Here is a 69,978-nt window from a genome sequence, read left to right as displayed (position 1 = left end):
ATAGTCCAGGGTATCAAGATGTCAGGGTTTAAAAGTGGCGCCAACCTGAGACCTGTGGGATTCGTTGTGAAAGATCTTGAGGGTTCGAATGGATCTTGGAGGGTACGATGATCACGAAGTTTAAATCAAGGATGGGAAGCTTGCGTTTTTGTCAGGTACTGTCTATTCGTATATATTTTGTCATTCATAGAAAATGACCCTTTGGCATTTGTAGAAAAGTATGCAAGTATTTTGAACAAATAGGAATTTTTAAAACATAAGTACATTAACCCATTCACTGCCAGGAGAATTTAAAGCGTTTTGCCTTGATGTATAATTTAGGTTATTATATTGATAATAAAAAGTGATAACAAATTTGTTGTTTTAAAAAGAAAATTTACGATCGTGACTCAAAAAGCTATATCATCCCTTGAGCAATTGCAATCAATTTGAACTACGAGACATCTCGTAGTTGGCAGTCAATGGGTGAAACTAGAAAAATATAAAAAATATGAACCTAAATGGTTCAACCAAAAATATTTAATTATTTAAAGAGACTGCAGAAGGGTGAATGCACAACCTCGATGAAAGGCCCAATTTATAGGATTGAGGTTTTCCGACAAATGTTTCGTGCAATATTCACGTGCTTCTAAAAGCATATGGACATTGGAACTTTAGAAAATTCCGCGAACAGTATCCAAAACTGGCGGTCAGAGGGACGCATTGAATTTCGGAAGTGATATCAAACGACAAGATTATGGAAAGTATCATAAATGTATTCAGCCACTTGGCGAGACGTGTTGACGAGGCATCATGGTAGCACGTGTCGGCGCTGAAAGGGTGTGCATCCCGAACGAAGAGGGTGAGCCATTTAATAATCAGTAAACTAGTTACAGCACGCATACATTCATGCAGAAGCGGCCTAGGTTGGTCGCATGTGCGCCCTGAATTATTTACACGGAGGATGACCGCTCGCCAAAATGGACTTAGAATTCGCAATTACGGTGCACGGAGCCATAAGCCCGAAACGCATTATCACATTATTATTAAAATCAAGTAAAGCCGTCGCGCTCGCCTCCGTCCGCAAAATGTAAGACCTTCGTTCACTTAAGCGCTGCCTGTCAGAATGAGAATGAGAGCACGCCAGTGTGAGGAGGAAAATGAAAATGAAAATTCACGCGCGTGCCCAACTTGTACGCCGAGGCTTACAACCGGCCACATTTTAATCCAGAAAATACAACTGCGCGTTGTTTCTCCGAGCTATGAAACCCGGCAACGTATTAACCAAGAGAAATAAAATACAGAAGGGTCGTAAGGAAGGAAAGGAATAATAAATATTTTTTAATTCAACAGCTACACGTACGTCTTGCTTTGCAATACAAATTATTTGTATCTTTAATATTACGTGGTCAGCCAGTCGTGCCATTACTAATTTTATTTTATTAGTCAAAGTTTTAATGCTATAATGTTAATATTCGTTCGTGTTAAGTGAGTAGTTCGAATGAAGAATGAAAGATAATAAAAGGTATGAGTTTTCGAAATGTTGATTATGGAGGAGGCTTTAATCAGGGCCCTAAGATGATGCTTCATTTTCCTATATTTCTATAGGATAATATAGGTCGCGGCTGTTTCATGCAATTTCGGTGGTGGTTATAGCTTTCGCTGCCAGAATGCTTTCAAATAATCGAAATTCAATCAAAAGGCATAGCAACGCATACGCGGAAATCAAACGACGGTGTATTGGTAGCGCGCACCATGTAGAAATGAAAAACTCGTAAATTAAAGCCGGAACGAATTTTTAAATTGCTTACAATCGTGGCCCAATACACGACGTGGTTTGTACGACATTTTGAAATCTCTGAAAAAGGCAATACGTTTTTTTTTTTGTTCTGGTGACAAAATACGAAATAATATTCATAAATCAACGAGAAACGAAATAATATAAAGGTCGTGAAATGAAAAACAATGTAGCGAATATAACTACAATATTGATGTGTAATAGCAAAAATTAAAGATCTCGTTATATTATATTCACGCTTCCCAAAACAGTTTCTTCTTATTTAAAAATTTCTCTTAAAACTCGTATTCCATAGCATCTATTATACACTATTAAACTTTCATTTTATATAACAACGAAGAACCTATTCACCAACGAGTTCCCAGTGTCTTTGTAAGATACTGTTCGAGTAAAGTTTCTGCATTTTTCGAGTGACCCAGTTTCGTTATCGCTCGAACGAAAAGCTTTGATGTCAACGTCACAGGAATGTTTGTTAATTTTTTGAGTATGTTCGGCAGAGGAACGAGGGCGACGGCTCCACGCGACTACGGAACGAAAACGTTCTCGGATGCTCAACGACGCGACAAGCGCAGACTTTTTAGTGAAAACGCCGGGGCGAATAGGTCGCGCACATATTCGGGACAGGTTGGGGCAGTAGAGGCGGCGCATGCAAATTTTATAGGTTAAATAGGACAGGCGACCGACCACGGAAATAATTATCCCAATCCTCCCCCTGCATTCAGTGCCTTACTCATTGCTGTCTAACACACCCTCGTGTGGCAACAATACCTCGACTGGCACATCCACACATTCAACGTGGACTGCGCTGGCTTGAAACAGTAATTCATCGGTAATTCGATCGGTAATTCAATTGTACCAAATTTGTATCGAATTATTAGTAAATGCGTTGACTGAGAGCTTCATTGTTACGAATAAAGGAAATGACGATTAATGAGAAGGCAAACGTATTTGTAGCTTCGTATCGGAATTTTACAAGTACTCGTCGTCCTTCTAAATTGGAGTTTATTCGACCTGCGGGACGGACAATTGTTCCAATGAGACGAAGCAGCCATTTCAAAGTTATCGATTTATTTCAAATACTTAATACGCTCTATAATAAAATTCACCCTAACGGTGAACGAATTTATTATCGCATAGTTTCAAATAAATTCTAGTAAAGCTCATCCGAATCTCTAAGTTTATTTTACAAGAGACTTCAAACGAAACCTATTCTAATTCTTTTGTTTAGTCTTAAATTCCATTCGAACAGCAATACAAATCGTGAAGTATACCACGAAGGTTGTCTTATCGCGACAGCTTAAGATAACGAAATATCGCGAGTGCTTGGCGTGCATCGGCGCGAAAAAGAAAAACTGAGCACCGCGCGAATTATTGCAAAAATTATTAAGACATTTGAACCCCCGTGCAATATTTAAGGATCGTGTCTCGACGCGAGCTGCTCGGAGCTCGTGAGCTACGACGTCGACTGAACTGCCGCTAATTCCCAATTTCAAGCACGGGAAACTATAAATCGACGTGAACGGAGTTAAACAGCAATATGTAAACGGATCGGCGTGCACGCGCGTTTCCCACACAGTGCATAAATTCTCCTTACACTCTATCTAGCTTTCCACTATGACCGGGGTCTGGTGTGTGGACACGGGTTTCTGTTGCTCTCGTTCGCGAATGTTCCTCTCGCGTCCACGTGTTCGGAGCTTGACGTGTAAGTCTACAAATTGTCGGGTCCCTTTGGCAAAACGAACGTCCAAAGGTGAATCGCATAGGCGATCGCACTTGTGGCCGATTCACCCGTCCATATCAATCACGCGTCACCTACCAGATAACTACATTCTGGTGCTTCGTTTCCAGAAGCCATTTTGCTTCTGAGATATCGAGTGATTCTGTAAAAATATACTAAAGTATAGATATTTTTCGCAGATCATTATCAAGCTCTCTGTAACGATGAAGAAGGAATCATTAAAGCGACTCGAATAACGCGAAACCGTTGTTTGTACTGCGATCTACCTTTCAATTTATATCCCGTCATTAGCGATCCTCCCATAATTTTATTCATATTATGAAACTAAAAACAGTCCGATATAAAATTCCTCGTTAATCGTAATTGATGGCGAAATGAGGACACGCGCCTAAGCCGGGAATTAGAGCGAAGGAACGAAAGTACGTTACGAATTTAATAAGAGTAGTAATTCCGAGGCGCAAAGAATCGCGCACAACGAACGCAGGCGAAAATATTACGCATCCGTGTAATCCTAACCCGTTAGAGCGCGCTTTCGTAACGAATATTTAATTAGTTCGACTTTCCTCCGCATAGGCTGCATCTCGATCCGCGTATGCGTATTCCGCCAGCAATACCTTAATTCCAGCGAACGTCTAGGAAGTAATTAAACGCCCGATGATTATCTATTTCCTACGTAGACCCCGAACTACGATCTCCTCCGTCCTTCCAGCTACCCTTTCTCCTCGCGCGCCCAACCCTCGATCCGTTCCTCGCCACTAGTCGCCTTTGGACAATGACGATGCACCGCCAGTTGAACCGGAAATTGCTACGGAATCGGAGTTACCCTCCACGCTTGGGAACATCACGCATCAGCACGGTGCACGTACACGTGGTGACATGTACGTACGCGAGCCTAATCGGGAATCATCCTCCAGATTGTGGGACTAAATACATCGGTCCTTGATGGCGATGGCATCTGGGGAGCGACTCCTCTGATCCTTTGATTTTCGTGGAGCTTTGCTGTTGTCTAAGTGACCAAAAATAGGGGATATCTTCTTTTTGGTGGTGGTAAGTTTGTTTGAGGGGAGTAGCTACCCTTCAAAGTTCAAATCTTCTCGTGCTATATATGTGTACAATACAAACGTAAAATAAAAATAAATATCAAATATTTCTCTACAAATTTCGGTGGAGCTTTGGTAGTGTTTAAGAGACCAAAAATAAATGCCTTTTTTATGGTGGTGTTAAGTTGTGATCGAAGGGAGAAGTTACCCTATTTTAAATGTTCCTCAAGGCCTCACCACGTCGTCTGATAATTAAATCGTATCGACGCTAAGCGAAATTTCAACAAACAGAAATTGATACGTATTAATGAGAACATAGTACCTGCAGTCAGTTAGTGTGTGTGTGTGTGAGTCCTTTCAAGCTTCCCTCCCTTAAGCACCCTTCTCTTTGCCGTATTGAACGCATAAACTGCCTTCGACGATTAACGCGCGAGTTTGATCTTCGTCCTAGACGAAGGGAAATATACGCGCGAGCTCTGCGTTCGACAGTTGCCATCGCGCAGAGACGTCGTTTCATCTTTAGAAGAGTGGAGAACAAAGCCCTTGGACCCCGTGGCCCGTCGACTGCAGTGCAGACTTTAAACAAATTTTCCTGCCCTACGACATGTGATTTTTCATCGGCCATTTTCCCCTGTCGAACACTATTTTCGATCGAAATTGTTGTACCTCGAAATTTACAGCTGCCAAACTTCAAATTTATACATCACTCACGCTCCCTGTGCAGACTTTCGGCTTTGCACTTGCGAGTTCGCGTCATTCGACCATAACTGTGCAATTTACACGTACCAATGCAGGGGGATGATTGACAGAAAGCGAGAATAATAGATGCTAATGAAAACTTAGGTTTATATCAGATTTGCTTCGACATACAGCGTATTTAAATTGTATTGTGATTTATTTCGTATCTACTCCGAATTTCATCTGTAAAATACTCTAATTTTGAAGCCCAGTTTTTATCGAGCAAATAGCGTACCAGAAACCAATTCCTTCATTCCTTAAATATTTAACCACACAAAAATGTAGTCCGTTTTCAATTTGTGTCACTTTCCATTTACTTCTCGCAACGATCACCGCGACGTAAAAATCCGGAGAATTGTTTTGGTCAGAGGTTCAAAATAAAAGAACGTGAGCGCAATTTTGGCGGGGAACGAGTAATCAAGGCTGGGGTAAATATTGAAACGTTCGAGCCGGTCCGATTTTAGATATTTGACTTTGTAAAATAAAAAGAAAAAAAAATTCCGCCGAACGTGGAAAGAATTTAATTTCACCGCCTCCGCGTCGAGTATCGGAGCACGTCTCTTTTTTCAACCCTCGGCGAACTTACAAACTTGTTCCTTAACTTGCGTGGACGAACGTGAGAAAGAATTTAAGCAGCGAGTGTTCCGACCAACGAGACCCGCTTTAATTTTACGATTCTCCCTGATACAATTTACCGTGTAATCAACTGAAACATCGCAGTGGGTTACGCGAACCATTCCTAGCATACTTGCGCGAACTTTTTTCGCTCGTTTTCTCGCGATAATGATACCGATACGTTTCATCATAGTTCCGATAAGGGTACGTTAACGCTGCATCGCTGCGTGCGCCTACACCAAGCCCCGTATTAATTCCCAGAAACATTTGCATTGATCAAAAATGAAAACTAATCGAAAACGGGAGAATCTATGATGATGGTATGCGGTCGTATTAGAGGAATTTCTTTTTTTTTTTATTTCACGTAAAAAAGTAACATGTAATTGCGGCGAAATGAACAACACCAGTATATTCGACGAAAATCAAGATCCACGTATCGTTTATTTCGATAAGCTGTCGCGAGTAAAACTTTTTTTTTTTCAACTTGTAACATTCGGAGGGACTGCAAAATATTTCTAATGGGATATCTGTATACGATACATGATTTTATTTGTATTCATTCTTGCTGGGTGTCCAATGCCATCGATTAGAAGAACTGCCTCTGGTGCTCCGGATTCTCCTCGACGCTCGACATCGACGAATTCTTCACTGAGTAAAGTAAAATTTCTTAAAGTGTTTGCTCTGCTAAGTAATTATGAAAAAAAATAGATATTTTTTTTTTTTAAACATTTCATATCGACTCATTCAATAAAGCCTCCTATTTAAAATTGTGTAAGTTAAGTTTAGCCAACAATCCTCACATTCGAAACATACGACATTGAATCATTCAAAAACTTAATTGCGAGTGATTTTAAATAGATATAACAAACTATTCTCCATTATCTTCTCTTTAGGTGGACTCCTCTCCAAAGCTCCACGCTCCAATTGACAATTAAACAAACACGAAATTCATTTCCACGTGCTCGCGAAACGGAGTTGGGGTTAAATCGGGGGCTTACCATTCTCGTTCGATTCTCAATTATCCGTTAGGTGCAAGCGCAAATTATATAAAGCGACGCATGGTAGTAGATTATCCATATGACCACACAGATCAGATACAATGCTGCGTACGTGATCAAGATCCGGAATATCCATATGAGGAAATTGCTCTGCGAGCTGCCATCGCGAAACATCAGCTTCCAGTTCAAGGACTGATTCATTGTTCGTGTAACCAGAGCGAAGGCGAACCGTATTTTCAGCTTCTTGCGACGAGCGCTCCGATCCGATTCAGGTTATAAAACGTATCGAACCGCTGGAAACAATTGCTGCCACGCGTCACTGATTATTACCAAATTACACGTAGACATCGGTGTTCGTTTACGTTCACCGCTGCTTCCGGAATCGATCAACCGAGAAACCCCGGGGCGTACCTTCTCGAGATATATTTTCCCTCGCGGAGAACCGTCGCTACTGTAAAAAAGAACTTGTCGTAAGTGGTAGTCGTTCGACGTCGACAGTTTCAACGATAACTGCTCCCGCAGAACGGAGCGTGACAAAGCCGCGAAAACAAGCGACTGTAAACAAACGAGAATCTCGTCTGGCGTACTGTTTCGAGCGTACTTCGAATTTGTTTGCTGCGACGTTCAACGACCTATCCCATCGACTTTTTGATTTTACGACGTTGCACGCACACGCTCTGGGTTCTCAACACCGAAAGTCGTGAAAATTATGTCTATAGCATGTGAAATTAATTTTTATAAGAAACAAGAGTTATAGATATAGAGTTCTTTTGGGTTGACAAGCGTTATCAACATTCTTTTAAAAACACGCGGAGACAAATAAAATTGGAAATGGAATTAATGACCTGGTTTACACCGTACAGTTGAAACGCGTATTAAGAACTATATAAGTACATATTTAAAATTGCAAAAACGATATCACTTTCCAGTCCACGTAATATTTTGTAGTCGTCGTAAGTTTGATTTTATTTAAGTCTATGTATTATTTAAAAAATTCATTTATTAGCTACGAACAATAATAGCCGTGTTCATGTAGCGTCGTGAATTTCTGGGAAACTTGCCCCCCGTCTTGAATGCGATCATTAAGGCGCCACTTTCGCAATAGGAATTCGAAACGAACGAGAGCTGGCTGGGATAATTAGATATGGTATCTTTGCGCTAATTAAATCACTTTTTCGCTTGATTAATTAGTAGTCAATTCAGATACTCGCAGGCAACGTTCCCTTCACTTGAGTATAGATCGCGAACGTGTGACGTTTATAAGGTACACGTCCCAATCGATACACTGTTATGAGAATTTTTAAATTTGGAAGAATTCTATGTAGCAGTAATCGCGACATCTATCAGTTTCAGCCGTGGCTCGTATTGTAAAATAACGTTGATAATAAACCACCCTTTAGTGTTCAGCCTTTATTCACGTCCTACAAATTTCAACCGTCGTATTACATTGCGTATTACATTTATTACATATTGTTACTTTTTAATGTTATTATGTGTACTGTAAACTCTACGACTTCGAGGTCCTGCATCTCTCACTCGTGTTCTGATGTCCGAGTCGTATTATCACAAAATAATCATCGTAGGCAGATATTGAGAGTTAGAAAGTATATTATAAACTATATTAATATCCTACATAGGGAATCTAACAAATTCAACACGGTTCGAAAATTTCAATCCTCCTAAGGGTCATAGAAGGCCACAGAATTCATAATTCTAGAGTGCCCTACCCCTTCAAGTGGCTTACATTTTATGAAACGTCCCTTGAATACGATTACCCGAACCGAAACGCGTCGAGTGGGTTCCCCCTTTTTGGATTCACCGCGTTCCTTCGAAATCGGAAGTAAATAAATTAACCAAAGGAGGTCGACCAGTGTCATTGTCAGCACCCTTCCACTCCGGTTGCCTTTGATCGTCGAATCCCGATCGTAAAGCCGGCAACGGATAGCCCATAAAAGTGCTCGGCCAATATCGTTCGGTGCATGCGAGGGACGTTGCATCTGTTCGGTAGCAGTGCAGGTGCAAAATATAACAATAGCGTTCATCGTAACAGTGCCGTTCATCGGCGAGAGGAGATGCTTATGAAAATTACGATATTATCTAAATCGCGACGAGGGATCGCGCAACGTTCTCCGCATAGGTAAATAATCTCGTTAATAATCGTGTCGAAACAACGATTTTTCCAACTCTTCTCTAATTTAATGGAAACATTGGAAACAATGATAAACTAACGAGCCTGGAATCTCTCTAAATAAAAATGAAAAATCGAGATCCCTCTAATTACCGATTCGAGTACAATTAAGTTGAAACAATGGACCCCGATTGGGGTCACAGCCAGTGGACGAAGTAGACTTATCCCTAACGATCAAATCGTATCTCTAACCAACGAAAATAGCGACTAATTAGTTGTAAGTTGGAACAGCCGTCGAGCTTCTTCTCTCGCGCGGTGTTCGTTACTTTAGGTCTAACATTTCGCCTCGTCTCCGCGCAATGCCGGAGTCGCTTCACTTTGTCTTTGAATCCTTTATGCAGCACTTACGGGAAACGTCTAAAAATGAGTGAACGGGGGAACGGTACGTTACCCCAAAGCCTCTAATGGTCTACGGATGGTTTTGGGCGCCAGGCCAACCGTGCTTATTTTGCGGCCACCGAAGCAGTCCGCGTGAATGCAGAAACTGTTGGACGTGTCGGTAGGCGTGTTCGGTCGGTTCGGTCGGTTTTATTAGCTAATGGCATTCCGGCCGCTATGAATGTTAGCTCGACATTAGAAGCATCGCTAATGAGCCACCGGTCGTACGCGAGATAAGTGAACTCCTTGAAATTCAGCTGACTGGCAAGGGGGTCGCGGCGTACACTGCAATCTGCATTTTTGAACGTCTTGAGGGCTGCTAAGCGGATGCATCCGCGAAGGCATCTTCAGTGACATCGTTTAAGATTAAGGTCGCGGCGAGATAGCGTCGCGTATTAACATTTTCGAGTGGCACAATTTTTGCCTTTCCTTAGCACCGAGCGTGCATTTAATATTCGCGAACAACGGTCTCTTTAAGTCGATGGGAACCTTATCTGGGGCTCCTCTGACGCATGTTTCCTCGATCGCATATCTATATAGCAAGATGGAGAATAGAAGTTCGAAATGTACGAAAAATTTGCTTCCATGGAATCAAGACAGTATTCACTCGGAGTTGAAGGAGCTTTAAACTTTCATTGTTCTTATATTTCAACTTTTTAAATCGATGTATGTCAACAGATAAAGAATGTATTGACAAGTAAGTCAAAAGCAATTTTAGTAATTAACTCTAACCCAGGCCTAACCCAAGCCGGTTCCTATATTTTTCATCTACTTGTTCTTATCGCGAATAGTCATTATGTGACGACCTGCACAAACCTGAACGTTTGGTTGAATCAACGTAAGTGCCTTTTTCAGTTCCCGCGCGTTATTCCAGGAGGATGGACATTGTCTCAAATAAAACAGATTAGATTTTAAATTCATACATCCCGCGAGATTTAGCGATTTCGTCGGGAAATCCGTTGTCTCTGAAAACATTTTCTTGTGTGCGGGAGATTGTTTTGTTTGCAAGTATGTGCACCCGCGGAACATATTCTGCTTCGAGATCATCTCCCCGAACTGTTTGTTCTACAAAGTTCTTGCTCCATGCACTGTCAAAATACGAACGCGCGGCGAAGTCACGGAGGTTATCGTGGAATATTTATATTGGGTCAGTCGGGGTTGAACAGTCGAAGATTTTATTAAAGAAGCATGCGAGAAGAGATGAACGATTCCCATTTTTCTATTTATTATTGGGATAAAAAATAAGCAAGTTAAATTAAAAGGTAAACATCCCAATAATTAAATGTTTGAAAATTCAGTATCATTGGTCTTCGTGGCAGTACTTGACGAGGTACAAGATGGGATTGTTTATTTCTTAGAATCTATATGAATTTCCTTGAAAAAGAGCTCCAAATTTGAATAGAATAGAATTTCAACCCTCTATGGGCCAATTTTTTTTCTCCAAACACACTTGCAAGGCACTTACTTTGATAGTGCTGCTAATCGTCGTCAATATTGTCATTGATTATCAGAGACATTATATAATTAAGACGTTTACGTCATCTTGTGAAAAACTAAAATTATTTGGTAAAATGTCGATATATTAGCATGTGATCTGAAAGTTCCACGGGACCATAGAGGGTTAATTCAAAAGGAAATAAATACAAGCAAAACATTTACTAGTTTCTACTATACGATTAACTATACATATATCTCACAATGAGTACCCAAAACCCCATCGTCACGTTTCTCTATGGATCCGACCTTTTTACCCATCCAGTTTTATTATCTGGGAGAGAATTCGCTTCGATACAGGTGAACATCCGTCATATAGCGAGGGGTAGCGTACACCGAGGTAAAGTTCAGGCTCGATACGCGAGCGGGTATACACAGTCGTCGGTCGTTACCTCAGTTTTTGCGGCAACAGAAATGAGGCGTCAAATGACTAAGGCCGGGCCGTGTCTCGAGCAGACTTCGCCCATTTGTTGCAGAGTTTCTTTCTGACGTCCAATTGAGTTTGTGGTTTAACTCGTTGAGCCTCGCGAACGCATCTGTGTTCCTACTCGAACTCCCCGGCTCGCGTTCGCTTCCGCTTAAATCGACCAGCGCCGGGGCTAACTTCTCTACGCAGAAACGAAACGAAATGGAGCGGGGGATTCGCCGGTCTGTCGTATTTTTCTTCGAGGAACGATTATTCTCGCCAGTCGCATACGTTACGCCTGGGCTAAGATTTACTGGGAACGTTCCGCGCACATGACGTTGAACAGTTGCATTAAAAAAGATTAAAAACGGTCGCGGCTCGTTTTGCATTCGAGGTGGCAAGAACTGGGCACAAATTTATCGTAGTTACGATTCGACCGGTGGTTATTACTAATACTCATGTAAATTTGAATTTTATTTTCCTCCTTCGATATTTATCACCAGTTTTTTATACTTCGGGTCTCAGTATTTCTTGCGCCCAGAGACCTTACCGCGAAATCACTTCCTCGTCCTGAAGTCCTGCGTTTCCCTTCTCGGATTGTTGAATGGGAATTCAACCCCGTTTATAATAGAAAATGACTTTCTGATAGACCACCTCTGGAGATACAAAGCTATACCGAACTCTTGGAGAACTTATTGGCATGCTCCATGTTCCAGTAAACATTTTTGTGAAAGACGCATTTCTATTAACACATTTGCGTCCGCTGACGTGAATTCACGTCACTTCAAATTCTATTTCTGGTTATGAAAATCTAGGAAAATCTTTTTATTTTATATACTACATATTTATAACATTGATATTTCAAAACATATTTTGTAAACGTTATCTTTCCCTTAACGGTACTAATTTGCGATGTCTAGCATCAGAGTTTTATTATTTTCGTCAATGCTCGGCATTAGAAACGTAAAACATCTGTCGATCGCGAATGTGTTAACTGAAACTTTCTTGTTTCAGCAATAAAGAAATATGTTCCATATAAATTGCTAAACTATCAAAAAAATCTGAAAAGAATCTAAAGTTTTGCAGAAATAAGGTACATTGTACGTACGACATACGAGAAAACAAACTATACATACAACGAATCCTTTACCTACAAGCAAAAGGAAAATTCTGAAAGTATAATACGATTGACATTACGATTTATTTTGCTTTATTTCGTTCCATACGCCGTCTTGCATAATTAAAACCTTGTATTTTAGTTTCCCTCTCGGGTCGTTAAATAGCAATCGTTAGCGTTTGATCGTCGACGAGGAGAGCGAGTCAAACGCTAGATGCATATTAATAATAAAATACGAGACGTTTCTCTGTCTGGATGGGACTGCTAAAGAGCCTGATACTTTTGTTCCGGGGGTTTCTTTTCAGATCTCGTTATCTGTCCCTCAAACGACTGCTCCGATAAACACTCGACGAACAAATTGCTCGTCGTTAACAAACCCTAGGTTTTCCGGGAAATAAATTATACGGAAGAGAAAATTTGATGAGCTGGCGGGTAGAGGAAGCGGGCCGCGACAAATTTGTCAATTTTAAATAGGATTACGATGTCTACATTGCCTCTGCTGCGTTGCTAATGGCACGTACAAGAGCGGTAGTTGCCGAGTAATTATTTTCACGAACTTTCGCATTTCTTTCGCGACTTTCCACCCCCTCATAGTTCCGCTCCTCTGTCTTTCCTGCTGCTCATTTACTTCTTTCTTGGGGCCGGCTCGATTTCTCCCCTTTTCTCTCTCTCATTGCGATCTTTGTACTTGGAAACGATTCCTTTATTTTCATAGCTGAAGACTACCTGGTTGATAAAGAATCTAGAGAGTGAATAGAGAGTACAAATAATTTGCTGCTGGAGTTCGATTTAATACGGAAATGTTGCGTCGGTGTTGGTCCTCGAAGATTGTAGAGCATCGATTGAGAAATAATTCGGATGATTTTTGCAAAATTTACAGCAGTGTATTCCTTCAAATAATTATTATAACGCAGTTCCATTTGTCTTCAGAGCAGTGTAAGTAAAGTACGAAAATCCTACATACAATAAAAGAAAAGTATGATAGGTAATTAAACATATCAAGAATCCACCTGCTTCCCTGTAGTCCAATAAATTTATGACGCGAAAAATGAAACAAGATAATCATTTTGAAAACGATCGAGTTCGAATCTCTCGTTAATTAAAATATTAGCAAAGTGCAGGTTAACTTCTCGTGCGTCGCTTGTTCCTGCTTAAACGTTCGAGGTGATCGATCATTAGCTGACGATGAATATGCAACAGCGGCGAGTAGCAGTCGCATATGTTTGTTATTAAATTAGACTGCTTGTCCGAAGCAGAGCACACAAGATTAGTAAGTGTTTGCAGGGGTCATACGTGCAGTACGGGGCCGCGCCGTTGGCTTTCTTTGTCGGAACACTTCTCGACGCTCGGATCCATTAATAACTCTGATTTATGTGAGAATTTCTCGTTACACGACGCACGAGCACCACCCACCAAGAATCGACAGTTCGCCCAAGGAAGCTTTGCAATAACTTCCACCGCTTAAATTAACGAATGACTTGCAGTTTGTACTTCGGAGTGACGTCGACTACTTGGCTCGAAGCTTTCACTTCGACGAATCCTTCGGGGAGGAAAGATGTTCAGTCATTTCGCTTCGATGCGAGTTCTTCTCGTCGGTTCGATATTTACTACGGAAGTTGGTCGATGAAGTTTAAAGAAAAACGAGTCCGCGTCTTCCCACGCTTAATTCTAGAAATTTAACAGTTGGCTTCGAAATGGAATTTTTATTGAGCGACCTCGCAAAATTTTTATATTATACGTTCACACAAGACGGTGCAGATAGCATTTCTGGAATTTTTAGATTTAATTTATGGACGAAATTTTGTAGACCATTCCAAATAAGGTTTTAAAGATCAACGACTTGGAAATTAAAAGTACAGAGTTTCCTGAGTAACTATTCGTTGAAATCATTGTCATTGACAAATTTCTCTAACACTTCATTTCTAACAATAGCTGAATATTATTTTTTTTTTAGATGTTAATATTTCACGATCTCTTTTCTCGACCAACATGTTTCCATGTTCAACGAAACAGGCGCCAGTCGACTAGCGCCACTAATTGTCGCGCATACGAGCTCCACATTAGCGTCATTTCAGAAAATTATGCTCGATCGATGAATTCACCTGACAGAGGTACCGTGCGAGCATGAGAAACGCCAGTGGTCGCAGGGAGTGTGACAGACAGTTTTGCATGTAATTTATTATGTGCATAATTAGAATAACGGATAACTTAACAACTTTCCGGTCACAACTAACGAGGGTGTATCGGGGAACGCTATCAGCGGCTCGCGGCCCGAGATAAGTGCTAACGGTAAACACGACGGAGAGCGTCGGTCGGTGAGAATGGTATTTCACTCGCGAACTGACTGCTCGCTCTGGAGAAAGCTTAAAGGTCGCTGGTAATGAGGGACATCGTACCAAACCGGCTAGACTGTATTTTCTCTTTCCTTTGGTGCACGCGTTGCATGATACGCGACCCTAGCTAGCGAAGACGTCGTTACGATAAGAAGATGCAGTGCACCTATCCCATCTGGTTGGATGGGTCGGGGGTTTGCAGGAATGGCCCCTGATTACGCATTCAAAAGCTTTGCTAGATTGCATCGACCGCGAGGATACCGGTGAACAGTGGTAATGTTGCGATAGGGTATTTATTAGCGTTGTGTTATTGTATACTTTGTCTACTTTCTTACGTTTCTTGTTACAGATACCGTGGCTGAGAGATGAAGAGTCTTCCAAGTAGGGTTGTTGTACTTTTCTCTAGAACCAACACTTCCACTCGCCTGCCATTTTCCATTCTGTGGTTTTTCCTGAGTAGCACCGGACCGCTAAATTCAATTTTATTACTTTATATAAAAAACAAAACCCTAAATCCTTTTGTTTAAAAGTTCCTCATAAAGAAGAATACTTAGTATTTCCATCAGGGTCCTCCTCGACACGGATGCCTAAGTTCTCATCGAATCCTACAATCATTCAATACCCAACGTATCTCGAGGAGTTCTGGAAATATACACCTTCGATATCAGAATAAAAAAAAAAAAGAAATTGCTCGGACCAGATGCAGAGGCCAGAGGTGCCGTGCGCACCCCGAAGCAACGCGGAACTAAAGTGCGTATCCATCTGCTCTTCGGCATCTTGGATTAATACCTTTCGCGCACCCCTCGCAGCCCTGCAATTTAAATCTAATTTCACCCTCTTAAAAAACGAACTTCCCACCTACGATGAAGATATCACTCGGATAAGTGCGTTCCGTCGAAAATAACGTAATCGACGTACGCGGATCACCCCGGAGGGGTTTAACGCTCCTTATTACGCGTACGATGGCGTCGCGGATATTTTCGTAGCCCGTAGGAGCGCACGAAATGATACAGGAAGCCCATGGAAGCCAGCATTCGCGGGAAAGGGAGGCGGGGGACCATAAATTGAACATCACCCCTCGGCCGACGGGAATGACTGATCGATAATATAGCCCCCGCGAAATATCTACTACGAGCTGTAAATGGCGAACGGCGTAACACATTTTAATGGCGAATTCGAGTCTGTAAGCGAAGAGGGCGATAGTTTCCTCGCGACAGCGCGCTTGTTGGACCATATGCTGCGTCGGATTAGGAATACATATTATGCGCGAAGTGTTATTACGAACTGCTGGAAACGGCTTAATTGCTATTATTATCGGGATAATAATGCGAGCCGTAGGAATGCCGACACCTGGAATCTGACGTAACCCATGCTACCCTGTAATTGAGTGGTTCGAGTAACGGCGAACGATAATCTTCCAGAGACTGTTTCAATGCTGTTTTAATTATCCCGCGTATTTCAACGCCACCGTTCCGTAGACAACCGCGGAAGATTACTTATTCCCTGTCTCGGGGTGCCAGACAAGAAAAATGTTGCCCAGATGGGTTCCTATTCGAGTGAATATTAACTTGAAATAGAATTGATTAGTCGAAGTTTATGTATAACATTCTGTGGATCTAGATGGTGTAGAAATTTGGATTTGTGGGCTTGATGAGCTCTTTGAAGACCTAGTCGCGTGATGTAATGTTGCTGAAGCGACGGTAGAGTGCTCTGTCGATAAGAGTTAACTATGTAGGAACCTGTGATCAGAGAATTAATCGATAGAACGCCCTGCATTAGCAGCAGAGCGATCTCCTGTATCAACAGATTACCCTATCTTGCCAACCGAATACCTTCTCGCCTTCAGCAAATTTTCAAAACAGACTTCTTCCAGTTTCACTATGGAATCTAAGTACTAAAGGGACAAAGTAAACAAATAGATCGACAGTATGTGCAATTTACGCGGGATTCGCAAATGACGCAGCATCGACAGATAAAATCAATAAACGGGACTTTACGAACGGATACACGGAGACCGTCTTCGGCGTCCCCTTCAGGCTCGATATAATGTACAGAGTCCACCCCTTTCCCTACAGCTTCGCCCCCTTTCTCCCTTATGATGTAATGGGTGCATAAATTATACAGTCTGAAATATGGTAATGCAAGCCTCAGCCGGCATTGCTATATCGAGGGATATAATCTAATAAAAAAGTTGGCATCCCGGGTAAGGAAACTTCAAGAATCGCTTGTTCTCCGCGGACAACGATAAAATCACCGCGAGTTTCCCCTGCGTCGCGATAATTACGGTCAACGTAATTAATTAATGTAAATAGCTCTGTGATTCGAGCCGCGTTAATATTAACACGCGATCGGCTTGGATATTTATGACAAGCGTAATACTGGTTCTTTTATAGGAGCCAAGAATGTGGAACAATTATTTAATCTTCCCCGGGGTGCGCGACTATCCAGCAACCAACCGGTTCGGCGTAAAATATCGATATGGAGGCGCTCGAGAAATAAGACATTCATGAATATTTAAGGACGCTATAATATTCGACAAACAGTTTCTCAAGGTGTCGGGCGGGGCGTCACGACGTTTTCCTTAGGCGGCATAAATAATTCTTTCGCGGGTGGTAATACCGGTGCCAAACACGCAACGTAATTCCACGCGTTGGTCTACTAAACAACAAAATAATTTCAACGTAATCCAACGCGTCGTTCCGCGCTCGCTGAATCAGCCCCTGCGTCACATCTTCGCGACTGAGGGCGCATCTAATCGCAACAGAAGTGAAATGCAACACGCGAATTCATCCGAACGTAAACGCAGATGAAAACGTTAATAATATAGATACCATCGCTCGTTAGCGGAGGGGTATTTAATAATTAAATCTAACTCTTGCTCGTGACGAGAGTAAATATATTCTTTCACCTGTTTCGTGCGATTTCTTCACTTGTTTGACTTCGAAACTCTTTCGACCATTATGCAGGTTCTCTTTGAGGGTGTCATACTCTGTAATTAAAAATTTTGATCATTTTCAGAAGATTCTTGCTTACAGCAAGAAGCGTTCGTAGAGCTCAGTCGTAATACAAAATTAATTTTTATTTAGAATGTAAATCACACCTCCACGATAGAACGTCTTAATTACTTAAAATTTGTCGTCAAGGAACAAGCCTGTTTCTTTTACTCAAATAATACACTATTAGCAATCTACATATAAAGATTACCTTTTTCCCAGTGATTCCAATTCACCAAGTGGTAAGAACATTCCACGATTTTGGAATTTATTCTAACGCATCCCTCTGTCAACTATGTCCCACTGTCTTTCATCACCCATTCCTTTCATAGCTCCCCAAGCAAAAATTCTTGATGAAACAACCGACGATGAATCCGCGAAACACCCAAGGACGTGTACGTGATACACATTTAGAAAAAGAAGGGCTCAAACCTCGTCTTCAACCCCCTGAGCTCCAAGGGCGCTCGCTACGCGAACAGGCGCGTTTTTCTTAGGCGAGCAAAGTTCATCTGCTCGTTTCAGCGTTTTTTTCTTTTTCGTTTCCTTTTCGGTTTCCCTTTTCACGAACTAGGGGTCGTTAGTCAAGATAACAAATTAAGGAGGCGATGATGAAACGAACGTGGCAACCAGCGAATTCCATAGGGGTGCGTTACATTCGTTTCACTGCGAAACGACCGATGTATCTAATCGTTAGAAATCTGCATAATGGTCAGTTGGCGTGCTTCCTACGCGCTGTGCGAGCATACGTATTCTTGAAATAGCCAACCAGGTTCTGGAATACTAGAGGGATGAAAAAAATATTCTACCCCTAACATCGACCGAGGTCGAGACGATAAAAGACCAGGATGGGGGTGATTTTCAGGGTAGAATATGAAGCTATGACGAGTTAAGTTCTTAGGACACTGTGGTTGTGGGAACTTGAGGACTCGAAGTAGGAGCTCCAAGGAGAACTGCTACCGACACCTCTTAGCTTCGCGCTGAACTACGTCTCCGATTCCTAGGAATGTTATTTCTTCGAGTCTGGTAATCTGGGCACTAGTGGGCACCCAATTTCCATTAAATTAAAATTAAATTGAAATTATCACAAATGATCACTCTTAATAGATTCATTTACAGATCCCACAATGTAACATTAGATCAACCATTGAACTCTCATTCTCATCTATTACACAATAAGCCAGAAATTGCAATGCCTCCCAGGAGCTAACGCTCCATCATTAAAAATCAATAAAGCAACAAAAACGAAGGATAAATACATAATTACAGAGTAAATCGTAACTTTCCTTTCGATTTCCTTAACCGCCCAATCGAAGAACGCCCCCGTCGAGGTCAAACAAATAGCCAGGGCCAATATGGTTGACCCAAAGCGTCCTGCTTTACATATAATGGGACCCCCATAAGTAACAATGTATCGCGGCGGTAATACGGCACCGATGGTGTGCGCGAAACGACCGTCTTGGTTGTTGGAGCAATTGTAACCAACGAGTCGGAGGGACCAGCCGAAAAGTAAAGAAAAAACAATGGAAAGGAAACGGGGAGGCCCCGATGTCGAAACATTTGGATCCCACTTACCGAGTCGGCCACAATGCATTGATTAATGAAGGACATCAAGCCCGACACGCGGTACCCGCTAAGAATTTAATATGGGCCAACACTGTGTGTTGCCGTCCGAATGTTTTACTAGCGTATTAAGCATGTCTAACAATGCCCCGGGTGAGAGCGGGCATATTTTCGTCTTTGATATACGTTTACTTGTCAGGGATGTCGGATGGCGGATCCGGGAAGAATGATTGCTAATAAAGAAGGAATAATGATCCTATTTCTTAACCGAGGTTACTTTTCGGTACGAAAAGAAGAAGCCACCACGGTAAGCGAACGCTGCTTGGGATTACTTGATGTTTCATTCCGTCTCGCGATGAATAATTGAATGTTACTTATTGGCACCTTACTCTCCACGAAATTTATTAAAGGAGGACTTCCGCGGTCTCTAACCTCGCGTATTCCTGCTCTGAAATGATGTGGATACAAATTTTCTACATTATTTCTTGGGTTAATTTTTGTCAGCGTCAGGAAGACTAAGAGAAACTGACCAAGATGGCCCTCTGTGTAGCCTCAACACTGTTCCACGCTCAAAAATGTAACTCTGAGAAATCCAGAGATTTCTTTCTCAAAATTGAATACAATATTCTTGAAACGTGTACCTTTCGAGAAATGGAACCATGAATAATCGATTTGTAAAGAATTTTAGTGTCGTTGCCCCTTGAAGGAAACTTCATTAATACCAAAGTGCAGTTGACTAACTCCTCCTCCTCCCCCCCCCCTCCGCCCCGTCGCCCAAATTGAAGTATCGACAGCTTTGAAGCTATGTGAAAAACAGTCTAGCTAGTAAAGGTACCATACAGCCAACATAATAAAGAAACCTGATCGCCCCTTCCGTTCTTCAGCTCCAGGCGAGCAGACGGCGCCAATGAACGCGATATAATTTCTTGCGTAAGTACCGCCAGCGGAATCACCGTTGCCGCAGTAAATTTTATACATCATGAACAATGCCGGCCGCCCATTGTCAGCGGGTATACATTTTTTGATCCAGTCCATCGTGAAACGTATCACCGTCCAGCGTCTAAGTTATTGCCACGTGGACGAGCAAGGTATTGTTCGATCGGGATGTGCGCTCGTATAGGACGTACGCTTTGTGCCCGTAAGAATAAAGTCACATTGTCTAACTGAAACGGGAGTAAGACACGTGGCCATTCGTCGCGGGATCCTAACTGTGAACGATGACGGAGCCATCGTTCGCGAGAGAAGAAGCTTTTCGAGCTTAAAACTCGCCCAGCGTTAAACTACTAAAAACATCTGGTGAAATCTGCCACCGCACCTCCAACCAATCCCGATTAATTTCATTCGCGTGCGGAAAATCGCTTCAAATAATTACGGAGACTTCGTTTACTCGCTTTACACTCTCCCGTAAGGGAATTCTTCATCTACTCGCGTGAATTTCGCTCAGTTCCGAGATTAACGCGTTCTAAAATCAAGTACGGAGTTGAATATGATCGGGAATATTCATAAGTCCTTGCAGCTTTTTAATTGCCAATCGCTGTCGAATTCGAGCGCTGAATTTTAATAAAAAGTTCGCCGAGCTTCGCTCATCCGAGGCACGTCAACCGTGAAACGGATGGGTAAGGGACGATGAAAATTGCCGTTTTTTTACTCGCTGTGGAAGACAAATTTTGGAATAACATCGGTATGTCCAGAGGAACCAGAAATGATTACTTAAGCGAGAAATAATGCAGACGGTTTTCGTTATACAGATATAAACCTCAGAGACTGTATTATCTTTGTATAGTTCGCTGAAAAGGGTCTAAAACCTCGCTTGGACTAGGTTCGTTGTAAATATTAATCAACGTTACTGTAGAATTTGTTCGATGCTTGAACAGATATATATTTTTGTATCTGGAAGTGGCAGGAATGGTTCCTTTTGAGTTTATATTTTCCAAGCGAATATTTGCAGTGAAACAAGGGAAGAATGGCGTTTCGAATCGATACACGCGTGACGCAACCATTTTAATCTCCTGCCACTTGGAATGGCCGAAACGCTAGTCATTTCGATCACGTCCCGACGCATATGCGTGCACGCGCGAAATTTCGTTTGCTAAGTGTCCGTCGACGCGGGATCACGTACGGTAATCGGTCACACCCAGCGATCGTCATTATCCATGCAAATGTCTGAAATATATGATAATTAATTTTATTGATTTGCGTGACGAAAACGCGCCCCGTTCAATCCGACAAATATTCGTCCGTGTGTTTTCGGCGGAAAATAAGAAACAGAATGAGACCTTTAGAACTTCAACTTTTTCAAGTCAAAAGTAGAAGCTTCATTTATTGTTTTACTATTTATTATTTCATTTATTTACAAGAAAATCGTGGATTTTTATTCAGTCATTAGTAATGATGCGCACGAAACGAGATAAATCTCAATCTCTTCTCGATTTCGAGATGTGATTCGAGATCGAGATTACCTGTAACATTCGAGATCGATATCGAGATTCAGCATATCGAGATTTGGGCGAGATCAAGATTATTTCAAATTCTCGTCGAGATCTCGCCAAAATGTTTTATACCAAATGTTTCAGATTATTATACCAATGTTTTTCGAGAAAGTAATATTTCCGAACATTAAAAGTTGAGAAAGAGTAATCGTGAGATATTTTTCTATAGTTTAATATCTATCGATTGGACCAACTAAATATTAATTTATGACAATAGTTAAGTTAATTATTAAAAATACATATTGTTTAAACAATGTTCGTGTATATGATTTTTCTGTAATATTAATGTTTCGCGAAATATTTCCTCGATGGATCCAACGAGCCTTCGAATCAACAGCCACGCGGTTGTTGTATGCCTTTGCCCCACTCTTCTTCGATAGCAAACCGCGAGTCGCAACCCTCGACCGACACAGGTATACGAGGGGTGATAGCTCATTCTTCGACGGTCCTTCGGTCGGTATGGATCTACCGATCGCGCGTCCGCGTCTCGCGTCCTTCCTATTTGTAGTTTCCCTTAGTTATCGTAGCTTGGTATTGGTTGTGGGTATCTTAGTTTGGTTTGGTTAGTTTTAAGGCATGAGTGTACGAGTATCTGTCCTCTACCAAATAATTATTAATCATTTGTTCAATTCTTTTGTTTGTTCGTAGGTCTATATTGGACTCGCAACTTCGTTCTCCACTTCGGTCACTATTACTTCATGTGATAAGTGAAGTGACCAACTGTGTAACTGGACAGAAAGGTCGGTTGCCGTCCTCCTGGTGGATCTGTATTCGAGAGGAAGACAATCGGCTCCTCCGGATCGGTTCTTTAAGGTCCTCCACGGTCCACGGTCCACGGTCCACGGTCCACGGTCCACGGTGTGGAGGACTGGTTCGGAGGTGTCGGTCGTCTTCCTTTCGAGTCCAGATCCAACAAGAGGAAACGGGGCTGACTCAGTAAGTCCAGTTTCATGGTCGCGTCGTGTCGCGATTTAGCTTCACCACTCTTAGTTCAAATAATTAATTAACAGAGTCAGACTTAGACTTTGGAAATCAAAGGGAGTTTGTTTTCTTTGATTTCCACGGTTTCGTACTTAGTATTAAGCTCGTCGACTCTATGTAGAGTATGCATCTACGTATGTATACTCTATGTAGGGGGAGATCGAAGGAACTTTGATTTCTTCTATCTCCGGGTCTCCAGTCGCAGCAACCTCCACGTGGTGAGACCTGGTAATCGGTATTATTCGTGACGAACAATCTTTCGTCGCGAATAATAGCGAGCTAATGGCTGCGAACTTGTAATAAGATCTTTAGATATAAAAAGTGTAAAGTGTAAAGGGCAAAAGTGTAAAGTGGCAAAAGTGTAATGTTAAGTGAGATTAGATTTAGATTAGCAGGGACAATACCGAGAAGCCGTGACTGGTACTAGTGGTCCGTAAAAGAACAAAGTATTCAGTATATAATGAATTTTCAGAAAAATTAATTTTTATAAATTATATATTAATACATTCTCATTGCAAAATGTTAGTCAATTATCACGACAATTTGTGTTTTTAAAGTACAGACCAAACTACAACATACATATTTTCTGAAATTTTGTTTTCTTGCATTATAAAATTATCCTATTTGTAATATTCTTACATTCTGTGCGAAATGTAATCCTTAAACTCGTATAATCTAACTGGAACACTTGTATATCGTTCCTAATAACACAACAGATATTGGCATATTTTGAACTGTATTGTCAATCTTGTCAAAATCTCGTCAAGATCTCGTCGATATATTCTAAATTGTTCATATGTTCTAAATATTAAAAATTCGAGATCGACATGCATGTTTCGAGATCAAGATCGAGATCGTAGAAATCTCGTCTCGTCTCGTCTCGTCTCGTCTTGTGGGCATCACTAGTCATTAGTAATAATCGCTTTTGTGCGATTGAAACAACTTTGAACTCCAAGAAATAGTCATTGAATTTTTAATCTTCATTAATAGTAATCTAAATACTGCAAAATTGATTTTAATGCATTACTACTATAGAGCTTGATTGAATACCACGTCTGAATCAATTACCAACCCCAAAACATTTTTGTGACTGTATTTAAAAGTTGCAACAAAGACAGACACAACGGTATTTACTTTCATGGTTTCGGACGTTGAGAGTCAGGATACCGTTGCAGAGTACAAAACGTCCGTTTGCAAGAATTTGCGGCACGGATGCTTTATGATTCGTAAAATAGCGGCCGTCTAATTTACTCTTACGACCCTGTGGTTACCTCTCGCGTCGACGGTCTAATGATTTCGCGCGAAGAGAGCCTACACAGTATTGTGCAACCGAAACCGCAGCCCCGCAATGTATGACAATGAACGTCAAACTCGGAATAAAGGAGGAGGGCTGTAAAAGGACAAAGGAAACGCCGATTGCGTAACGTCAGTTTCGAGCTTCCTGCCCTTGGTATTTAGAAATTTAGATCCTTTCTGCAACTGATCAATTCACTTCGCACCGAATTAATCCATAGAAAAATTTTACATGTTTGTAGTTTTGCATGGCCACTCGAGCCGTTTCCATCACCAACGAAAATGATCAACCCTCCACCGAGCCAAGAGAGGGATAAAAAAAAGTAGGCCAACCGCCGAGACGTCGAGGTGATCACGAAAAAATATTAATTTCGTAGCAGGACGGGATTAAGTAATTTCCGCAGGTCCCCGCGTGTTGTTCGGACGGGGAATATACGATTCGCACAATTCATCCGTTGAAAGGATAACATTTTATTAAAACCGATCCCCGTTAACAAGGCCGCGGCCGCGCGATAAATTACAGCGTAATATCGGAATGTACGGCGAAACAATGAGAAAGGATCACATTGCAATAACGCCGTTTGAATAAGTTCCACGGGATACGTAACACGTTCGCCCCGCGCGTTGGAAACACGTTGAATTCACGCAAGACTTACGCGCACGAGAGAAATATGAAAGCGTCGCCCTCGGTGTGCACTGTTGGCGAAGCTTTTGTCGGCGTTCTGCGCTGCTACGAAACGAAAGAATGAAATTCGCACTGTCCCGAGTGCCATTGTCCGCAAGAGCACTGTAATCGATCGTCGCTCGATGAATGCCATCGAGGTTGGGCGCGAGAAAGAGAGAGCGTGTGGCGGAATCGAAGGGTGGAGTTGGAGATAGGGTGCGTGCACCGGCAGATACGCAGAGCCGATTTTTATTACCAGTCGGGGCGCGCGCGAAGCTTTGTAATTCAGACGATCTATATGAAATCTCCCGGTCACCTTTATCCTTTGCATAAAGGAGGAGCCTCGTCTCCCAACTCCCAGTCGATCGTTTAACGCGACTTTTCAACGGAAACATCGCTCACGAAGAGGAACGGTACGCGCCACCATCGACGAAACCGAAAGTTTCTGCTTCTGGTACGATCTGGGGGGTCGTGTGACGATGTTCGTAAAGATAAATCATTTTGTGAAATTGTGACACCTGATATATTTGCACGAAATGAGATATGTATCACAAAAAAACATTTAACATTCCTTTTATTTTTTGAATTTAATGAAGACGCATAGCCAACTATAAATATTTGTTTTATTTGTTAAAATGGTGTGTCACGTCGTTGAAAATCTCAGGATGTCAAAACTCTTGAAAGCAGAAATCGAGAAACACGACGAAGACAAGATATGAAATAAAAAATCAATTATTTCCTATAAGTTTGTTGTTTTGCACGTATACCTTGTAAAACGTAATATTGAATAAAGTAAACGTAGTCACAGTTTCTAAATAAAGTGACTGTTGTTAGGGTCCTAATTGATCATCTGGGTTTCACCAGTAGATGACACACTATACTATTTTACTCGATTACCTGCGGTAGCAATATATCTGAACCGCACCTCGAATCCATCGTTCAATGAAAATAAAATCTTCCATCTCCGTGAAAACTAAGATAGAGGTCCCTCCATTTCCACAGCCAGGTTGATACGAACGACACGCGGGAAGACGCGTTAATACTCGTTCGCCTCCGACGAGCAAGGAGGGCGGGGGAGCAATTTTTAGGTTGAAAAAGTGGAGCGCAAAGTAGCGCGAAAAGTTAGATTATTAAAGTCCTCGAATAGCCAGGGGTGGCGTATTATCTGCGCTTTGGTTTACCTCGGATGAAGAAAGTTTAGCCATGAGCAAGATGGGTGGCGTTTGTGTTAAATGTCGGGGAATCATAATAACGAACCACGAATTTCGCGTGTACTCGAGGTCTCGCAGTAGGAAACGTCCTTTACGATGGGGTGAATTAAGTGGGCTGGAATTCATTTCTAGTCTCGAAAGATCTCGTCTTTCAGCTCTGAAGATATTCGCAAAATTCGAATGTTTGTGGTAGCTGCTAACTTAAAAATGTAAGGCTTCTTGTTTTCTTTATTTTTTAGACACTGGAAATGTTTGATGACACTGGAAATGTTTAATTTTCAGAACTGAGAAATAGATTTTTGAATCTGTTAGACTCTAAGCCTTCAAGGGTACTCATTAAGGATGCCCATTTCTCACGAATTAATAAAAATGGATAAAAATAACTCGATTTCGTATAGATTTAAGTAAATAAATCAAGCAAAACTGGACGGAAACAATGCAATTTTTTACGAATAAAAATAAATAAATGGGAATCGATAAAACCAATTAAATTTTAATTGAATTGCAATAACAATAGCGACGATGTTCATCTGTAAAACTTGATCGCTGATATTTTTTTTCTTTTTAGATGGTTTTGAAAAAGTTTCGGAACCACTACACGAAGCTCTACTCCGAGCTTACGGTCTCGTCCGACTAGTCTCCCTGGTTATATTTATGCGACTCGGAACGTTGCTTTCCCACGCGATGAGAATTACTCGCGTATCTCACGCACGCGCTTTCACGACGACGGATGGCGATCGACGAAAATATCTGATTGTTCGCGATAAAAGTGTCCAGCCTTCGCTGTACGTATGTACGTACGTTTGTTCTCTCGCGTAATGGAATTATCGTTCCGCGGGAACCGTAGCACGCGATACCTCGATTACGCCAAATGCTCCCTTTCGCGGCCAGTGACGGATCCAACCCAGCAAACCCCTCTAACAATCTTCAAAAATTGTGTTTACTGTTCAATTTAATTTTAGATTGCATTTTATAAACGTTTGGGAGTGTTCAAACAACGAACTGATAATCAATGAACGGTTCTGACTTTTTATTAAGGTCTGCAATGTCTGTATCAGAAATTCTCTTCTAGAATCTAATCCATTATGATTTTCGCGCTGAATTATTCGATGTATTATGAAATCAATCGTTGCGAAGAAATGGACAAATTTATTTTTATATATTTTCTTCTCCATCCTCTATGCAAGGTTCCTAGACCCGCCCCTGTTCGTGAGCGTTCTCCACCCTCCACTCGTTTTCCAATACTTCCATCACCGCTCTGTTATTCGATGCCTATAACTCGAACTCTTTCTCATTCTTGGAAACTAGTGTCGAGGCAATTTGCGATACATGAGAATCCAAGCGGTTTTGAAACCTTTCATGTACTGGAAGAGGGGGTCAACAGAAATACAAGTGAAGAAACGTATTCAATTTTACTCATTTGTTCATGGTAGTGTTAACAAAAATTTCCTCGGAGCTGGTTAACAAAAAAATGGTAACCATTTAATATTACAAAAGCCAGCCGAGGTTAGTCAGAGCCTGAATTTTCGTTGCGAACAGACGTGTCTTTAAACGGGAAATCGACTGCCTCGAATGGCAAATCGTCGTCGATTCACTCCTCGATAGGGATGAATCGAGAAACCCCCGGCCGTCTCGTGAATAGAACGTGGCGAGGAACTTGAATGACTCGACTATTCCGGTCTCTGGGAAGGGAATTCCGTGCGAAAATCTTTCGACGAGGAGTGAGGTGTGCAGGCGCGTGCAAATAGCACTGCGAGACACCAGTATCACCTGGAATGACGCTTTTTCTATTTACACGATACGGGACATTTATAGATCCCTGCGTTCGGAATCCTTCTGATCTTCTGCGCGACGAGTCCACTGAGCGACCTGGATTAGGCTAGCATACCAACGGGATAAGATTGTAATAGCACTAAAAAAGATCTTTAGGAGCTGTAGGTTTACAATGTAAATCTGATGTGGAAAAAAACGCATATGAACCCTTCATTGCACAAATCGATTAACTCCATGAAACAGAAAGTTGCGCAATGCAATCAAAATGGCCTCTGAAATAAATTATTTGTTATTCAATGGTCAAAAAAATGTTGTCGTTTAATGGTGTTAATCTTTATTACTCAGGAAAGTTATTATAAATATAAAAAGTTATAACTATACCAGGTGTCTTGACACTTAAAGTTAAAATTTTTCAAAAAGTCGAGTTAATCGACAAAATTAAAATTTAAATAAAAATTGTAACAAGCAAGCCTGGATCAACAGGTACAATAATCGATGTAAAACAGATTATGTACCCTTATAAAATAAAGAAACAGACAAACAGCTGCAAAAAATGACTTTCCCTAGCCTCTTTTGTTTGTATCTATATCTTCGACTTCGCCTTATAATTTCAGTTTCTCGTTGCCAACATCAGGGACTTCCCCTCATAGAGAAACGAATCAAATCGAACATTTCAAAGTCTGTAATTCGCTAATTTGAAAACGGTCGAGGGAACCAGAAAGCGACGAGCTCCTGCGGTACTTAAAAGATTGATATCTGTAAAAATTGTAGGTTGCGAGGAAGGTGTGCTGCAGAGAAGGGGTTCACCAAGCCATGAATACCGTACGAGGGGATAGGGTCCTTTACCCGAAGGCAATTTGTCGCGAAAACCTAGACGCGCAATCCGAAAGCAAAACAGAACGTCCAACGAACGAGGTGTAGCGGCCTCTTTGCGCTCTGGCTCGTCTAACCGACGGAAATATTTCGCATATTTTTATTAGGAATTAATCCAGCCCGTAACACTTCGTGCCCGGCGTGTTCACCGCTGAAAATTCTCTTGACAAACAACCCTCTCGGCCGCGTTCGCACCCCTGCCTCGCTAAAGGGCGCGTCACGCTCGTGTTTGTACGCTTTTCGCGCGTGTGTGCTCGACCGTCTGCGAGTAGAAAAACCCGCAGAGGATTCAACCAAACGGTCAGCCGACGACCTGTTAGGGTCACCAAACTCTAGCAGGTAGAGCGAAATTCTTAACTAGATAATATATTTCAAGGTATAAGAGACGTAATGTAGACATTAGACTAAATATAGTTATTGAATTTTCCAGGGCAATAGAAACGCCGTGTCAGGAGCCCACTAACAAATTTTATCGATACTCAAGGCACTGTTACTGTTTTATCATATGACCTTTGAGAATAAATTTCCACAGAGAACTTTTACGCCATACTAGTTATTTGAATAAAATTCTGCATGTCTCTATGGGCATATCTCTCCCCTAGTCGCGAGCGAGTGGCCTGGAATTTCTCAAGTTTGCCCAGGGACAGAAATTAGTCGGAGCGACGTAATTGCTCGAACGTATGTGCTCACCCGTTAACGTTATGGCACCTCTCATTACGGTCCTAACAGCAGCTGACACAAGCAGTGGACGGGTTCATCCCGTGCGCACGGTTTACGGACGACCGAGACAAAAATTTAAGCGTTGTCCTGGGAAATCCCAGAAAAATTCAACGATATATTTCTGTCTTCATATATATCTTTAAGATACTCGTCAGTACTTGTAATCGTTTTCTCGAAATTAATTCCCAAAGAGGATTCCACTTGGACGCCTCAAGTAATTTGATTATTTATTTTGTCACCTCAAAGTGTATTTCAATTTCATAAGTAAAAAGTAACGGCAGATTACTTCACCATCTCAAAAACAATACGAAACACATGTACAGTTTGAATGCTTGGAGAAGTAACGATCGCGAACAATGGAAGGCTGATTGGATACGCGAGATACCATATAATTGGGTTCAGATTAATCGATGCCTTATCGCATTAAAATGCATTTTAAATCCATTGTTAAGGGAGAAGGTGGACAACGCGAAAGTTCGATAATTAATATTTCTGTTGATTACGCGAACCTGTTAGCCGTTCGGCGTCATTTTACCACAGTGGTACCAATTTCGTTGCGATCGTTACTCGAGATTGACGCGGCAGGTGAACACCGGCAAATTATTGTCATTCCATTGGGTCATCCCGTTAGTCATGATTAAGCAAATTTCATACCAGAGCTATTAATATTATAGCGGTTGACCGCGCGACGTCCACAAAATTCCCCTGGCTAGTATAGAATGCATATACTGCCCGACAACTGCCGCCACTACCAAACTTCCTGAAGTTGATTAAACCGGAAAGACCTTCAAATGTTCGCAGTTGCGACAGCTTTGTTCCGTAGGATTATTTTGATGAAAACGGCAACAGTTGACGCCTTTGATACCTTTTAATCTCCTCTAGAAAAATATTTCCTTTGCTTCTTATCGAACTCCCATGCCAACATTACATTTAACAATTTCTTGCAAATTTGATACATTTGATGCATTCAATATGAATTTATACATTCTATGCTTCACTACTTCATATATTGGATACACATTTCTTGCCAGACTTGAACAGACTAAATTAAAATTCGTCATGTTGTTTGGTGGTGTTTGTTGATATAAACAGGTGCAGACTTTAAATCTGCGTAGGTCTACAAGTCCAGTGAACTAAAATTGATTAATTGATTCACTGATATTCTTTATTGACTGTAGCCCTGTCGAACTGAGAACACTTTACATAAACAATAATTCTATTACATCGCGGTGTTTCATGAATCTTACATACAGTGGGTGTAGAATGTATTCGTACAAAAAACTTTTGTGTGAAATTGTAGTTTATTAACTTCTTTTTTTGTAATCAATGATATGTTACATATTCTCGGAAGTCTCTAAGGTAGATATAGTCCAAATAATATTTACTAGTTAATATAATTTGTGAAATTAATAAAAAGATGCGAAAAGTGGATAAAAGTATAAAAGCAATAAGTATTTGTACGATTCTTATGACGAACCATTTGCAGTAGTGTTTGTAACGTAAACACATTAGTTTATTGCTCCGTAATATTTATTGCTTTAACATTTCTATCGATTAATTGTTTTTTTCTTGTTAATTTCGCAACTTACATAAATAGCTATTTTTGTTGTAATCTATCTATTCTAGAGATTTCCGAGAATATGTAGAATATCATTGTTTATAAAAAGTAATTTTACACAGTTTTTTTTGGAAATTGATCGGTGTACGAATACTTTCTACACCCACTGTATATGTGTTTTCTTCGTTACATTTCGCATCGTCGTTCCTTCACACATCTGTTCAATATATTCTATTGGGGCCCGCTGCCCCCCCCCCCCCTCTCGTTCGGTCTAATTTCTACACGAATATGTCGAATGTATTGTAAGCAAGCTGCGAACCTATCAGATGATGTTTTAAAAGAAATTGCTTTAATTTGTTATATAAAGTGAAATGTATTCAAATTATGGCGCTGCAACTGGTATCGCCATCTAGCGATGGATATCCTGAACTAAAATTCGTTGTTGTTTGTTTGGCGTTTATTAAAAAAATAATAAACATATACAGACTTTAAACCTGTGTAGGTCTATTAGTCCTAAATATATAAAAGACAATACAAAAATAGAAATATTTACATTGTTACATATAGTACTTAATATTAGAAGTCATCTTAGCCTAAGTGTGTTTCTTTGTACTATATATGTTTTTGTTTTGAGTGTAGTATGTCTGTATATATTTCTGTATTTTATTGTATTGTTGGTGTCCTTCTGTGATTCTGAGTGTTGTGTGTATTGTTATTTTTGTTTCCTGTTAAATCTGCAAGTTATTTTCTTTTAGGAACTCTGTAATTATCCGAATTGCTGTTAGGTTAGGTTCCTGTAAGAGTTCCTTTGCCTTGAAGGGAGGTGTATATCCACGCCTGTGCAGTTTCTCTATCATATTCTTCCTTTTTGCTGCATATAGTGGACAATTCCAAAGTATATGGTTGAAGTCTTGGAGTTCGTGGCCACAGCCACATTTGCTGTCTTTGGTAATTCCTGTTCTTGTAGAGAGGCAGCGAGATTGTAGTGGTTACTACGGTATCTGCATACCCATGATGTGGTGTATCTTTGCAGCTTCCTATTGTAAAACCATGGTTACGTGGATTTTTTAAAGAATTTTTCAAAGTATGTTTTGCCCTTCTGGGCACTTTCATTTATCCATGTTTGATATGCGTTTTGCCATATTATTTCTTTTAATTTCTTTGTGAGATCAGAGGGAGGTATGAATTTGGTGCTTTTCTGTGTTGATTTAGATGCTTCTTTTGCCTTGATGTCAGCTACCTCATTCTCTACTATTCCCTGATGTGCCGGTATCCATATGAAGTTTAATGAGCTTTCTGTATGGGGTTTTTCTTCAAAGTCTTTTATCATTTTTTTTATTTGTATGGTATTGGTGTTCGTGTTATGGTCGAACATTCTTTTATGTATTGCCTGAAGGGCACTGAGAGAGTCCGAGCAGATGGCATATGATTATTGCTGCGCATTCCGCTGTGAAAACAGAGGTATTAATATTGAGACTGAGGGTGACTGTTCTGTTTAATTGTGGGCATACACATGCGGCCCCTGTGGTGAATGAGTCTTCCATTTTCGAACCGTCTGTAAAGATTTGAATGTGATTTGGAAATTGTGCCTCCATGATTAGGTTGAATTCACTATTGGCGATTGGGGATTCTTGAAGACTGCGTCCTACGGATGTATTAATATTGGCTTTAAAATTTGGAACTAAAATTCGAACCTCCGTACAGCGCTCCAGCGGGAAAATGCCCAAGTTTGTCCTCGAATAGTTGCTATTTTTACTGCTAGATGACGCCACTAATTGCTAATTATCGACAGTGGATATAGAATCTATATTAACACGTTCAATAATGAATAAGTAATGGTATTACAAGCATTGCCACATTGAATACTATCTAAGAGAATGTTCCTAAATCTTTTCTTTGTATAATTAGAATAATTAACTAATGTCGGTAAGCAGAATATGGCGGGGCCATCTAGCGCTAAAGAATAAAAACTACTTGGCTAAAATCTTGAACGTTTTGCCACCGATGGCGCTGATCACAGACCTTTAAATGCTGATTAAAAAATTATAAGTCGCTGCAATCACTTCTATTATGGAACTGTCAATCCATCTAAGAGAATGTCCCTGAATCTTTTCTTTGTATAATTAGAATAATTAACTAATGTCGGTAAGCAGAATGTGGCGGGGCCATCTAGCGCTCAAGAATAGGAACTACTTAGCTAAAAACTTGAGCGTTTCACCGCCGATGGCGCTGATCGCAGAGAACATCAAATGCGATAAGTGAAGTATACTGAAGTATGCATATACCCGGGTCGAATCTGGTCGGCATTTGTGATCTGTGTACATGTTCTGGAAGCTCATGGCCTGTTTAAAGTAATGGCATTTGCGACGAGGAGTTTGCGGCATTTATACAAAGTATATAATGGAAGTAAAGGCACAATATATTCTACACCCCGCCTACCGATTATTCGAAAATCCGTTCTTCCAACAGTGCATCATTATTACTACAGCACTGAGAGTAAGTAAATGTAGAACACATAACCTTGTATAGCTAAAACGTGCGCGACTCGTATACTCGGTTTATACGAAAAGTTTATAATTACACAAATATAACGAGACAAAAGTCATTCGTGGCAATATGCGACATTGTATTATTAATTCATCTGGTTGACATATATTTCATCGATTAGTTTTTATGTTAATATCTAAATCGAATTTTATCTAATATATTTACTATATATTTTTACAGCACATCGTCCAAAAATAACAGGTAGTTTGACGAATATACAATCATCCGGTGGAACTGTTCAATCCCTAGCACCAGATGTGTTGGACAATAAAAAGTTAGGTGAAGAAGAAAAAGAAGAGGCAGAGGAAAATGAGAGACGCGAACAATCGAAGAAGGTGCTTAAATATAGTTTCACATTTTTTGGTGTGTTTATCACTGTTGGATTATCTTATATAATATATGATCTAACGAGAACAAAATATGACGAACATGGAAATATCATTGAAGATGAATTCTCAAATTTACCATTGTACCAGAGAGTATTTAAAAGGCTCACAAGGGAATTTAATTATTATTCTAAGGTAAACGTTGTCATTCCATCAATTGTTTTTAAACATTTTGAAAGGAATTTTTGAGAAAAAGAAACTTATATTTCACAGATGGTTCAAGAACCCAGCAGAGATAAGTTGCTTCCAGACCCTCTCAAATATCCTTACATTCAGCCCCCTTACACTTTAGTGTTGGAATTGACAGATTTACTTGTCCATCCTGATTGGACGGTAAGCTTGATGCAAGTCTAAATATATTTGATTTATTTAAAATAAATATTTGTTCTTACTTATTGATTATTTCAGTATGAAACTGGTTGGAGGTTCAAAAAGAGACCTGGAGTGGATCAGTTTCTAGAAGCTGTGGCTCCACCACAATTTGAAATTGTTGTGTATACTGCAGAACAAGGATTGGTAAGCATTTTTAATTGTATACATATTGGTGAATCAAGTTATAATGACAAAATTAAATTATCATATCATTTATTTAATACATTCAGACTGTTTTTCCTATCTTGGATATACTGGATCCTAATGGATATATCATGTACAGACTAGTCAGAGATACAACACGTTTTGTAGATGGCCATCATGTTAAAGATTTAGATGCTCTTAATCGTGATCTCAGTAAAGTAAGCATTGGACTTATCTTTCTTCTTGTAAGTAAACTGAAACCCACACAACACATTGTGGAATTTATTTTGTTAGGTTATAGTAGTTGACTGGAATGAGAAGAGTACAAAATTCCACCCTGAAAACACTTTGAGGTTACCACAATGGACGGGTAATGACGATGATACGACATTGTACGACTTAGCTGCATTCCTCAAAAGTAAGATTTCTTTATAAATCTTGTAAATTTATTTTATGTACATATTTAATTATTTATATGATTTTTATTTTAATCGTATTTTTTTCAGCCATATTAGCAATAAATGTGGATGACGTGCGGGAAGTTCTCAATTATTACAGACAATTCGATAATCCATTACAAGTTTTCAGAGAAAACCAACGGAAATTGATGGTAACTAGCTTATAATAATATTTATATATTAAATAAATTTAATAACTTTCACTTTACAATTTTATTTAGTTGCAAATGGAAGAAGAAGAAAATAAGGCACAGCAAGAAAATAGCAAAGTACTTACCTCAAAGTGGAAACCATCTTTCCTCCGAAATCGTTAAATCATGATAGAAAATGAAAGATTGTAAAATGTAAAAATTTGTAGACCTTCGTTAACATGTTCGTTTATTTTGTTAATGCACATTACATGTAATTATTGTATACTTTTTGCATAAATAAACAAGTAATTCGTCCAAATGGTTAATTGTTATATAAAATTTATAAAAATAGTAATTGCAAACATTTAGTTCCCCATTTTAACAAAACTCATCTTTTTGTGTTTTTCGTACATTTTCTTTCTTTTTCGAACGCGCGATTTTAACTTTTGGTAAAAATAATTCTTGTAAAACGTTACTGTCGTCTAAACAAGTTATGTCTACTTCTTGGGACACGCTTATTAATTCTTGAGTATTAATTGGTGTTGCTACGTTATCCAATTCCTCTTGTGTAGGAACTAATGGTTTCGTATCTGCAGATTCTAACCAATTTAGAACTTTTTGATGAGGTGCTGTTGTTAAAGGTAATGGAACTTCTTCGCATATTTCCCAAACGCCTAAAAGTTCCGGTGCTAGTATATCCATGTAAGAGTTTAATTTTTCGAGAGATTGCTTCCAACTCGGTTCATAGTAATCATGTGATTCACGTTCGTTATGTTTCAATCGTAATTTTCTATTTGTAAAATCTAAAAAATTAATGTATATAAATATCTCATGTATCGCAAGTATCGAAGTGAATAAATATTTACTTTCATAAACACGTTGCATATTCGATTTGTCCGAAATCGTAAGAGGCGCTATAGTGTCCGTTTGTAAACTTATCGCGTTTTCCCAAGCATTTAATATGTATAACGATTTACAATTGATAGGTGAATATTTATTTAATTCGGTATTATGTGTTATGCACTGATAATACATATCACCTGGAAGAAATACATTACTAATTTTTTTATAAATAAAATAAAATATGAAATGAACGAGTAATATCCGTACCAATCGAATTTTGTTGAAACAAAAATATATTTTTAGATTCGTTTGCAATAACTGTGGAACCAGTATTAGATAAGTAGAATCTGTCTCTTAAATGTGGATTCAAACACATTCCTTGCATTTGAGATTCATTTAATGTGTTTATAATATGAGGAGGAGTAAATGGAAAATTAAATGAGTGTGAAGTCTCACTACTTGTCCAAGTATTTAAAATTACTGTACTTTCGCCAGGTATTTGACTAGATAAGACAACGAATTCCTTGTCATCTCTGCAAATAACTCTCTGTTAATCCATTTTTAATAGTTCCATTTAACAAGTATTTGTTACCTATTTATAACGTTGCCCATAAGCGGCGGACTTTTCAATTGATGAGTCCATTTTTGTTGTACGCATTGTTTTGGAGAACGATTATCGCACATTAGAACGCTATGATAAGTACCTACATATCTACAAGAATCGTTTCTACTTGCAATATCTAATGAAAGACTTTCACATTTTTCCAAATAAGATCTTGGATACAATGTTAATGCCGGTCGACTAAATTCGATCTATAACATTGCGTGAATTTATATTAAGAATTATTGTAAACAAAAAGTTGTTTTACCAATACTCAATTTTATTCCTACCCTAACATCAAGATAATGAAGGCAACATCTATCAACAAACAAAATAACATTTGGATCCATCTTTTGAAACTTTATACTTCCCCATGAATCATCTACTGTAGTGCTTTGCATTATAGTGTTACTACTTATATGCTTCCTACAGGAATAAACATAAATGTAAATTTTGTGTACATAACACATACTTAATACTACATTTGTAATTCACATTTACATTCTAGTTAAATCCCATAATGTTACAGATCTTGCCACATTTAATGTACAATACTGTTTGGTATCAATTAAATTTAAATCTGCACTAACATAAGGCACTTTTGATGGTTGTCTGTGGATTTCAATAAGGCTGTATTTACTATCCCGTTCTGATAGCATGTAAAAGTTACAATGATTTTTGTATCTACCCATAACATTACCTAGAATATTGATTACAATTAAATGCTACTAACAACAGTGTTTTTACTACATTCTATAAAAAACATTAAAGATAAATAAACATACATGTACCACCATTAATGTTGTGTTTTAATTCATACAAGGAACCAATAAGATTACATTTAGATGCCCTTTGAAATAATGGTTTCCATATATATTCTTCTACATTAACAATAGGTGCAGCAACTATAAATATATTAAAATAGAGTTACAGCCTTTTTAAAAGTATAAAAATAATACTTTCATAACGATACCTAATTCATCCATAAATGGAAAAAATAATATATTTATATTATTTAACTGTACATGGTTCACTGTTCCACCCGTATAATACCAATTATAAGCCTACAATAAATTTTTTTGAATGCTACTATTTCAGATTGTTTCTTTCTTCAAATATTATTATTAATTTGTCATACCCCTTCAAAATAAGGATCTGGATCCATGTCAATGATTGCTGCTATATCTGCTATATATTTAGGCACCTTAGCAGTAGCTGCATTCTTGGAACAATTCCATTTTATATCTCTCTTATGTATCACCCCTAACTCTATATAAAATTATACATGCTCATAAATGTATAATCTTTTGAAATTTACAGAACTTTCTTTAATGGTTAATATTATTATAAAAATACCTTTTTCATGCTTAAGATAATAATACTTTAGTCTTTGTATAGCATTATTCAGATGTTTTTTGATAGTAAGTAGTTCTAATGCAGGATCCTTATCCTCTAACACTATATGATATGCAAACAAAAATGATTAAGTTTATTTAACAAAATATTAGATATTATTAAATCACTTACCACTTCTAGGTAATTTAGCAGGTGGCAAGAGAGGCCTTGGTAGATCACAATAATAGGGATAATCTTGATATTGTTGTACAACATTTTCTAAATCTATATCATCTCCAGAGAAATTATTATGTAAATTATATCCTGGTACCAAATGATGGGGATAATTTCTCAAGAAGACTGATTTTAATTTGTCTTTTAAATTTGACTCGGCACGTTTATATGCTTTTGACGTTAAAATACTTTGATCTTCCATTATATTTTTTTTTCCATTATTTTTGGACTTCTTTATAAACCAAAAACTGATTACACTGATTCATTCACATTTCTTCTTTTTTATTAACTAGTGCCAAATTAATTTATTCTTTCATCATAACGTGTAACTAAGTTTTATTTACATTTCAGTACAAACGATTAATGTTAGTCATCACAGTAATTCTTAGATTTATGAAACAGTATTTGCAAAACATATTGGCTACGATACTTTCGCACGTGTCGAGTGTGCTCAACTTTGTATTGACTTTGATTGGATATTTAAAATTACCATAGTATATAAAGATGCATTACAGTATACCTGATTTGTTTTTAAATTCTTGCATATAAATATGGCGAATGTCTTTTAGACGTTCCGTTAGAGGGCTTCGACCAGCAGCCGATTCTCATAAGTTTGACAGTTTCATGGCGAGTACTCAATTCTTTCAAATTTAAACGTTTCTTGATCGAAAGCAGATTTGCAAATTATCCAAATAGAAATTTCGAATAACGAATAAAAGGTAAGTAGTTGTTTCTACATTGTTGATACTAAAATTTCTTGCAGAAACAGTTACCATCCTTTTTAAACATTGCTTGTAGAAACTCATTCGTCTAAATTGATACTTCGTATTCATAATGAACACCACAAACAGTGAGCTTTCAAAAGGTATTAAAACTAGAATTAATATTTCTTCTTGGTTAAACTTTGATTGAGGAGCCCATTTTTTTAGTTAAAACTTATCAAATCTTGTACTTTTTTTATTAAACAGAGTTTATTTATTCAGCGAATTATACAATACGCAATGTACGCGATATATTCGAAATATGGCTATAGAAACAACGTGCGTTCGATTCTCGGTAGCTATACAGTACAGACTCAGGTAGAGACTAATGAGAAAGATGAGCACTCAGCCAAATTCGGTTGAAATACAAAAAAGATATAAAGGGGTAAAAACTATGAACACACCGCTTGAGACAATGTTCTCACTTTACATACATACATACATACATGCATGCATGCATGCATGCATTATATTAAATCATACAGATGATAACAAGAAATCGTTGATCAGATTTTAACACTTTTCAATTCTTCTTTATTTCATTTATGCAATGAACATGGAATACATTGACACATAAGTAGTTTAATGCACTTCACAGATAATTACATTACACACACAATTTACAAACGACAACATTAATTACCATTATCTTACGAAATGCAAGGTAATAGTAATGCTGAGTATTCATTGATTGTAAGTGGGTTACAATAATTGACAGATATAAAATAATAAATACTGTTGATGGCCTTAAAATAGCTATCACAACATTATCTTCGGCATTATAACATGCTCCTATAAATAATAGATACAAACCATTATATTTGTTTAATTTAGTAAAATTAAAATTATTATAACGATGGTGAACGCATTAAAGTTACAACACATAACTTAAGATCAATTAATCTTGAGTAGTTGCCTGTTCGAATATTTTATATTCAATCAAATTGAAGTATTACACACTATATAATTTTAAAAACAATACTTAATTAAACGATATGAATGTGTGACTTGAATATGTCGACGAAACAACGTTGAACAAAAAGATCATGACCATCACAAGGTTTGCTCATTAATTCTTTTTCAACATCTCATGACATCATTCGTATTTTTGTTCTACAGATACGTGTTGTAAAAAACTTGTCATGTTAGTCAATGTCTACTAAATAATTTAATCAGTCTGATTTTGATGTGTCTTTTCTACAAATAATCTGAAACATATTATTGGAGACATGAATTTTAACCAAAAATATATTTTACCAGAATCGTAATAAAATTATAAGTAAAACTTACTTAATTATATTAGGTAATTCCTTATAATGACATATATATTTATGGCCAAGGCCATAAGACGAATTTATACGCGTAAACTGAATACGATCCGTATTATTTCCGTGATAATTTATAGCTGCTTTGTATAACTAAAAAAGTAAACGTAATATTATTAGTAGTAGTAGTTATATTTCATTGTAACATTTTAATCTAAATTGATGTAATACCTTTTCACCCAAGGAAAATGGTACTACATTATCGTCTTCGGCATGGAGTATCATAACAGGACACTTAACGTTTTGTATATGTTTATCTGATTCGAAACGAAGATGATTGTTGTAAAATGGTTCAACAATCACCCAGTGAAACCATGGTAAATGCTTAAAAATCTTAAAAAAACAAGCAATATATGAATGCATTTTTAATACGTTTATAGCGACATAAGGTATTAATATTTTTAAAATATGCGAAATACCTGTGCTAAAGGATGTTCGCTTAATTCTTCTGCAATATTGTTAAATGGTGATTCTAAGAACAAACCTGCAGGCTGAACATTTTCTGCTGCCAATAATGCTAACACATGAGTTGACACACTGTAAATAATTATGTTTCATAAAGACCGAATAACCTCCATTTTGTCATCACAGTAATATATTTTGATACAAATCTAATTTGCATACCCAGTGCCTAAAGAATGGCCCCATACAAAAACTGGAGCAGAACCATTTACTTTCTTTAGCAACCATTCAAGCAGATATTTACTATCTGTAACTACACCCATTTCAGAAAGTTCTGCTTCTTCACTATCACCATAGTCTGCATGTATCAAAGAAAATTAAATTTATAAATATTTGAATAATTAATTATAATATTTATAACTATCAGAGTATATTAGGCTTACCTCTGTAGTCAAAGCATATAACATGGTAATCTAAAGTCTGAAACAGTTTATAAAGTTCTAATCGATGCCTACTTGCTCTATTACCACTATTCCCATGCATATAAAGAAAAACAGGTTGTTTAGCATTACTTAAAACAGAGTCATAATCATCGTCATTTATAATAGCAGAATCGTTTAATAATGACTGAGGTAAAATTTGCCTAAAAATAAACCTTGATTATTTTAAGTAAATAAATATAACTAATAAATATAAATTATGCATCTCTACTAACCATACTCCTATTTTTATGTCTTGATGAGTTTTCAAGTAAAAATTTCTTGCACCTTTCAACCCAACTGACTCTGGTTTTGTCAAATCCACATTAAGAGGCCATTGTACTGAAAATATGAAAACAGTTATGTACATAAATACACGTAACAGTAATTTATTAAATGTAATAAACCATTCACAAATATACTTTGGATTTAATTACTTACCAAAGTTTAAGAAAAGTATTTTTCTTTGAAAGGTGTAGGAATAGTGAAATATAATGGGCAAAACCACAAATATGAAAAGGTATGCAATTATTGATACCTTCATTGCCCAAAATAAATATCTGAAAATTATATTCTTACATGTTCAAGATATTATCTCAGTAATGATATAAATGAATTATTAAGCAGAAATGATATATTTATTTACAAAATGCATGCTTCAATTCCATTTATATTAATAAAACTAATAAATATTGAGTAATATAAGCAATGAATGTGTATTATCTACTATTAGTATATTCTTTTTATTGTTAGTATACATAACAAAATTTAATATGAATATAATATTATAAACATAAAATCTTTTATATTAATACATGCATATAAAATTAGCTGAACAAAAATATAAAAGTAGCACAATTCCTTTGTAACAAATCATTAAAAAAGTACCATAAAATATGATAGTATTTAAAAAATTATACCTTCTGAATTTCATAGCAGATATTTACATACATCTTTACAATTTAATTACTGATTATTCCACATTATTTAATCCATTTAATTAAAAAAAAATATTCACTTAAAATAAAAATTAGAAAAACACAAATTGAGTATTGCAAATGGAACTGTTTTCATGTTACATTTTATACATTTAATAAAATATTTCAAAAATTTGTCTTTATCATTTGATCTCATATATATTGAATACCATGGCCAATTAGAAAATAAAATTAAAAAGGAACATTTATTATTCAGTGGAGTTAGAAATATGGTGTAAGAATTAGATATCAAAAAGTGCTGAGTCACATAACGGAAAACTTTCAGTTTTTATTACAAAATCTTCTGTTACTGGTATAAGTAACAAAGTCCAAAAATATTCTTCTATAATGTTTTTTTTTAAGTAAGGAATATTACCTCATTAAATAAACTTAATATTTACACTAATACTACTATTTACAATTTACCATACCATATACTGCTTTTTTTTATAATGACTTGAATATTAAATATTTATTGAAAGACACTGAGCAAAAGAAGAAATGTTACATAATGAAATCTTAAAGTAAGATATGATTATTGACTTAATTAACATAATTAATTCACATTTATATCTTGTGTTTTTTATTGATTGTGATGGTATTGTACAAAGTAACAGAATCTAAGAGATGTACTCATAAAAATGTTAGACAGTTTGAGAGTTAACATTCATAAATATTTTAAATAAATGAAGAAGTAAATGAATCATAATTATGACAGAGTGACTTACGTTCCCGTATACCAAGTATCAAGAACGATGAATGGTGTCACTGCTGCTAATAGTAGATAAGTAGACTGCATGTTTGTTAGTAGCTATCAAACCTAAGGCACCTTTTTAATTCCTCCTTTTAAGGTAATTTACTTGTGTAAAGGTTCTTGCAAGGTATTACTACAGAATAATAACATGTTAAAAATTATATATAATGTTAAGCTTTGTTATATTTATGAAAGTATAGTTACACCCACACCTACAGATTAAGTTCTATCGCACAACTTCCTCATACTAATGTAAACTTGTGAATCATTATGAAATCATTAGTATTATATAATTTCTTATAAACATTTGTAATAACTTAATATCACATATAATTTTATAATTTACAAAAAGATTGATGTACTAATATGTGTATTTTATATAAGAAAATGTATATTAATTTATTACATTTGAAGCTGTATGGCAAGGTGTTTTAAAAATATTGCAAATATTACATGAAAAATTGCCTATCATACCATATACCTTTTTGCACAGTTTCTTATGTTCATTTAAAATAAAAAATTAATAATACTAAAATATTTACACACTTAATCTACAAGATTTGCAGATTTTAAATTCAATTCTACTTCTTGTGTTTAAATAAATTACTAAATTAAATGATTCAAAATCTTAAGACAAAAGGTAATAATTACACTTAACAGTTGCACTTGCGTAAATTGGATTACTATTAAGTGTTAGTTACACCATTCTACTAAACTATTAGTATTCCAAAGTAGATGAATGACAATACTATATAGTAGAACCAGAATAAGGAAATAAATTATTAAGAAACGAAACAGTACCTCTTTTTAAAACGTTTCTTTGGCAACCAAAATACCATAATAATTGTAAATTAGTAATGTTTATGAAGGAAACGATGTCTCTACTCGCGTAGAATTGATACACTGATTTATATAATTACACTTCAACTATACTATAATAGCAAGTCAAATATAGGCAATGTTATACTTAAAACGTAACAGTTTCGACTTAGAATAATGACAAATTTTTGAAAATTATAATTTCGTTTTAAAACACGTCTAAATGGAAAACTATTATATATTTGGATTCCTTATGTCAGTTTGCACTATCGTATACAATACTGAAGAAACAAATGCAGAACAATACACATATATCCAAAGATTAAACTTTGTGTTGACCTGGGTGAGACGTAGCTTGTATCAGCTCGTCTGTAACCTGCGTCAATCACAGAGATGGTAAAGAAGGACTTGAGAAAGTAATCAATCAAAGTTTACTGAAAATAATAATGTTAAGTATTATATTACATTAAGTATTGTTAATCGCAGATACTACATATAGTAGAGGCCTGGCATTACACACGAGGTACGGAATAGACAGAACATTCAATGGGAGTTTGTGTCCCACAAACTGAAATACCGACCTAGTCTGATAAATAATATTATATGTGGTCGTTATTTTCATTTGTGTAACACAATCTTCCTTAAGATGCTAAATCTACCCTATACCTTGTCTGTAGTCTCGCCATTGTAAAAATATTATCTATAAAGAAAGGTCTGTAAACAAAATCACGTGACGCATTAGGATTGGTTAAGATCGAAACTAATCGAAACGGCAGGGCGCCGTGCCTTGAAGAGATACAATATCGAAACAAGTTATTATTCATGTAGAGTATTTACAGTTCTGCATTGAAAAACCTAATGAGAGAGTAAAAATAAATTAATAATATATTTATCATCTTATTTTGCATCAGTTATACGATATTACGACACACTTTTGACATAGCGAACCAATGAGATTTCGTCATGAAGTATAACGTTTCAGGCGTTCTACAAATAAGAGTATAGAAGCTTATCAAGAAAAAAAGGTAATTATTTAGCGTGTTACGTTTATTTTGAATTATAGAAATATATGTTGCTCGAAACATAGTAATTCTTTTTTTTCTTTTATTCATGATCATTTAAAAAATCATTCATCCTTGTGATAAGTAAGTTAAAATCTACCAATAGCGGGACATTTCTTAGCAACCTATTGGTTATTATTTTTGGGACAGATAATTTGTAAATGTGAAACGATTGTATTGTATTGTTAATTTCATAAAAAAAAAAAAACATAAAACAAGTATAAAATACTCTACACAGGTTTGAGATCTACGAGGTACGAGTTAATTTCAAAAAGAAGGTAACTATTCTAACCTTATGTACTCAAATTTTGTATGCAATATTAATTTTCAGATGAGTCGAAAGGAAGCATTATCTCAGTTTATTCAACAGATTCATGGACGTCCTGTTGTTGTAAAGTTAAATAGTGGTGTAGATTATAGAGGTGACAAATTCGTACTTATATATTTATACAAATTCCAATAATGTAGGAATTGTTTGATTGATCAGTGTTATTTTAATTTTATAGGTGTTTTAGCATGTCTTGATGGTTACATGAATATAGCACTTGAACAAACAGAAGAATATGTGAATGGCCAATTAAAAGATAAATATGGTGATGCGTTTATTCGTGGTAATAATGTATTATATATCAGTACACAAAAACGTAGAACATAAATAAAAATAAATGTATTATTTGTATCATGTTTTAATTGTTTCAACCTACATGAATATTTAGGAAATACTACCCTACGATTTGTAATACTAAATTTTTGATTTGTCATACTTATTATTTTCTAAATGCTACATTAATACTTTTATATTATAAAATTTGTTTATAGTTTCTTATAATTCCTTTTGTTCCTTTTTGTTTTAGGAGTTATGATCTCCATTTGCTTCTTCCGAACCAGTCTCAAAATCTTTGTTCTCCAAATTCTGAGTTTCACTAGGTGTTTGTACATTGCAAGAACTATCTTCAGACTGTGTATCCTTAGCTTCTACCAATTTCTTTTTGTTAGCTTCATCTTCCATAGCTTTAAGTCTTGCGAGTTTCCTTTGAATAGCTTGTTGTCTATTTCTTTCTATACGTTCTTTTACCTCATTGCTTAAATGTGGTGGACGAGAATGTTCTTGAACAGGTTGAGAGTTTTTATTATTGGTCTGAGAAATTACTTGATCAAATAGAGCTTCAGCTGTAGACTCCTGGTTAACAACTTGTTTTTGTTTCTCTATTTGTTCAGCAATTAATAAATCAAATTCATCAATAGGTTCATCTTGATCTTTATCATTTTCTTCATCTTCAATATCCTGAACAATTGTACCATCTTCTGCACTAATCATATCAAGTCTGTATTTTTTTATGAACACCTGAAGATCTTTCTTAGTACCTAGTTTCTCCACTTTCTCAAGAAAATCATCAAATTCTAATTTTGGGAACAATCTGTGACCCCAATGTTCCATCCTCTTCATGATTCTATCCAAATCTAACTTTTCATTTCCTTTCCCATGAAATTTAAACCCCTCAAAGTACTTTTCAATAGTTTGTATTCCTTTAGGGCCTTTTAAACGTTCTGTATTCAACTTAGGTATAGGATTTCTTATGACATGCTTTTTAGATGTTGATGGATCAATCCTTCTTGCAGTGTTTGCTTCTTCACTTTCCTCATTCTCTGAGCCAAGGACTTCATCTCTATTAGCATTAAGCTGATCTCCATCTGAATCTTGTTTCTCATATTCAGCTACTATATCATCTACGTCCTCGTAATCAGAAGCGTTTGATAATGTCGGCATATTCAACAAGTTGTACTCCCACTTTTTTCAACTTACTTGAAATGATAATTCTGTATTTAACAGACTAATTCCTTAGACAGCTCCAGAATACAAGTATCGATGCATAATGAATTCTTTAACCAGGTTTTTCTCTCAATTACTATTCTGTTCCTCGGTCAATTACACGTTCGTAACGGTACTGTTACCGTCCAACGTTATATAGGTTATGTGTTGCTTACTTAAAACTCGCTGTCATCTTGGGAATCGCAATCGGTGCTTCCTTTTTCCATAAATTTATCGAACTCACCCTTCGATTTGTTCATTCTTTCTAACAGCGAGACTAATAACTTTTTGTTTAATTTGTCGGTTTGTGTTATTTCACGTACAACGGGTTCGCAGTTCGGATTTGGGGGGCGTACAGTGTTTTGCAATTTTTCGAGTGTGTCGTTTTCTTCTTTCATCGGTGTGCCTGGCATGTTGATCGATTGACCAAACTGTCGTTATCCAACTGTTTTAAACTTGATTTTATTTTATGCGGTTCTTTACGGTTAGTAATAACAGTCTGACGCGCAAGAACAAATATCGTTTAACCTATCTGTGCTCTCATTCCCTGCGCATGTATCTACACGCGCCATTATACAATTATTTTGAAAAAAAACGACCAATAACTAACTATTCAAAATTGTTACATAGTATGCATTGTAATCTTATAGGCATACAATTTCTGAATTTTATATAAAGTATTCGGCAGATTTTATTTATCAATAATATATTTTATATACATGTATCAGATATTTACAAGAACTTGTTTTAATTGAGAATCAGTTCATAACTGAACGATTAATTTTAGGTCAATTTGTTTTTGTCAAAATAGATATTAAATGAAAAAGAAATAACGTGTTTAACATCGAAATGTGTAATTGATATAATATATTTGAAATTCGTTAAGAGTTTGAAGAAGAGTAGGATGTTATTACGTTTCGACCTTTCGACAATAAAAACGTCTTTTTAGTCCCCGACGATATAATTTATACCTTATATTAAAAAATCAATCTGCGTAGAAATATTTTTTTAAAAAGTAGTATCCGCGAACCTATTTCCATACCGCATTGCTACCTAATCCCCGCTACATGGATGCAGAATTACCCATCGCAGTGTTTCGTGTAGCACAGTCCTGTAAACGAATCGCGAGTTCATCGTGGATTATCGCGGCAAAGCATCAGTATCGTAAGAACTCTCGTGCTGTGCGGAAGTAATTGGCCGGAAAGGCCTGAATTTACAGCTTCAGACACCGTTCTCTCGTAAGGTCACCGTGAAATTGTAATTCAAGAAACGATCAGGTACGTTTCGAATAATTTGTCCGCGTGAAAAATTCAATTGTGCACGCCCTCTTTAAGATCCCACCAGAAATAATTTCGCGGAAATATTTCTAGGTTCGTCGAATAATTAAATTCGACGAATTTTTCTTTGGCGAATAAGTTAATTCGATAATTATATTTTGTTGAATTTATAATGCCATTTTTTTGTTATCACTTTAAGTAAAAAGTGTATAAATAATCACCAGAAAAAGCAGCGGAGTGATTTCAAAATAGCCAGCGAATTCCGATGTGGCATGATCACCGGTAACGGGTCGTATCCCACTTTTCAACGAATCGACGTTGATATCTTTGTCATTATGAATGTTGCAATTTTTTAAACAAAATTGTGTATGCTTTGACTTATGGGATTTAATGGATATATTCAATATATCACATTAGTTGAATTGTGACTCAGATTTGTTTAGAGAAAAGTACGAAATTGTCGATTGGCGCATTTTAATCATCCTGGATCGTATGTTCGTGCAAACTTTGGTAATCAGCCAATCGTGAGCCTCGACGTCATTAGAAAAACCGATTCATTCCGTCTACTAGATATCAACGACATTTACCTTGGATCGTGCATGTGCAGTGATAGATAAATGTTGGGGAAACAAATCATCAATTACAGTGTTAAATCTGCGAAGAAAGTTTACGTTATTTTATCATTCAGAATTCATTTATCCTTAACCTAAAATGTCACTTGGACATTTTATTTGAATAGCAGATGACATAAAATCTACGTATAGCGATTTATTCGTGACATTTATTGGATTTAACAATTAAATTTTTATTTGTTCACTGTGCAGTGTTTTATTTTATAATTCGAACTTTGATTTTTATTCTGCGAGTAACGAATCGAAAATTTTTGTACGTTCTTCGTCTACAAAATATTTAAAAAGTTAAGTTGGTACTTGGTCAAATTGGTTTCGTTCACCACTGTAGGTCATGATAAAATGAGGTGATCACCACAGAAGATCGTAAATATATTTATCATCATTACGTGGGCGTCCTTCAACCTTTCTTCTTTTTGGCAGTATCTCTTTTTGTTTCTTAGTTGAGATTGCGACTCAATTTGTACACTGTAACGAAGACTGCGAGCAACTTGTCGAAAGTAAACCAGCATTTTTTTTTGCAATTCGACAGGTTTGAAGCTGCAAAAATTTCGTGGAACGTATTTACATCAAGCGAGTCACAGAAGTGATCATCCCAATTGCTAGCTTTAGAGACTGTCGATATTTTAATATGAAAAATGTTATCAATTCTTTACTGAATTGTTACTTTTAAAAGAAGGGTAATTAATGCGGTTAATATATTTATTGATACGTATACCGCAAACTTATGGTCTAAAAATGTATTAGGTCAGTTTGAAATCAGCAGATGAGGAAGTCGAGGATTCATGTGACTCACTGTATGAACGTTGTCAATGTTCTACTTTCTTTAAGTTTCACTCGTATGTAAAATGAGCAATGTTCAAATTTATTAGTAGATAAGTGGTATGTTAACTAATGAAATAAAACTTTTAACTTTAAATACGGAGTATTAAATTAGAATATACACGAATGAAAACTGCACGTTACTGAATTTATTTACCTTATTATGTGCACGAGAAAAGTTCAACGGCACGATACATGATCGTATTAAATTGATTTTTTAATAGTTTTCAAATGCGTGATTAGGCTTTTCTGGTTGGAAGTTACCGATTAATATTTCTTTCGAACTTTTGTATCTTCGATGTAAGAAATCATTTGTGTCGAATTTATGCGTCTTTTATCAACGTTTCATTGCGTCGATAATGTTCTAGTAATGAGACATGTAATTGCAATTTATATTTTCGATTGGAAGATTAGCGTCGAGAACATGTAGACGATGATGAATTGTCTTCTGTGATTTTATGTAGAGATTTATTCGTGCGAAAATAGACATTCTCCACTTTACGTGTTCGAATGAAACACTGACCGTTTAACGGTACAATTCTAAACAGAACACGAAGCAAGGATATCACAATAGAATTAGAGGTTACGGTCACGACGTTGTTGATAACAATGCTTGTATCATCCGAATAATTTCGATCTCGCAGTTACAGTATAGACATACAAACTTATAACTAAGTAAGTTCATATTAGTATAGTTACTACAAAAATAAAACAAAAATGAATTAATTTTTTATTGGAAAAAATGAATTGAAAAAAAAAAATTTCGTCTCTTTATTGCGCCTCGGTCAATATATGTAATACTAATCATTTACAAACAATGTGTACCTAATTATATCTGGATTGGACGCATTTGAACTCTTCCTGTTTCTGGATTATATTTGCGTTAAAAAAACGTGCAGCCTTTTTTATCAAAGATCAAGTTTGTTTACATATGGAAATGATTCACTTGATGGACGTACATCGGATAATTTCGTGTACTCTTCGATAACCTTCACGTCAAAAGGACATTTGAATCGGTGCAATTTTTACGTCTTTTTCGGGTTCAATTAAATATCTAAGTAGCAATTTGTGCGTTATTACATATTCCAGTATTACACTATTCGTTGTATAACGTAATTATACATGGTCTTACTGTGTTTTCCGAGTGTCATGACATGAAAGAATTACGCGACCATGATGTATTCTATTTTTCAATTGTTAATAATTGATGAGTAATGTTCACGAAACAACGTGTCTTCTTTTATACGACTTCTGTATTTGCGTTTGCATGCTATTAAAAATAATATACATGTCGAATTAAGTAACCTTCTCCTTTTTCGAAGTCAATTGAAAATGAGATTATATAACACTACGTACGTTTGAATCTACATACTCTCATCTCTAAAACGTAATGTTTCAATAAAAACTATTTAATTTTTTAACGAGCCAGAGGAAATAGTCTTCTTGATAGTCTGTTCCATTAGGCATGTAGTGTCACGGCTGTATTTCTACGTAATTATTAAACACCGGTAGATTATCTTCTATAAAATGTATATTTTTATGTTATAATTCTATTGAGCAATGAATTTCGCATATAAATAATCTTCGAGCTATTCAGGTATCAAAATATTGCAATTATCATTTTTAAATTAGTGTGTTGTATGCATGTTTCGTTACCTTTATGTTAAGAAACATTTGGCAGTGTCTCGTGGCTGCTGTAGAAGTTGCGTATCTTGGAAAATGTTCTGCTCGAAGACGAACGAGTTCAACGACTTATGATTTAAGTCAGTCAAGGTCAATGAAGGTCAAACAGTAATATTTTAATAACTGAATACCCCGGAAACTATTACTCTCACGATACGTGTACTTTAATACTTAACTTTAATACCTCGATCTGTATAAATAAAGTATGCACAAGATCCAAATTACGGTAGGAGGTAAGGAAAAAATTTCATTACATTCAATTTATACGCAATATCATTCTTTTCATAACTCATAAATGTTGATTTAATTTTTAAATATTGTCCAAGATATTAATATTATATAATCTTCAGAATTCATTAATGTTAATTGAATTTATAAATGTTTGTTTTAAGGTAACGTACGTTTAATACTATACAAGATAATAATGAAGTAATTTGTAATTCAGTCATTACACGGAAAAGTGGAAAATTCGTTCTTATCACCAATATTTTATTTGAATTCAATTTCTACGTGCATTTCCATGTGCGCCTCTGGTGATAGTGGTCAGACAAAATGCGCGAATATATGCGCTAGTGATGCAAATAGGTTAAGAAACGTCGGTAACAAGCTGAAATCAAACGCAACAACAATCCTGAAGCCATGAATATTAATAATAACAACGAAAGCCCTAAATGTTAAATTAATTTCTAATGTCTTTCTAATGTCATCGTCCGATGCACGTTCATATGCATCATCTTTTCCTCGGTTTTATACCGTTTTCGTAGAGATATGTCAAAGCCTCCATAAACATCAAAGCGATATACGATCAAAGTCTTTTACTTTTTTTATTGGTAAAAAAAAAACACGAATAAACGAAGGATTTATTTCACGTTTGAAATTACCGCCGGAAGGTGGTGTGATGTTCTATTATTGATTTTAGCGAGTCCGCAGTTTCGCTCGTGGTATTCTAACGCGCCAGCATACTTCGAAATCAGTCAACATGGTTATTCTACTTTTCAAAGGTATTTCTTCAAATTAATTAAAATCAAACGGTCCATCGCCGTCCAGAAAATTGATCCCAATCAAATTTCAATGGCACTTTCTGAAAGCAGAGCCTTTCGACCTAGCAATGCACCTTCGAAAGGGTGGGAACGTCAGATGCATATTCGATCGCATTGTTTCACGTTAATAGTTCATGAAATACGCGTTAAGACGCATTTCTTTCTAATTTACAAGTTTAATCGAAAGTCTAAAATATCAATCTATAAACTCTTCAACGACACCTTAATTCAGAATCTGCTGCTAATCGCCATCAAAATATGTTTGGGAATGTATAAACATTTTTTGAATAATGATTTACGTAGTACAAAATTCAATGATTACGTAGACACGATATTTATAGCCGTTTGTAAACTGTTTCGAAGAATTGGAAATTTCCATCTTGTATTCTCTTAACCCAGCCTCGTGTTTACATCTATTTCAATTACGCTCAATTCTCTACTGATTTGTGAAATGAAATATTAGATTTTGTTCGTTTCGTATATCAATAAAACATAACAAATCTGATGTGCTGTAAGCGTTGTTTTTTTTTCTCTTTGAAGGTATTCTGGTAACATATTTCATTGACAAATCGATTTGCAAACTTTAGTAAGGAAACGTCAATTTTACAGTACTATAGTTCAGAATCGCTGCTTTACAGCATAAAGTGTTCAACTGAAACCTTAATAAAAACCGTGCATGTCGATACTACGACGAGAACTACAATTAAAATCATATGCTTGTAACTTGTAATCACTTCGATGATTACCTTCTTCATTACTATTTAAAATATGTTAAGTTTTCGAACTTTACATTTCATACAGTTTGCCTGTAAGGTAAATATATGTATAAAGACTTCATTGTGCAGTAGTTCTTTCTAGTTTCGTACGTCGTGAGATTTTTAGCATCGTTATGAAATTCAAATCGACCGATTTTATTGGCAGGATTCATAACGCAGCGATAGCTCGCGATAATTGTTTCTGTTGAGAAGTTAACAAATGTTAGTAACACTTAACAATAAGCTATTGACACTGTGTCAATCGGCCTGTTCGATAATAACAGTGACTAATAGCAAATAATTCACCGCAAATTTCGTTGCTGAAAATTCACAATTTCTAATTCTAAATCAGTCGTAGTCAAGATTAACGTACTCAACGATATATCGCTGTTTTACGCAACATACAAAATGCTTAAATATTAATGTATATCAGCTGTACTTTGATCGTACGTCGCCCGATGTAATCAAGAAGAAAGCAAGTAATAGTGGTAATAAATTTGTGGCGATATCTTTCAGCATATCCCTATCGTTATTTATAATTCAACTTCAAGGATCGAAACTGTGTAACAAATGTAGACACTTTTCATAAGTAAAAACGGAAGGAAAGGTTATTAATACTACAAAATATTCCCTGGTTCTTGGGTGGATTTTGTAAAGAATCATTCAGTTGATTGAAAATAAAAATAAACACATTGTTAAAATTCGTTTTAGTATTTGAAAAAATTTGACCTCTGGTAGCGTGAGGCGCGAGGCTATGACGCCAACCAAATTCCCTCTTAATTAGCGTCAGTCAGAAACGAACTAGAGCGATGCGCGCGCATATGCATGTAAAATTTGAATAACGAATATATTTTGTTGTTTAGCGGTCTCTCCAGTGATTATTCGGAATTAAAGTAATCAGAAAATCATTTAACGATCCGAATCCTTTCGTAATTTAGGCTGACTCTGTTCAATTTTGATTTATAAATGAGTCATTCAACCTATTATATCAATTACATAACACTTTCAAGCGTTCATAGTACATTTGTTTCATAATAACATGAAGATGCTTAGCAGCGTTTTTCGTATCGAATTACGAAACAGATTTATTCAATTGAAAAAAAAAAGTTTTCATTGAAAAATCACTTGGCATTCCTATAGGAATATTAGTTTTTTATTTTGAATAGTGGAAAGTAAGTGACGTTAGTCCGTTATTCTTTTTTCCCTGAAAAACGAGTCCTTCAACTTTAATCAGAATTTTAATAGCTTTCCGTTATTCAGAATAAAAAAAAACCTATATCTCTACTTGAGTTTTTTTTTATGCTAAAGTCACGTTCATTGATTTTGTTGAAGCAAACAAATCATTACAAATTCAACGCGATAAAAAAAAGCCGGTAACGTAACCGTCATCACTGTACATTTATATTAAAGTTACAAATCGCTTATACTAAACAGTCTCGAAGTGCAAGGAATTGAATTAGCTTAATGTCGACTACAATTTTATTTACGATCCTACCATTCAATGGAACGGAGTAACATTAACAATTTCAACTGGTACCGAACGGAAAGTTCTTATATTCAATGTCAAGCTATTTTTAAAACTCACTACAACTGAAAACATCGCATAGCGGTGTTAATCAGAAATTAATTATCAAAATTATCGTTACACCAGTATCATTTCAATAATTACGTAGCGTGAAAGAAGCAAACGTCGGTGACCTTTAACTTATTCAGTTTCAAAGTACGTGCGATTTAACGTAATTATGTTCGGTGTTGAATTGACATCATTTTCTAGCGCGATGAAATTAGTTACATCATTATTCGAAAGCACCTGATAACCTGAATATAAATTGTCTTTGTTTAGACGGCGTAGTAGTCGCGCTGCATATTTCATTTAAAAAATGTTCGATCCGATTAAATAGAAGAAATTAATTTTTCGACCAGTTATATGGTGCAATTGTTTGTTGTTATTATTTTAGACAACATGACTACAGTGCAACCGGTCCAGTCAAATGGAGTAATAAAAGGGTTCGCAGTAAACGATAAGGTAAAATAAATGAAACATTAACAAAAGAAATATTTCAACATTGTTTTGCTTCTTCTGGAATCGGAGAAAGACTTTGTATTAAATTTCATCTTATACATTGTGTTTCATTTAACGGAAGTTTCTAAAATAATTATGTTGATCTTCAAATCACTTTGAGTCTGAACTTGAAAGATGTTCGAAGTTAACAACGGCAATCCATTTTGAATATTTTCTAAATTTTTTTCCGCGTGATTTTTGTTGTTCAAGATCATGTAAAAATCAACGTTACAAACAGTTTAATTTTTGATTTTTTTAAATAAATATATTAGGACTACCGGAAAGTTTCTGTCCGTTTTTAAAATAAAACAAAATAATAAATTTCTCATGCCTTGAATAAATTTGATTGAATAATACAATTTTTATTATTATTTATGACATCTTACCAGCGTGATTGCAATTTGTATATCATTTTGAACGAATATCCGCATACTTGTTGAAACTTGTGACCGGAATGGACAGAACTTTCTGGTAGACCCAATATATTCTAAGTATCTTTCTTTTTGTTTTTATCAGAATAATACGCATATAATGTATTGTATTAATCACTTCACTAATATTTGAATAGGAAACCGTAAAAAATGGTACTTATGCGACTTGCACTGAAACCGGTCTTGACGGTAGGTATTCGCGATCTTTTTGCTAAAAAATAATCCTAAATAAACATACTTATCGTATTATTTTTTATTTGTATGGCCAAAGGACCTGAACAAATCCTTCCTACGGATGACACGGTTACATCACTCGCAAATGGTCGCGTACAACTACTATTAGATAATGACGGTATAGCTTCAAAAAGACCCATATCAATACCTGGTTTACTGATGCAAACAGCTACCAATTATCCAAATCAAATTGCTCTGGTTACAAGGCCTGGTGACGACGGGAACAGGAAAATATACACTTACAAGTACAGATTATATTAAATGAATGTAGATGTATTTAAATGAACTTTTTACATGAATTTAAATGTTTTTGAACGTTCACTTTCAGGGAATACGAGAATACAGTAAGAACCGTGGCAAAAGCTTTCTTAAAGTTGGGCTTAGAGAAGTATCATAGTGTCTGCATTATAGGATTCAATAGTCCGGAATGGGTCATTTCAGATATTGCTGCTATATACGCAGGGTAAAGATAAATATATTTTTCGCTTGAAAACATTATAAAACACACCCCAAACTTGATTTTCTGTAAATTATTTTTATAGAGGATTTGGGGTGGGCGTGTACACTACAAACAGCCCGGAAGCATGTGAATATTGCGCTATAACTAGTCGTGCAAATATAATAGTGGTTGAAGATTCGCGGCAATTAGAGAAAGTACTTAAAATAAAGAAAAATCTCCCCCACTTAAAGGCAATTATCATGTACGAAGAGACACCACAGGAAAAAGATGTGTTGGGCGTAAGTTTATATCGCGTAAATGATGAAAGCTTTTTATTCGTATACTTCATAAAAATATCTGTTTTTTTTTTTTTTGTTTTAGTGGGATGATGTACTTAAAATGGGAGCAGAAGAGCCTGATGATAAATTAAACGAAGCTCTGAAGAAAATTGCAGTGAACGAATGTTGCACTTTGGTTTTCACGGTATGAGAAATAAAATATTTATATGGATTTTTTTTTTCATTGCTATATAAAATATGACTTTGTGAAAATAATGTATTATTAATAATTATCCATAATTTTCCACTATAGATAAATTAAGATGTACTGTTTTATTTATAGTCAGGTACAGTTGGGAACCCGAAAGCTGCGATGTTAAATCATGATAATTATGTATTTACTGCATACACCACTGTTAAACAACTTAATCTCCAGATGGGAACCGAAATTCTAGTTAGCTATTTACCATTATCGCACGTTGCAGCACAGGTGAGTACAGCGAGTATATTTTATATACCCAGAGTATAATATTACCAAATTATTAATATTACTATTTAATGAATCTAGCTAGTCGATATATATTCCTGCATGGCCGTTGCGGGCACGTTACATTTTGCGGAGAAGACTGCACTTAAAGGTACTTTAGTCCAAACCCTAAGTTTAGTGCAACCTACTGTCTTCTTGGGCATACCTAGAGTATGGGAGAAGATTTACGAAAAAATGCAAATAGTTGCCAGTAATAATGGAATAATAAAAACTTGGATTTCGTCTTGGGCAAAAGCACAAGGACTTTACTACAATCTGAATAAAATTAATGGCACTGATTACAAACACTGGGGTTACTTATTTGCCAAATGGCTAGTATTTAACAATGTGAAGGCAGCGCTTGGTTTCAATAGATGCCACATTTTTCTGTCTGGGGCAGCACCTTTAAGTTTAGAAATTAAGCAATACTTCATGAGCTTAGATATTCTTATATGTGATGCATACGGAATGTCTGAAAGTAGTGGCCCACACAGTATGTGTACTAATTACGAATACAGGTTATTATTTATTACTTATGAACATTTTTACTGATATTAACAAGTAGGATGTAAGATGTTTAACAGCATTATTTATGTTTAGACTCGGTAGTATTGGTAAAACATTACCTGGATTCGAAACAAAATTGAATAAACCAGATGCTGTGGGTGAAGGGGAAATTTGTATGCGCGGTCGACACGTATTTATGGGATATTTAGGCGAATATGAAAAATCCATAGATGCTTTAGACAAAGATAGATGGCTGCATACTGGTGATCTAGGCAAGAAAGACTCGGACGGATATATATTTGTAACAGGTAAATATCATCTACTATATAAATACGTGTTTTCTTTAGTCTCATTTCATGTTATTTTTAATATACCTTTGTCTTGTTGATACTTAGGAAGAATAAAAGAATTGATTATTACTGCTGGTGGAGAGAATATATCACCAGTTAACATAGAACACTTAATGTTAGCTGAATTACCTGCATTGAGTAATGCTATATTAATTGGAGATGGAAAAAAGTATCTTACCATGTTGGTTAGTCTAAGGGTAAGTTCAATACATTATAGTATAATATAATTATAACTATTTATTACTATTTTTTTTTTTTATGTACTTTCAGACTGAAATGGATGTTCATACTGGTGCACCAAAAGATACATTTACATCAGATACATTACGATGGTTACAGTCTATTGGAAGTAAATCGAAAACAGTAGATGATGTTATAAAAACTCATGATCCACTTGTAAGATAATTAATTTGATTAATTATTGTACATAAAAAATTATGTTTAATGCATAGTACATTATTTTTTTAGGCATGTTATATACTACAATATATTAATTCTACCATTTGTTTTTAGGTGTATGAAGAAATTGATAAAGCTATTAAAAGAGTAAATAATAAAGTTATAAGTAATGCACATAAGGTACAGAAATTCCGAATTTTGCCACATGACCTCTCAATTCCAACTGGAGAATTAGGCCCAACACTTAAACTCAAAAGGAATGTTGTTTACAAAATGTATGAAAGTTTGATAGAAGATATGTACAAGTAAATATTTTATACATAAAAGTGCAAAATGTGTCCTCAAGAGATTGTTCCAATACCATTAAAAAAGTAAATATTGAAGCAACTGCAAACATGCCTATATAAAGTGCTTTGATATTGAAGGTAATTGTGATATTATACAAGTAAACAACCTAACCTGTAATGTAACAGTGATTTATTTTTTACACATTTCAAAAAATTATTTAAATTTCAAAACTATACGATTATTACTTAAGTTGTATATTAACATCAAATGGTACTTTTTTGGTTATTAAATACTTTAATAGAAGGAAATATAACTTAAGTATAACTAATTGTACGTTTTATAAGAATCTCTATTCTTGTATTGAACTGTGAATTATGTACAAATTATTCTTTAAAATCGACATATAATGTATAATATATTTAAGAATATGTACTAAATATACATTATAATGTAATTTAGAAAAGCAAATCTTATATATCTTTGGTATGATCAAATTGAAAGTGTCACACTAAGAAGATGTATAGTTCGGGAAATTTCAATTGCGCGTGCGTCCCAATTGTTTTTCATTTCATACTATTCTAATTAAACAAAAATTTCATACACATACATATGTCCTTTTGGCGTGACACTTTCAAAATTATATAATTTGTTGTAACAACGTAGTTTGTTACTAATATATTAGTTTCTTTGACAATAAATGTTGGTCTGATTATTTTTTATTATTCGATCAAATATAAAGTGAAAAAAAAAATAAACTAAGTGGAGTTAAAATTTTCTCAAAATATGGTAATAGATAAGTGCCTCTATGAATAAAAAATGTGACATTAGTATAAACATGAATTTGTAAGCAAACATTATTGTTAACAATAATGTGTATTTACCAAAGTACATAAATATAAATAAACAATTTAATAGTACTGAACAGAACTAAAATATATTCAGTACTATCATACTATTCATGTATGTATAAGAGAGCACTGTGTTGAATGCATCAATGGGTAACATTACTTAAATCATGCAAGGAATGCAGAAATTAATTTATGTTTAGAAATGTAAAACATTAAAGTAATCCAAACACTTCTTTTAAGTAAACACAACGAATTTCTCTGTACATTCTCACTACTGTTTATTTTCTTATGATATTTTATAATTATGCAAAGTGTATTGTAATCAAATGAGGAAATAAATAATAACTGAAAATATTTATATAAAAATTATACATGGAGTGCAGAATGGATGTAGTCTTTTCTTCCTGTTATTATAATTAGTTAAACAATAAAATTTTAATCAATAAACTCTCTCTGCTTACATTTTTTTTATTTTAAGTGCACTTTTATTATTTGGATATATTTATTTTTTAAATACAATTATATTATTAAATATTCGTCTTGTTATTCGTATAATAAAATAAATTTCTTACAATCTCTACACACTCCAACACACTAATATATGATGAAAATAATTAATGACAATTAATAATGGATAGAAGTTTATTTTGTAACTTTTTCTTCACTATTATGAGAATGGGTGGGTAACTAAATAAATATTATTATGTTTAAATTGCAATATATTACTAATATAGTTTACAATAACCAAAACAATTGTTATATTTAAGATTGTTTTATGCTACATACATATTCTTATGACAACCTGACATCTTATAAGAAAATAGTCTTACTAAGCGCATCACAGCAACTTTGGAAATGCAGATCTGTAAAATGTCTTATCCTGAAATTCTATTGCATGTACAAGTGGTTACATTTACATTATCATCTCTTATCATCAATCATATTTTTCCTTGTATTCCTATATACCTAGCTTCATTGCTTATTTATACAACAAAGTTCGAATCCTATCATCATGCTTGCGAATTTAAAATCCAAATTTATTGCTGCCTATAAAAGTAACTCAAATGTATTAAACAATAGGTGGGTGTTACTTAAATATTAACACCCCTATTTTTGATAAATGAAAAATCAGAACTATATTGTTTAATCCATAATACACTGTCACAAAATATATTATAAATGAATTGATTCTTTTAAAGTGTCTTAAGGATCTTCAAAAACAACTCTCAAAAATGCTTTCTCAACACACAGTATATTGAAAGTAATATATAGAATTGCAAACATAACATTTTTGCATCAAAGCTCTGATCGTCAAACAGGCATCTGAGAAGTGTCATAGAACCTAAACTTTTAAAATAATACCATCTAGAAAATATAAAGACACTGGTTTGTTTAAAATTTGGATTGCATGCGATCGCACCATATCACTGGAGTTGTAATACTTTGAAAATCTTACAGAAACTTATGAAGTACTAGACGTATTAAATTTTTGTTGAATGATAGATGTTTTTCGTTGCGGTACAGTTTCAGGTGTAGGTATAGCATCACCTGTTGGCAAAACACCAGCTGGCTTTGGTTTAGCTGTATATTTTTGTTTTGCCATTTGATAATCCCCAGAATCAAAATATTTTTGCTGAAAGTGTTTCATGTATTATTTAGAAACATTCAATAGTACTAAATATTAATTCATTTAGTCCTTACAGTAATTTTGTTACTTTTAGGCTTTCTACTCCAAAATAAATGTGTAAAATTTAAATATCTATATTACCCCTTTAGCTAGCCTCTTCTGCAGAAACGCTGAATGTCCACTAATTGGACGTCCTGTGGTTGGAAACTTTGCTCTTAATTTTGCTTCTTCTATCTTCTCAATGTCATTTGAAGACAACTGTAACAAAAATTATTTTGTTTTTCAACAAACCTGCAAATGAATGTACGCTACGATATACATCGATTTAAAATAGAATTTCGAGAAAAAAAGAAGTTTCAAAATATGACATCTGAACATGTCCCACTAGCGATCACATAATTTGTTTAATAATACGAATTTTGATATAGGAATACCGAAAATTATTTTTAAGACCTCGAACTACAAATATACTACAATCTTTATAAATCTGTACTCATTAAAGGGAATTGTACCTCAACTGTTCGAGTTAGTTCGTTGGCTTGATTGTCGCTCATCCTGACTGCTTCTAACCACTTCTTTCGGTGGTTGTTTTCAAAATTGATCAATCACCCTTTAAATACGCGTTTCGACACTAGCGCATAAAAATACGTAGTGCGATGGCACCGATACCCTTTCTTTCTGAATTGTACAATTCTGCGCGTTCCCGATTTTATAAACTCTCTCGTTGCCGAAAACAAATAACTGTCAATGAAAGTGTAATACACAAAAGCAGCAACAGCGGATTCGTATAGGATCATGGGTTTCCAGGCGGCCGTTACCGGAATTCTATCGAGGTGCGAATTTTCATGACGTAGACAAGCGATAAAAATCACAGTTTAAATAAGAATTTATGAATGTACACTGTCTGTCAACTTATGTAAGCAAGCTATCATAAAATCTGCTAATAGTAAACTGCACACGTGCATTTCCGGTCGATAAAAATAGTTAAGAGAAAAATTTAATTTCATACGCTCGCTTGATTTTGGCGTGGAAACGAGTCTTAAACAAGGATTCTCAACAAGAATCACATGACCCCTACGGGTCACTTTGATTTTTTGAAATTTACGAATGAAAAATGTAAAAAAATAGGAAGCTATAACTTCTAGATGGGCGACAAAACCACCAACAAAATAGTACTATGAAAATATGGTATCATTTGATATTGTGAAGAAAAATGATCTCTGTATGATTCAATCACAAAAATGAATCTTAAAAGAGAATCACTAGCCAACAAGATTGAGAGACACTGTCTTAAGAAACTCGTACCATTTCGTAAATTTCGTTTGTAGAGACACAAATATATATTTCAAGGACGAAATGCAGTTTATTATGTTGAATACAAATTAAGTAAAGGACTATCTACTTTCATTTTATCCATTCTTTTTTTTATGAAAGAATCTGAAATTTATGTATTTAGGAACTCTTGTAAGAGAGCGTAATATAACAGTTTTTGCATTTATTATGGAGTGTAACAGTGAGGTAAGTTTCGTCCTGTCTATGTATACATTTCTTTGTTAACTGAGAACGTTTCTGAATTTTTAAGACAGTTTCATAAAATAAAGTGACATTCTGAAATAATTGTAAATAAAATTTAAATAACAGGTAGGATCACTCTCGCAGAATGATACTGGCTCCAGCACTGCTTCGAGTGTGAGATTTCGCGAAGACATTTCTTCGGAAGAGCAGTCGTTACTTCAGGTTTTAGAAAGAGGAATTTCGGAGACGACAGAGGAAAATATCGCATTTGGAAAAGAAATTTCGTCGTTGTTATCCCAATTAAACCTAGAATTACAATTTTTACCAAGTGACATCAGGGAAGGATTGCAAAAGATAGCATTAATTTTACGATTTGTGAAACTGTCAGATCTTGATGATGTTTCATTAAGTATAGTAAGTGAAAGGAAAAAAATTGAAGAAAAGAAAAGACAACACGAAGAAAAACAGCTGTCATTATTGTATGATCATCTTTATAGAAAATATTCAATTTTTTCAAGAAAGCTTAATCACTTGCAAGAAGCTGTAAGTTCTCTTGAATGCTTCTTGGAAAATGCACAGAAGGAACAAGAAGATACCGATTGTGATAAAATGTCATTATCTATAAAACTAAATGAATATCAACAAACCATGGAGAACTTAGAAGCTGATCTGGAAGATATGAATATTCAAGATCTTTATCCGCAAGAAATATTAGAGAAATATCATAAGTATTTAGAAACATTGGGTGAATTAGCTGAGCTTAAAGAATACCTTAGTCAGTATGGAGATTTACCACCAAATTTATTACAAGCTAAAGCTCAGCTTGAAGTTAAACGAAAGGAGTATGAAACTATTGAGAAAGCATTTTTAAAGAAAGTTTAGTATGAGCAGTAGACATTAACAGTATCGTTAATTACATTTGCAATATGTTTCATTTGTAAATTTTTTCACTTTTATACAATAATAAAGACTATTATATTTATATATATTTTTGTACAAATCTTTATTTAAAATCCATATTTCGACTGTGTCTGTTTCCGGGTCATTCTGTTTTGTGCCCATTGATTTTTTAACTCCATTTCCATTGCCTTTGCTTGATGTGCTAAGTATGTTATTTGATGCTTCTTTTTAGATTGGGAATTCACTCCACCACCTTGCATAGAAACTGGTCTCTGTACTGGCTCTTCTGTTAATGCTTTTACCAACCATTCCCGTTCATCTGGTTTAATATCTTCACCATTAATTTCAATAATATTGGCTTCTTCAATTTCTTTATTTTTTCGCTTTATTCCCCTTCTCCCACAAAGATATTCAATAGCTTTATCATCAAAGGCTACATTTCCTTCTGTATCAATGTTATACTCTTGTTCAGGTACAGGTAATTTTGGACCAACTTCTGCTTTGTTTTTTAGCAAAATCTCTTCTTTTGGTAAATTCATGACAGTACTCACTAATGTCTTTTGAGAACCATTTGTACAGGCTTCATTTACAGCTATACTAAGTGTACTGCCACCTGTGTTTGAATCATTCTCCATTGATGTATCAAAGTTACTTGATTTCTTTTCTAAATGTGAGTTGCTAGGTAAGGAATCCAATATAGGAGGATTTGAAATATTTTCAGTTTCTGCTAGAGCAAAGAAATCTGTAGTACAACTAGTACCACTGCTTGTGATCATATCATCTTCATCCTCAGAGTTTGAGTCGTAATTTATTCCTATAGAAATTTTTCTTGTTTCAGGCTTTGTTACTTTATTTGTCTCTGAAGTTTTTGTGTCTTTATTTGCTTGTAGTTTCATTTGATTTGTTTTTGCTACTGTTTTACTAATAACATTAGGTATTAAATTATTAATACTCTTTATTTCAGATCCTCTTGGTGGTGGTAGAAGTGCAAAAAGTTTGGTACCTTTCTGAAATTATATATAAATTTATCAGACTATGTTATTATGCATTCATTGTCTATAGATATACTTACACTTGACACTTTAATTTTGTTAGATTTCTTTTCATTCTCTTCTTCAACATCTTTAAACTGCAATTAATAAAACACATTAGTTTGTTGGATGTTAACTTGTAATTAATCACTTGTAATCATTATTCTTACATCAGATAAAGAAGGAACTGTTATTCTAACTGGTGCACGATCTTTTTTGGTTGCTTTTTCGGATTTTAATTCGATTTCTTTCTTCGGAAAAGGGATATCGTCCTCTTCCACGATATTTTCTGGTTCGTTAATCGAGCTTTTAGGTTTAGGTAATTTATCGAAATGAATTTTTTCCGATGAGATGCCTGTGTCAACATTATTGTTTTCAGTCTCTGTTATCAGAGGATCGTATTTTGGAGAAGGCAAGCACAATTTGTCATTTGTTCGTTTAACTACAGCTTCCTCTGTAGCATTGTTTACACTATCCATTTCGCAATTATACCCTTCATCTTCTGTGCTTTCATCGCTGCTGTCATACGCCACAAGACTCATTTTTAATACGAATAAAATTGTTCATTTACATAAAGTTAGTCCTTTATCAAATGTATGCGTCGAAACTATGACCTCAAAAGAAAGATTGACAGTTCCATAATAGAAGTGATTGCAGCGACTGTTTATAGAGGTCACTGTACAGAAATGCATATACTATTATTATAATATCATAGTATCAGAGACGAGACCATGACATTTAATGGAATTTCTGTTCACGATCGAGTATAAAAATGAATTATTTTAGATATATTAAATATAATTTTTTAATCAGCATTTAAAGGTCTGTGATCAGCGCCATCGGTGGCAAAACGCTCCAGTTTGCAGCCAAGTAGTTCTTATTCTTGAGTGCTAGATGGCCCGCCATATTCTGCTTACCGACATTAGTTAATTATTCTAATTATACAAAGAAAAGATTCAGGAACATTCTCTTAGATAGTATTCAATGCGCCAATGCTTGTAATACTATTACTCATTCATTATTGAACGTGTTAATATAAATTCTATATTCACTGTCGATAATTAGCAATTAGTGGCGCCATCTAGCAATAAAAATAGCAACTATTCGAGGACAAACTTGGGCGTTTTCCCGCTGGAGCGTTGTACGGAAGTCGGAACTTTAGTTTAGAATATCCACCGTTAGATGGCAATACCAGTTGCAGCGCCATAATTCGAATACATTTCACTTTATATAACAAATTAAAGCAATGTCTTTGAAACATCATCTGATAGATTCGAATATTTATTTACAAGTTGCTTACAATACATTCGACATATTCGCGTAAAAATTTGAAGCATGTATTCCAGCAAAATTTATTTCTAGAAATAAAATAATGAAACGAATGTACGAGTACTCAATTTCCTTTTCACATATTTTACTATATATTTTCGGGTCATGCATAATTGTTTTTTTACTTAGGGCAATAAAGTCTTCTTTGAGAATGAATTTCAAAGCTTTCAAAGTAAATAGATCGAAAATTCCAAGCCCTAATATGGTTAACCCGGACCTCCTAAAAATGGCAACATCATAAGAAATTTAGAATACCTATCTCCATGGAATGAAAATGTTTCTTCAATACAGTTTTTAGAGTAACAATCTTCACGGAAATTTCAATATCCTCGTATCGAAACCTCTTAAAACTGCCCTTTAATAAGCCACACGGATATCACCAACGTCGGACCTAGCAGTGATCGAAGAATCTCGAGCGACTCGGAGGTACTCTCAACTTGCTCATTTTTTATCGGGTTCGTTTCCGCGGTTAATTTCCAAATATAATCACTACCGTGAAGCAATCGTCTACATTTCTCTGCAAACAGGGCGGCAGCCCGCGGGGGTGGGCCATAATGAGAAGAAAAAATTCCGATTCGGTAGTTTCCGAAGCGGCCGCGGCGCAACTCCTCGTATATACGCGAAGCCCGTCGACGAGGAGGGATCACCCCGACCCTGATTCGCTCGTCTGAAAACCTTGCTCTTTTACGCAATTTTAGCGTTTATTAAAGTTTGCTCGCAAATGAAACGAAGCCCATATAACCTACCTAATTTAGCGAGTAGCATTTTCGAGTGGGGGCCACTCCAGGAGAGGAGGAGAGGCCGGGTTCTATTGACAGCGGTTATTGCCTAACTGCGTGCCTCCACCTAATATGCCCGCTCGGGGATTCGCATGCAGGGCCGCTCGAACGAAAACTGCGAAACACGCCTGTGAATCTTTAATTCCGTCGGTGGTAATCCGGCATCCCTCTCTTCTGGCTGGTCTCCACCCCCTCGCCCACCATCCCCTGCCAACGGCCTATTCGGGGCTTGATTTTTTCCCTGGCTTCGAGGCGAGTCGTATCGTATGGGAATTCTTCATCGTCGTTTGCAAACGCCATCATTGTCGACTTTCCATTTATTCGATCGTTCGTATCGACATTCCACCTCCGCTATATCCCCCCCCCCCCGCGGCCATTTCAGCGTGGAATCGCTGCTTAAATTGAGACTTATCGTGCTTAATTTTACACTGTGATTCGACACGAGGTCCTGGTTTTTCTCGAAAAAAAATCGTTGTCTTTGTAAACGGAAGAGGAAGGATAAAATATTAGTTAAATTTTTGAACGACTCTTCTTTCGAAATTTCATTGTACGGTATATATTATACAATGACCACCGAAAGAAAATAATCCTTTTTTCGCAGTCAGCACGTAGTAGTCGAAGACGAGATACTATTTAGAACTCATAATCCTTCAGGAACGGTCAGGCATGGACACCAACCCCCAATCGTTCCATTTTCCTCTCTCCACGGACGTCTTGCGTTTCCTCGACGGCGATTGGCTGCGTATCGAGTTCACGTATATTTCGAAAAAGCATAAACTTTGTCCGAGCGGCGGGCAGGGCCGCGGATGCGAGCAAATGACGGCCCTGCCTGCATTTGAAACTCTGTTAACTCACCGAATATTAGCTCGTCGAGCGAGATTAACCCCATTGTGCCCCGTTGAAAATGATGACATCACCATTAAACTCCCGTCGGCTTGCGGAAATTGATTAAACTATCAAATTAGCTCTACTAATATCAACACATCAACACTCGGAACCCGAGGCTGGCTCCACGGGCTCGAGGTTCAAACGCGAATGACATGAATTTACGTGTCCGACGATCGTTCGACGTGCATTCATCGGTCTGATTATATTTCCTAAGAGGTCCGCAATCACGAGTCTGCTGCATGCACGTGGGATTTCGAAGGAGCTTAATACCAATAACAGTGTGACTGCCGTCGAGGGTACGTACGGTCTTGCGAACCTCTGGGGGTTGGAAAATAAACTACGATGTGGCTGGGGACGCGTTGCCAAATCCGAACCACTTAGCACGTTTTCGATGCAGCCAAGGAAATTCTTGGAGTAACTAGTCTTTTCTATGTTACAGAGATCGTCAGGTGGAGGGTAGTGTGTGGCTGAAACTATTATTAAGAATGAAAGAGTCAAAAGGAATTAAAGTAAAGTATTTCGTTGGACTTGGAACAACGTAAAGTACGTTTACCTTCGAGTTGTATGTTCTTCTTCCACACGATATCTAATTTTCTCTAAGATTTCTCAACACAATGCTAAGCAACCAACTATCCAACACCCCACTCTTACATGTTTCACATTCTCTAAACCAAGTCTTCGCCACGAACGAATTTTGTAGGTATCGAAATCAATAGTAATTAAAGGAGTTTGGTGAATAATGGGACAGCTCTTCCCTAATCAAACTCTAGCAATTGTTGTCGAGAGGTAAAAGTGTGGTCTCGACTTCCCATTCATTAAACCTCAACGTTTCTTCTCAATTCGCTGCTAGATACCTGTTACCTTAATTACTATTTCGGCATCGAATATTCTACCGTTCCCGAAGACCTCCGTGAAACAATGAACGAATCCGAACAAATCACGCTCGTTGATCCACTTACCGCATTTTGCATGTCTCTAACCTCGTAATCCGCCGCGTAAGGGTTGTTTGAGAGCTCGCCATAATAGAGGCACTCTTCCAGGAACAGTTGCGTTTGACGCTCCACTCGTAACGATGTTCTAAATCCGATTATAATGGCTTTTCCTTAATATGTGGGAAGGATTTCGAGGATCGGTTCGAGACCTAAAACCAACGTGAACGATTTGTACGTCTATAGTATGGCTTCAACCTGGAAATAGTAATATACCTCCTAATTGTTAGGAGGTCAATGGTTCATTCAAACTTAATTATTTTTCTGGGGCTTGAATCCGGTTTAGATACTAGGATAATCAGAGTGTTATGCTCCTCAGGTTGTCATGAAAGGGTTGGTATCACTGTTAATATTTATCTGCTACTTCATCGCTGTTAAATTTTCGATATTTCTCAGATGTAGAAGTATAGAATGACAAAATTAATCATGGGGGGAATAATAAGAATGTCTCAAAGACAGAACGTGTATCATCTTAACATAATATTTTTAATATTGTAGTATCCGCGCCTCCCATATCCAAGAATGAGGAGTCAAAACAACAACGCGAACCGTACAGTACGGGGTTAATCGTGTAGGTAAAGCGGTCGACTGTAGTTCCGAGGATCGTGGCTTCGAACCCCCGTGTCTTAAGTTTCGTTTAGACTCCTACAATACATTAGGTTAAATTTTCTTTAATCCTTTATGTATATAAAATCTATAATAAAAATATCTACGAAAAAATAAAAGACGATATTTGCATCCCCCATTGGAGGAAGACAATACGACAATTTCTGCATCGAATGCCGAATGATTTCGGAGTGCCCATCGAGTGACTCGATTGCGAGATAATAACGAAACGCGAGTTTCAAGAATTCGAATAGCACAGGGTGCAGAGGAGGGGGGTAACACGTGGTGCCCCCTCCTCACTGTGTCGAGAACATCCCCTTGCATCCCGAGCATTCAGGAACTACGGAGCGTTAGATGTACTGTCAAGGGAAGTGTGAACAATTTCGCGCATTGTCAAGACTATAATATGGATGGCTGGCAGGATAATTATTGGAGGCCGTTTGAATCTAACTGTTTCCTTCATTAGCAGTCTCAGTTCGCCCCCGTGCTGTCTCCTTCCATCCCCGCTGACTCCCTCGCCACCCCCCCCCCAGCCGTTCCCCCTCTCTTTCTCTCCATCTGAATTTTGTGCAGAATTACCCACCATTATCATAATTGCGCTATTACCGATAATATCTGCGACTCAGCTTCGAAACTGTACCTCGATGCTCTTAATCCATTTTCTATTTGGACAGCGGGCTTTCGGTGGACGAGAAGTCGCAAATTCCGTTGCGTAATTTCCGCCCCATTGAGCGTCACTCTTAGGTATGGAATTATGTGTTTCGCGGAGTCCCGTTGGATCATGCTTGGAAAATGAAGCCGTGCGCGACGCCTCCTGGAAGCGTCGGATCGCGTAGCGTCGTTACAAAAAAAAAAAGAAAGAAATAGATAAGTAACTGTACTTTTCATAGTGTTTCTTCATGTTTTTGTGGTTCAGAATAGACTTCGGGAAACTGCAAAAGTGTCGTCGATTTTTCTAAATAAACATTTAAGGAATTTGCAACAGGTGAAATGTACAGTGATTTGTTTGGATCTACAGGAATTTAAGAAAAATTGGATAACTACGAAAATGATATGCCCTCGTTATAATTATTAAATTATAAGGGGTTCATAGGAATTTAAGAAAAATTGGATAAGTATGAAAATGATATGTGCTCGTTATAATTATAAAATGATGTAGGTAATTATTTTTGCGTTTTTGATTATTGAGTATGATTATTTTTGATAATATCTAACATATTTTCAATGTATGATTGACAATGCAAGAGAAACTTGCAGTTTTCGTATCCCTGGTTAATGTTAGCGAGAAGATCGGATCTTCGATGTATCGATTCTTGCGGTCCCCACAGGCAATTAGGAGGGCCAGCAGGTGGTAACCTGAACGTGACAGT

The 69,978-nt window shown here is 36.4% G+C and overlaps 9 protein-coding genes across 23 annotated transcripts; 4 read left to right on the top strand and 5 right to left on the bottom strand.

The window, feature by feature from the left end:
• Positions 1-33,102: 33,102 nt before the first annotated feature.
• On the top strand, positions 33,103-35,294 carry LOC128890957 (mitochondrial import inner membrane translocase subunit TIM50-C-like). Its single transcript, XM_054150004.1, has 8 exons — positions 33,103-33,433; positions 33,665-34,005; positions 34,084-34,203; positions 34,279-34,386; positions 34,473-34,604; positions 34,681-34,804; positions 34,893-34,996; positions 35,066-35,294. The coding sequence occupies exons 1-8, from the start codon at positions 33,292-33,294 to the stop codon at positions 35,156-35,158; spliced, it is 1,164 nt and encodes a 387-aa protein (XP_054005979.1). The 5' UTR covers positions 33,103-33,291; the 3' UTR covers positions 35,159-35,294.
• On the bottom strand, positions 35,206-38,482 carry LOC128890953 (uncharacterized). The gene is made up of 11 exons (XM_054149998.1): positions 37,947-38,482; positions 37,776-37,877; positions 37,558-37,688; positions 37,393-37,483; positions 37,205-37,324; positions 36,921-37,119; positions 36,710-36,845; positions 36,411-36,631; positions 36,086-36,351; positions 35,842-36,015; positions 35,206-35,778 (listed from the first exon to the last, which is right to left on the bottom strand). The coding sequence occupies exons 1-11, from the start codon at positions 38,188-38,190 to the stop codon at positions 35,354-35,356; spliced, it is 2,109 nt and encodes a 702-aa protein (XP_054005973.1). The 5' UTR covers positions 38,191-38,482; the 3' UTR covers positions 35,206-35,353.
• Positions 38,483-38,536: 54 nt separating this feature from the next.
• On the top strand, positions 38,537-45,241 carry LOC128890964 (U6 snRNA-associated Sm-like protein LSm6). Of its 5 annotated transcripts, none has more exons than XM_054150020.1 (4): positions 38,537-38,707; positions 44,488-44,530; positions 44,898-44,988; positions 45,073-45,241. In XM_054150020.1, the coding sequence occupies exons 3-4, from the start codon at positions 44,898-44,900 to the stop codon at positions 45,219-45,221; spliced, it is 240 nt and encodes a 79-aa protein (XP_054005995.1). In that variant the 5' UTR covers positions 38,537-38,707; positions 44,488-44,530; the 3' UTR covers positions 45,222-45,241. The 5 variants fall into 5 exon arrangements, with proteins under 5 accessions (XP_054005995.1, XP_054005993.1, XP_054005996.1 ...); XM_054150018.1 differs by having other exon boundaries at positions 44,449-44,530; XM_054150019.1 differs by lacking the exon at positions 38,537-38,707 and adding an exon at positions 44,717-44,820 and having other exon boundaries at positions 44,301-44,530.
• LOC128890958 (lysophosphatidylserine lipase ABHD12) lies at positions 39,261-44,259 on the bottom strand. Of its 8 annotated transcripts, none has more exons than XM_054150012.1 (10): positions 44,172-44,259; positions 43,845-43,939; positions 41,397-41,515; positions 41,192-41,297; positions 40,920-41,119; positions 40,699-40,834; positions 40,494-40,611; positions 40,246-40,407; positions 40,040-40,167; positions 39,261-39,957 (listed from the first exon to the last, which is right to left on the bottom strand). In XM_054150012.1, the coding sequence occupies exons 3-10, from the start codon at positions 41,497-41,499 to the stop codon at positions 39,918-39,920; spliced, it is 993 nt and encodes a 330-aa protein (XP_054005987.1). In that variant the 5' UTR covers positions 41,500-41,515; positions 43,845-43,939; positions 44,172-44,259; the 3' UTR covers positions 39,261-39,917. The 8 variants fall into 8 exon arrangements, with proteins under 8 accessions (XP_054005987.1, XP_054005984.1, XP_054005982.1 ...); XM_054150009.1 differs by lacking the exon at positions 43,845-43,939 and adding an exon at positions 42,661-42,819; XM_054150007.1 differs by lacking the exons at positions 43,845-43,939; positions 44,172-44,259 and adding exons at positions 42,661-42,819; positions 43,971-43,985.
• Positions 45,144-46,547, bottom strand: LOC128890960 (protein TIPIN homolog). Its single transcript, XM_054150014.1, has one exon. The coding sequence runs from the start codon at positions 46,332-46,334 to the stop codon at positions 45,417-45,419; it is 918 nt and encodes a 305-aa protein (XP_054005989.1). The 5' UTR covers positions 46,335-46,547; the 3' UTR covers positions 45,144-45,416.
• A 946-nt stretch (positions 46,548-47,493) lies between these two features.
• On the top strand, positions 47,494-59,298 carry LOC128890954 (long-chain-fatty-acid--CoA ligase ACSBG2). 4 transcript variants are annotated; one of them, XM_054150001.1, is made up of 13 exons: positions 47,494-47,653; positions 54,541-54,608; positions 55,213-55,264; positions 55,347-55,554; positions 55,638-55,772; positions 55,852-56,047; positions 56,130-56,231; positions 56,370-56,516; positions 56,595-57,070; positions 57,153-57,367; positions 57,455-57,606; positions 57,680-57,805; positions 57,923-59,298. In XM_054150001.1, the coding sequence occupies exons 2-13, from the start codon at positions 54,546-54,548 to the stop codon at positions 58,115-58,117; spliced, it is 2,067 nt and encodes a 688-aa protein (XP_054005976.1). In that variant the 5' UTR covers positions 47,494-47,653; positions 54,541-54,545; the 3' UTR covers positions 58,118-59,298. The 4 variants fall into 4 exon arrangements, with proteins under 4 accessions (XP_054005976.1, XP_054005977.1, XP_054005974.1 ...); XM_054149999.1 differs by lacking the exon at positions 47,494-47,653 and adding an exon at positions 50,972-51,020; XM_054150000.1 differs by lacking the exon at positions 47,494-47,653 and adding an exon at positions 51,707-51,788.
• An 879-nt stretch (positions 59,299-60,177) lies between these two features.
• LOC128890963 (alpha-endosulfine) lies at positions 60,178-61,542 on the bottom strand. The gene is made up of 3 exons (XM_054150016.1): positions 61,084-61,542; positions 60,713-60,829; positions 60,178-60,577 (listed from the first exon to the last, which is right to left on the bottom strand). The coding sequence occupies exons 1-3, from the start codon at positions 61,123-61,125 to the stop codon at positions 60,407-60,409; spliced, it is 330 nt and encodes a 109-aa protein (XP_054005991.1). The 5' UTR covers positions 61,126-61,542; the 3' UTR covers positions 60,178-60,406.
• A 313-nt stretch (positions 61,543-61,855) lies between these two features.
• On the top strand, positions 61,856-63,072 carry LOC128890961 (uncharacterized). Its single transcript, XM_054150015.1, has 2 exons — positions 61,856-62,089; positions 62,213-63,072. Exons 1-2 carry the CDS (start codon positions 62,018-62,020, stop codon positions 62,966-62,968), a joined length of 828 nt encoding a protein of 275 aa, XP_054005990.1. The 5' UTR covers positions 61,856-62,017; the 3' UTR covers positions 62,969-63,072.
• LOC128890956 (proline-rich protein PRCC) lies at positions 62,957-64,663 on the bottom strand. The gene is made up of 3 exons (XM_054150003.1): positions 64,188-64,663; positions 64,059-64,115; positions 62,957-63,993 (listed from the first exon to the last, which is right to left on the bottom strand). Exons 1-3 carry the CDS (start codon positions 64,557-64,559, stop codon positions 63,094-63,096), a joined length of 1,329 nt encoding a protein of 442 aa, XP_054005978.1. The 5' UTR covers positions 64,560-64,663; the 3' UTR covers positions 62,957-63,093.
• Positions 64,664-69,978: the final 5,315 nt, after the last annotated feature.

Source organism: Hylaeus anthracinus, unplaced genomic scaffold (genome assembly GCF_026225885.1).
Source record: "Hylaeus anthracinus isolate JK02 unplaced genomic scaffold, UHH_iyHylAnth1.0_haploid 12001, whole genome shotgun sequence".
Taxonomy (NCBI): domain Eukaryota; kingdom Metazoa; phylum Arthropoda; class Insecta; order Hymenoptera; family Colletidae; genus Hylaeus; species Hylaeus anthracinus.
The sequence above is the reverse complement of the archived record's forward strand: the minus strand, read 5'-3'. Positions and strand labels throughout refer to the sequence as shown.

Excerpts from the sequence above, each read along its gene's own strand:
- LOC128890957 (XM_054150004.1), top strand. The coding sequence starts at position 33,292 with ATGGCATTTGCGACGAGGAGTTTGCGGCATTTATACAAAGTATATAAT. Across the intron at positions 33,434-33,664 it reads TTATTACTACAGCACTGAGA|CACATCGTCCAAAAATAACA; the intron begins GTAAGTAAATGT and ends ATATTTTTACAG. Across the intron at positions 34,387-34,472 it reads ATACTGCAGAACAAGGATTG|ACTGTTTTTCCTATCTTGGA; the intron begins GTAAGCATTTTT and ends TAATACATTCAG.
- LOC128890953 (XM_054149998.1), bottom strand. The coding sequence starts at position 38,190 with ATGGAAGATCAAAGTATTTTAACGTCAAAAGCATATAAACGTGCCGAG. Across the intron at positions 37,325-37,392 it reads TCCATTTATGGATGAATTAG|TTGCTGCACCTATTGTTAAT; the intron begins GTATCGTTATGA and ends ATATATTTATAG. Across the intron at positions 37,120-37,204 it reads CAACATTAATGGTGGTACAT|GTAATGTTATGGGTAGATAC; the intron begins GTATGTTTATTT and ends TCAATATTCTAG.
- LOC128890958 (XM_054150009.1), bottom strand. The coding sequence starts at position 42,731 with ATGCAGTCTACTTATCTACTATTAGCAGCAGTGACACCATTCATCGTT. Across the intron at positions 40,612-40,698 it reads GGCCATTCTTTAGGCACTGG|TGTGTCAACTCATGTGTTAG; the intron begins GTATGCAAATTA and ends AATTATTTACAG. Across the intron at positions 40,408-40,493 it reads GCGAACATCCTTTAGCACAG|ATTTTTAAGCATTTACCATG; the intron begins GTATTTCGCATA and ends TGTTTTTTTAAG.
- LOC128890964 (XM_054150021.1), top strand. The coding sequence starts at position 44,898 with ATGAGTCGAAAGGAAGCATTATCTCAGTTTATTCAACAGATTCATGGA. Across the intron at positions 44,989-45,072 it reads TAGTGGTGTAGATTATAGAG|GTGTTTTAGCATGTCTTGAT; the intron begins GTGACAAATTCG and ends TTAATTTTATAG.
- LOC128890960 (XM_054150014.1), bottom strand. The coding sequence starts at position 46,334 with ATGCCGACATTATCAAACGCTTCTGATTACGAGGACGTAGATGATATA.
- LOC128890954 (XM_054149999.1), top strand. The coding sequence starts at position 50,993 with ATGCACAAGATCCAAATTACGGTAGGAG. Across the intron at positions 55,773-55,851 it reads ATTGCTGCTATATACGCAGG|AGGATTTGGGGTGGGCGTGT; the intron begins GTAAAGATAAAT and ends TTATTTTTATAG. Across the intron at positions 57,806-57,922 it reads TAAAAACTCATGATCCACTT|GTGTATGAAGAAATTGATAA; the intron begins GTAAGATAATTA and ends ATTTGTTTTTAG.
- LOC128890963 (XM_054150016.1), bottom strand. The coding sequence starts at position 61,125 with ATGAGCGACAATCAAGCCAACGAACTAACTCGAACAGTTGAG. Across the intron at positions 60,830-61,083 it reads AACTAACTCGAACAGTTGAG|TTGTCTTCAAATGACATTGA; the intron begins GTACAATTCCCT and ends TTTTTGTTACAG. Across the intron at positions 60,578-60,712 it reads AGAAGAGGCTAGCTAAAGGG|CAAAAATATTTTGATTCTGG; the intron begins GTAATATAGATA and ends AAACACTTTCAG.
- LOC128890961 (XM_054150015.1), top strand. The coding sequence starts at position 62,018 with ATGTATTTAGGAACTCTTGTAAGAGAGCGTAATATAACAGTTTTTGCA. Across the intron at positions 62,090-62,212 it reads TTATGGAGTGTAACAGTGAG|GTAGGATCACTCTCGCAGAA; the intron begins GTAAGTTTCGTC and ends TTTAAATAACAG.
- LOC128890956 (XM_054150003.1), bottom strand. The coding sequence starts at position 64,559 with ATGAGTCTTGTGGCGTATGACAGCAGCGATGAAAGCACAGAAGATGAA. Across the intron at positions 64,116-64,187 it reads CAGTTCCTTCTTTATCTGAT|TTTAAAGATGTTGAAGAAGA; the intron begins GTAAGAATAATG and ends TATTAATTGCAG. Across the intron at positions 63,994-64,058 it reads ACAAAATTAAAGTGTCAAGT|AAAGGTACCAAACTTTTTGC; the intron begins GTAAGTATATCT and ends ATATAATTTCAG.